The following is a 72,089-nucleotide window of genomic DNA, read 5'->3' on the forward strand; positions in this document are numbered from 1 at the left end:
TGAAATACATAATAACATCAATTAAAGATTAGTAGGTTTTATTAGCATTAATGGAAATAATGCATGATAATCAAATGGAGAGTCTCTAGATTTCCTTAACTTAAACATTATAACAGCGTAAGTATTTAAATTAAGAACAATTATTTCCAAGAAATGTTTAAAATTAAAGCATGGAATATTAGGGTTTTAGGTAATTTCCCCTTAATGTATGTCAGAGCATCGTACATCTTCCTTATTCTGAATCCCTGACCTCTACCATATAAATCATTTTCTCTGCTGGCAATAAAAAGTGCCAAGCGCTTCCTATTTAGTACACCAATGCTATACAACACAAATTGGCTTAATGCCTACTCGTTTTTCAAGGTCTAGTGCAAATGCTATTGCTTTCCTGAAGCTTTTCCAAAAGCCACAATTACCAGACAAATTCACTTATTAGTAAAACCTGAGGTGTTAACATATAATGTGATATTCACATCTGCATTTGAATCAAAATAAAAATAATACCTATAACATTATTTTATGGAGAAATTTCTATATGTATATAATTATTTATCATGAAAGGTCTTGATTTGTAAAAGGCCCCTTGTAAATTGAAATAAAATTCCTATGGCATAAGCAGGTTTTAGACATCTTTGAGTTCAACAGACTGTCCTTCAGTATATAGAATATGAATAAAGACAGCATTATCAGAAAAATACTAGGTATTAGAGATTAGACAATAGAATTAAAGGTACAGAATATTATGAGCAAAAAATTACACAGTTTCAAAACACAATCCCTTATTACGAATTGAGAAAAACATCACTTAGTCATGTGTGTTTGGCTTTGGGAAGGGAAAAGCTGTCAAATTCATGGAAAGTTTTCTCTGCCAAAGGGAAAAAGGATCTTGCCAACTTTTTCTTTTTTTTAAGACAGGCTTTCTGATTTAATTTTAATTTTTTTAAAGATTTTTATTTATTTAGTTGAGAGAGACAGAGCACAAGCATGGGGAGAGGGAGAAGCAGAGTCTCTGCTGAGCAGGGAGCCCGTTGCAGGGCTCCATCACAGGACCCCAGGATCACGACCTGAGCCAAAGGCAGATGCTTAACCAACTGAGCCACCCAGGAGCCCTGACGGCCTTTTTTAAAAACAGAAAATTACAAGTATCCAAATGTATCATTTCAATGACATTCTTATCTAGAGTTGCCTACTTGATACAAGATTCTGAGATTTCTAATCATATTATACTAATTTTCTCAATTTTTAAGTGAGTATTCTTAAATAAGTTATGTAATCTATGCAAGTTCTTTTGTCCCAAAACCTCCCTTTTCTTCAGAAATCATATAATGTTCAAGATTTTTGTAATTTTCAACATATTAATTTAAACTGGCTTCCTTATATTGCCTTTGCTTTTCCAAAATTTCCGGCTGTCCTTCCAAAGCAACGTCTTTTTGGCAGCAGCCCCTCTCAGAAAAGGTTTAACTTATGAATGGGCATCATGCCATGTAAACAGATGTGGAAAGTGTAAACAGAATATATCTGTGAATATAGCCACTGTGCTGGTATAATCTGTGATTCCATTCTAAGTAACCATATTAATAAACAGATTACACTGCACACATCTAGTACGTAAGCTCTTTAATGGTGAACAGGGACTTCTGGAAGCTGCCAGAACTTTTTCAGGCCAGGAGGATAATATTTTATGCATTAAAGCAGCTTAATAAATTAGACAAATACAGAAATCTGCACTCTACCAATCCATTTGGAGTAGTGATGACAGCCTAAAAGGCAGTCTAAATCCCCATGCATTGTTTTATTTCTTCTTCAATCAAATATTACATGTCTTTTAATGTTTTAGACAATGTAACATATTCTTTTAAATATTCTGTTTACTAGGTACAAAACTCAATCTAGAGATATCATTTTTCTCATCCCTATTATTCTTATCATCTTTCAAAGTTAAGGAAAACAGAGATTACTCCCTCTCCTTTCTTTGTCATGACAACTGTTACTTATGAAAGATTTTCTCTTAGCTCTATGTAAAACTGACAATCAGCTGCTAATGAAGAGCTTGGATTTCTTCACCTGAGTCACAATATCTGAGTAAGTGTAGAGACACCATCTGTGGATGCTGATAATGCAGGGTAAGATTCTCTACAACCGACATTTTGGTTTTATCACAAATTGAGCAAGATGGCATGGGTATAAGATCAAGTACCTACTATAGGGATCTTTTTACTCTGAGATTGGGGATCTGCCATAAGTACTCAGTTTGGTCCAGAAGTGAAGGTTTTGACTACTGCTTCTCATTCAGGGTAGAACTTTTGGTCAATCTCCTCTGGACATCCAGATTATGCAAGGTAAAACCAGAGAAAAGACTACCTTTTCCTTTCCCAGTTAGTGAAAGTGAACACAAGTCTGGGAAATGTACTTTAATGATCAAACCCTTCTCCTGACGAAAGTTCTATAGCCAGTTGACTCCATAACGACACCTGAATTCCTTAAATTAAAAAAAAAAAAAAAAAAAGAAAAAAAAAGTATTCAATCAATGCCGGTCTCCTCTTTTCTTAAACCCAACATATAATGGCCACAAAAATAGTTAAGCAATAAAGTCAGTGAAATACAAAAGACAGAGTTTAAAACTATACCCTCCTACATACTGAATAATTAGTGAGGTGGAAAGTAAAAACTCAGAAGCGGATGATATTGGAGCAATGAGGTGACATAGGAAGCACACCTAAATATCAAACATGAATCTATTTCTAGACTAAATGCAGGGAGATCAACATCCAGTATTTAATAAGAGGCATAAACCCAGATACAAAAAAAAATGTATTTACATGAAAAATAAAGCCATTTAGCAATGTGTAGGTGGGACAAAAATCTGGTACATGCATCCTAGATACTGTGTAAAAAGGCAAATAGAAATTTGTTGCCAGGTGGCAGTTTAAGTAACTTACATTTTTCTCCTCTCCTTCTCCCTTCCTTTTAATAGCAAAGCTAATTCTACCTCAGTTTTCACTCTACCCAGTGACTTCAAGTAACTATAAAATCTGGTACCCCAAAGGGTGAAGATTCCCAAATCTTAATTTCTACAAGATGAAAGGTGCTCCTCTGTTACCCACAGTGAATGGGAAACAGTGACTTGAATCTTATTTATCCCTTATTCTTCCAGTAGAAAGCCGAAAGATACTTAATACTCAGTTACACTTAAACTATGTGTAAATGACATTTCAAACAAGATGTATCAGGTGGCAATAATTTGAATTCTCTAGGGAAAAAATAACTTTAACAAAAGTCTTTTCTTGTAACAAAAAGTTTTAACAGAAAATATAAGGACACAATCTGTTTTTGTACTTGATATTAGCATCACTGGCCAGTATTTGCTGAGAGCCAGAACAAAGCTGTGAGAACCCCCACTATAGATGCTATCATTCCAACTGAAGTCATGTTTCAATCTAAATATTTAATTTATACTCTGAATACTAAACTTTTTTTATTGCCTCACAAATCTCAGCAAATATTGCAACTACACTTCTCAGTAATTAAGAAAATAATGCTGTGATTATTCCACTCGTGTTTGGGCAAAATATTTTAAGTAATTTGGCTAATCATAGTTTTGATATGTCAGCAAGTATAACCTCAGTTAATGAACTTAGCTAAAAGGAGTTTATGCATAATAAATGAGCTACTTATTAAGGAATTATTTTATGGAGAAGAGGGAAATGGTTTACCTTATTTGTGGTAATATGAATCGATGCTACATTTTTCAATGACCTAATACCATGCAGTGTCAGCAAGTGTATTGTTATAAATGTTCTAAATCTGCCATAAATCACCTCATGTATGAGAAAACCTAAATGAATACAGTATTCTACTTATGTTTTATTATAATCATTTAAAACACATTTTTTCTGTTTTCTTACAAAGCTGTTCTTAGAGTTAGAGTGACAGTTAAATAGATTCTTTTCTGTGCTCCTCACACTATTTTAGACTACTTCAGAGATGGTCTTTCTTCATGCAGAAGCCATTTAATTCTGATTAAATTATACTTTATTTTGTAATATGCTCATGGATAACACCTTTTACTCTTGAGAAACTCTGGCATTATGCAAATCTGAAATGGATGATATGTTTGGCATCTAAGTAGCAAAGATTGTATGGTCAACCATCTATACCTACATCTACACTTATGTTTATATGTAGGTCTATCTTATTATTGTTTATACACATATATGCATATGATATATAATGTATGTGTTAATTTGCGTCTCTATAGATGTCCTACCAATAATGGATATTGATGCCTGTGTGTGTATATACATATAAATCTATAACTATGACATTCAAATCATTATCATTACATAAACATTCAACCTTAATTGACCCTTGGCTTTTCATATTGATTGACTGGCATAATAAGATACTATAGTTAGCCCACATATGCACAACTTCTTTGGATTAGGTTTCTTAAGTCACACTCCCATGTGACTAAATCAAAATTACTTCCAGCTTGTCTGTTAAATCATTCCCATTAGCACCACTCTTCAGTTTTATTGTGATGTCCCATTTTTGACTCCACTAATTATATTTATTATCTCATTATCCCCTTTCTTCATTTCTTTCCTTCAGTTATTTCTATGCTCTGTTACTGAAAAAGTACACTCTAAAACACATTAAATCTCCTTGTGCCTATCTGTTCTCATAATGCATTTATATTAGTTTGGACAGGCTAGTGTGAGGTAACAAACGTTTAATACCAATGACAGCACATTTTAGGTGTTTTAGCCCAGGGCCCATTTTAGTAAATAAAGTTTTATAGAACACAGAAATGCTTCTTTGTTTATGGATTGTCTAGGTCTGCCTTTGTATTTCAGGCTCACAATTGAATAGTTGTTACAGAGACCTTATTAGCCCACAAAGCAAAAACTGGTTTTCTATCTGGTTTTATGGGAAAATAATAATACTACTGCCTTTACACAATTGAAACATTTTCTGCTCACGGAAAAGTCTTGGCTCGTCATAAGATTCATTGGGTACCTCTCCTTCATGTGGATTTAAGGGAACTTGTTTGGTGGTTGCTCCATCATCTATAGCATGCGGCTTTCAAGATTGCCTTGCTGTTTTTATCCCAGATGTAAGAAAGTCCACAGAAGACTAGATGGGAATATTTGAGGTGTCAGGCCTGAATATGCTGAAGATAAATTTCACTCACATTCCTTTGGCTGGAAATCAACCACTAGTCAGTTCAGAGGCAAGGGAGGATGGAGTAAGTGACCCACTTTTGTAACCAGGAAAAGAATAATGCTGAATAAGTAGTATTTGCCACAAGTTCTAAGAATTTCAATCCTGGAAAACCTCAACAATTTGATTTCTCCAGGTCTGCCACTGAACACCCTAACAATGCTACAGAAATTTAAAAAGGAGGGGTGATTATTGCCACAATAAAAAAGCCACAAGTCTCAAGTGGGCACTCAGCCTGGCCTACAAATCATGTTCTATTTCTCTGCTGAAGGCTCAGACTTCCAAGCAACAATTTCAAATATTCCTTACGTTGTCTAACCATTTACTTCTCTTCCATCTGTTTCATCCCCTCTGTCTTAAAATCGCCTCTGGTTTGTAGAAAAATAGAAACCATGAGACAGTTGTCTCTCAACTTTCACGTCACTTACATCAACTTACTGTGGCTACAGGTGCCCCTTCTCCTCTTTCTTCCTTTTATAATATGAGAGTTGTCCAACATCTAACTAGAGGACAAAATTTATACTAGAGCCATGCCTTTGATTTAAGAACTTTACATAATTTGTTATCCTTCAGGCTTATATTGTTCAAAACATCCTTCTCAAATGATAATGCCCCACTTGGAAAGTCTATCTTACCTTAACTCAGACAATAAATAATCCAGCCATTAGCGTATATATATATATTTTCCCCCAGCTTTACATAGCTTCTAGTTGATGCCATTCTTCAAAACTGAAATGCCACTCTCCTCTCAGGTCAGAGAAGGCGACTCATTAACAAGGACTATCTCTACCTATAGCTGTTCCCATGATCAGCAATCTCCTCTCTAAACTATGTACTCCAGATTCACGTATTCTACTGTATAAAAACACACTAAAGGCCATCCTGTTAATCATATCTTTTTTTTTTTTTTTTCCTATTGTCACAAAGGCCAATACCATGGATTGTCTAGGTCTGCCTTTGTATTTCAGGCTCACAATTGAATAGTTCTTACAGAGACCTTATTAGCCCACAAAGCAAAAACTGTTTTCTATCTGGTTTTATGGGAAAACAAACAAACAAACAAAAAAAAAAACCCTACTGCCTTGACACAATCAAAACATTTGTGTCACTCATTCAAGTTGCACAACCGAGAAAACGAACATATCTAAGCTTAATAAACCTAAATATATCTGTCATCTTCATATCTTCCTTCCTCTGCCCACTGCCTCCATGACATGTCCATTTTAAACACACATTAACGGGCGCCTGGGTGGCTCAGTTGGTTAAGCGACTGCCTTCGGCTCAGGTCATGGTCCTGGAGTCCCGGGATCGAGTCCCGCATCGGGCTCCCTGCTCGGCGGGGAGCCTGCTTCTCCCTCTGACCCTTCCCCCTCTCATGTGCTCTCTGTCTCTCTCATTCTCTCTGTCTCAAATAAATAAATAAAATCTTTAAAAAAAATAAAAAAATAAAAAAAAAATAAACACACATTAACTTCAAAATATACAATGATGTCAAAACATCTCAAACTCTTTAAGTCTTTTCTTTCTAGTCCAAGCTATCATTTACTGCAAATAACAGAACGATCTTACCTAATTATATCCATTAGTAAACCATTTATTTTCAATTTCTAGTCTCCACAATGTAGGCAGAGCAACAGTATTAGTATGCAAATATAATAATTTCTCCTTGCATTAGTTTCTTTCCCAAATACAGTTGTGCCCCTTTAAACAACATGCTCAAGACCAAATTTGGGGAATTTGCGGAAAAATGTTTAAACCCTGAATAGACAAGCTACTTCTTATCTTCAAACTCATCCCTTACAGGCCCTCTATATCCCAGCCTCACATATATTTTCTTCATGGCACACTGACCATTCTGTTTCTTCCTTCCATAGCCACTCATCCTACTCTAGGATGTTTCCTCTTTGAAGGGTTAACATTTGTTCAGACCTCAGGTCTAATAATATTTCAAGGAAAAATTAGGATTATATCATTTCCCGCCCACCCCCAATAGTGCACTTTTTACTCTACTTTTATAGCACTAACTAGAGTTGCCCATTGGTTTTAATGTGACCATTATTCATGTGCTTATTCAATTAATGTTTGCCTAATTCATTAGACTATGCACTCCAGGAAAGCAAGACCTTTAATTTTGCTCTCCAGTTTAATTCCAGCACCCAGCATAGTGCTCGAAATTGGGTAGGAAATGAAAAAGTATTTAATAAAGTATCTCACAAATAATCTGATAAATAAAATCAAAGCAATTCAGGGTGCCTGGATGGCTCAGTTGGTTAAGCGACTGCATTCGGCTCAGGTCATGATCCTGGAGTCCCGGGATCAAGTTCCGCATCGGGCTCCCTGCTCGGCAGGGAGTCTGCTTCGTCCTCTGACCCTATCCCCTCTCATGTGCTGTCTCTCTCTCATTCTCTCTCTCTCAAATAAATAAATAAAATCTTTAAAAAAAAAAAAAAAAAACAGGGGCGCCTGGGTGGCTCAGTTGGTTAAGCGACTGCCTTCGGCTCAGGTCATGATCCTGGAGTCCTGGGATCGAGTCCCACATCGGGCTCCCTGCTCGGCAGGGAGTCTGCTTTGCCCTCTGACCCTATTCCCTCTCATGCTCTCTCTCTCTCATTCTCTCTCTCAAATAAATAAATAAAATCTTAAAAAAAAATTAAAAAAACAAAGCAATTCAAATTGTCACATGAATTCACAGTATTATCTTATCCAAAATTAATAAGTTTTTGACTCTCAACTCTACTCACCCACCAGATATCCAAGCATTTTCCTCTTTGTACTACTGATAAGTACAATTTAAAAAGACGGGTGCCTCCCATGGATGAGCTACTCTAATTTAGTGTAACAAACTTTGCTATACTGCATTAATTCTTCTAAACTGCCACATCATGCCTTTATATGAGCAAAGTAGAGTCTGCTCTGTTGACCTGTATGTAATTATATAGTATCTTCTATATGTATTTCTGTTTCCTATAATAAATAAAATAAATAGCTTTTTATTTTCTATTCAAGATGTCTTAGTCTGTTTGGGTTGCTATAGCAAAACACCATAGACTTGATGGCTTATAAACAAATTTCTCACAGTTCAGGAAGCTGGGAATTCCAAGATCAAGTCACTGCCAGATTCTGCATCTGGTGAGGACATGCTTCCTGGTTCATACACACACCTGCTTACTGTGTCTTCAAGAAGGCAGTCTTCAGAAGGATCCCTCTGATTTCTCTTTTATAATGGTATTTTATCCCATTAATAAGGACTCTGACCTCATGTTCTTATCATCTACCAAAGACCCAATCTCCTAATACTATCACATTGGACATTAGGGTAACATGAATTTTGGGGGCAAACATTCAATCTGGAGCATAAGTCCTGTTTTCCTAATATTTAAGTACGGTTGAACTTTTTAAGGTAAAATGTGAATATCAAATTGAAATTTTAATTAAGAGAATTATCTAGTCACATGTACATGTAACAAAGAACACAGAGATCACATGTACATTTGCTCCTTTCCCCTAATGGCAACATTTTACAAAACCATGATGTCACACTGAGGATATTAACATTGATTAAAAAAAAAACTGATCTTATTTTGATATCCTGTTCTACTTTCATTCATTTGTATACATGTGTATATTTTTATAAAATTTTACCTAGTGTGCAGGTTCATTTATCCTTTACCACAGCCAAGATAAAGAACAGTTCAGCATAACTATCCTTTGTATTCTGATATCCATGCCCATTTCCTTCAACCTCCCGACCTTCACACTAACCCCTAGCAATCACTAATCTGCTCTCCTTTTCGAAAATTTCATCATTTCAAAAATGTTATATAAATGAGGGGCACCTGGGTGGCTCAGTTGGTTAAGTGTCTGACTTTGGCTCAGGTTATGATCTCAGAGTCCTGGGATCAAGCCCTGTGTCAGGCTTCATGCTCAGCGGGGAGTCGGCCTCTCTCCCCCTCTCCTTCTGACCCTCCCTCCACTCATGCTGTCTCTCTTCAATAAATAAAACCTTTTAAAAAATGTTACATAAATGAAATCATATAGTATGTAACCTTTTAAAACTACTTTTTACATGTAAAAATAAATAGTTCTCTTTTTTTTTTTTATTGATAAGTATTCCATGGAGTGGACGGATGGGTGTGGGTGTATTTGTGAATCAAAGTTTAACCATTCATTCCTTGAAGGGATATCTGGGCTAGTCCCAATTTAGGGCTATTCTGAATAACGCTGTTATGAACACTCATATACAGCTGACCCTTGAACAACATAGGTTTGAACTGCATGGATGATTACTTAAAGGTTTTTAAGAGTTGACAGAAAAAACCAGAAGGAATTTATTTACAACTGCTCACCCTTGAATCCATGAGACCAAACTGAAGGCGACTGGGCAGGGCTGCAGGTTGCACCTTGTGCCTAAAGGGTGGTTGATGGAGCACCGGGGTTGGTGGGCAGGGATGCTAGGCTACAATGGAGGAATGTGCCTCCCTCCCCCAACTCCTCAGCACACCAGGCCCTGGGGCTGCACTGGTGTGGTCTTGGGCCCTGGCCCTGTGGCCTCTCAGACACCAGCCCACTTGTGTGGCTGCAGCTGCTGATTATCTTGACCTGGTGGTATACCTCTAGGCACATAAAGAGCTTTGCTGCCTGTGGGTCCAACCTGAAGCTATTACTGCTGAGGTCACCAGGCTGAGGAACATCACCATCCCTGGGCCAGGACTACTGCTGCCACAGCCATGTCCCTGCTGGCCTGGCCTACATCTACATGGAATTTCAGTAAGTTCAGCTTTTTTGTCTTCATGATTTTCTTAACATTCTCTTCTACTGTATTTTATTGGAAGAATACATTATATAATACATATAACACAAAAAATGTGTTAATCGGCTGTTTATGTTATTGATAAGGCTTCCAGACAACAGTAGGCTATTAAGTTTTGGGCGAATTAAATGTTAGACACAGATTTTAATTGTCAACTGTGCACAAGGTCAATGCCCAAACCCCTGCCTTATTCAAGGGTTAACTGTATACATTTTTGTGTGAACATTTCGACAGTGCTCTGGGATAAATGGCAAAAAATGCAGCTTCTGGGTTATATGGTACTTGCAAGGAATTACTTTCTAAAAACTTCTCCCTACACTTTCACAAATTGCCCTAAGTATATTCTGAATAGCAAAACTACTTGAGTACAGGATTGTTAGTGTCTTTGAGTAACATGTTTTCACAAATCAAAAACTGACTTGATACACGGAGATAAAATAAAGGTCAACTCACAGAAAAGATATCTTTTACCCTAAGCAAAGTTTTACTAATAGTTCAAAGGACACAGACAATCACAAATCACAGGTTAACAAACTTGGCAACATCTGAGACGAGCACTGACGCTTTCCATATTCTTTCTTTCCCGCATTAGAGCAAACTCTTGTTCAAATTTAATATACAGGTTCCCAAGAGATGCGTCAGGGCATCACCTACACAAATGGAATCATTTTAGTCATACAATATCTTCATTTATACTGTGATAATTACAAGCTGTCACTGACATTTTCTAGCAGTCTATACATCCACAATTTTGAGGTTTATAAGCCATTCAGACAGACAAGGTATATCCTGTTAAAAGTGTTTGATAAAAACTCTGCATTGTTTCCACTAGTAAGTAACATCTGGAGGTAAGATCAGCTTGTTTACAAGGAGGTCAGACCACATTATTGCTTTTTTGTTTCTTCATGAGAATTTATGAGGGCAAGGAAAATGGGTTGCAGGCCAGTTACTAACCCCTCCTTTCTGGTCCACATTTTTTAATTTGTAGTCCCCTAAAAGTATTTTTATAAAAAATATGAATGTGGCAGAATACACACACACACACACACACACACACACACGAAGAACTTGACTTTTCATCTATACTAGGAAAAATAAAATCGACCTCCGATCCATAACATCTTTGTGTACTGGTCTTTTTTTTTTTTTCCTAGCAGAATTTATTTAGGCTTTTTCATAGAGAAAATACTGATAATTCTCACCATAAATGTATTTTCAACCTTTCTTCCCATCTCTAAAACTCACTTGCAATCTTGACCTATACATAATATAAAGGCCACCCTTCTGTGTATTGATTTTTTTCTTTTATTCTTTCTTTTTTTTTTTTTTTTTTTGGTGGTCTGTGGTCATGTTTTGCAATTCCTATGGGTAGGAATTTTATATAAGCTACTAACGGTTTTCTTAGGAACCTTATTTTATAGGATATTTTCAGTTAGTATTTGATATGAACTTTATAAAATATTTCAGTGATGGAGGCAAAGGCCACAAATATTTTTTTTTAATTTTTTTAAAGATTTTATTTATTTGACAGAGAGAGAGAGAGCGCATGTGAGCAGGGGGAGTGGCAGGCAGAGGGAGAGTCAGAAGCAGGCTCCCACTAGGCAGAGAGCCTGATGCGGGGCTTGATCCCAGGACCCTGGGATCATGACCTGAGCTTAAGGCAGACAGACGCTTAAGGACTGAGCCACCCAGGTGCTCTTAAATGAAGTTATTTAAACAGATGGGAGTCCATGTGAAAAAGCAACCACAATGGCTCTAATACCAAATATAAGAAAAAACAAACCAAACAAAAGTTTTAGATGACCACTACAGAGCAGGAAGTTGAAACAGTTGCTGTCCTTTCCAGAGATCCACATGTCATGCTGAATCCCATATTCGTCTGAATGTATTGCTTTTTGTGAAGCAATATGGCATGTGGGTTGTTGTGATGGGAATACAGGATTTTAGCTTAGAATAAAAAAACAGTTTTGGAAGATGGGCTCACTCAACATTAACTCTCATATAAATATTTTTCTATTTCATTGGTATCTACAATCTAAAACTGTTTAAATAAATTATGAGAAATAAAGCTCCGTCTCATTAAAATCATACATAAAAGCTAACTTTGACAGTGTGAGCAAAGTAAAAAAGAAAAACAGAAAGGAAAATAGCAGTCAGAAAAGTAAAATTCACTATATGAAAAATTAAAAATATAATGTTCTCATAAATAAAGAAGTGCATTTTACCCTTTTGGTATGCTATTTTTATCGTATGTTTACTGTTCGGATAGTAAAGGCTAAATTGAATGTAACATTTCACTTTCGAGTATATTTTGCACTTTATATATGAAAATATTCTGTTTTGTTTTATAAAATAGAAATGAATCCACAGTCCGAACTTTTTATTATGGTTTTCATAAACAAGGTCATTATCTCTAGCTGTACAAGGACAAACCACATTTAAAACCTTGAACTTGGTTTCTTTATGAGCCTAGGAACAAATAAGAGAATTCTCTTACTCTGAATCTTCAAGACCCCCTACAGAGACAATTTCCTCACAATACCTATAGTGAAAGGTTTGGGGGGGGGGGGGCTGTACAAACTAGAAACTCCAAAATATAAAGAGTATATTATCTTTAATATACCTACCATACCTGATTTCATATTTCTATGATTGCCTTTAATAATACTGTAGTAAGTACTGGAATATGCAAATATCTAAATATTCCTAAGGAACTGCACTTCTGAAATTTTGTTATACTACCCCATCCCTCCACCATCTCCTAGCAAGCTGATCAACTTATTATTCTTATAATTCCTTTTCATCCTCCCTCCTCTGAACCTCACTTAGAACTTTAAAACTTAGAAAGTATTGCTTTTAAATGCCTTATCAATGTTTGAGACACAATTCAAACCCATTCCCTCAAATTTGCTTTTCTTAGCTTCAATTTTTCATCTCTTTAAAAATAAGGATTTGCATATTTTGTCCAGTTACCATATTTATTGGACTTCAAAGTCTCCAAACATGCTTTGAGATTGTGGATAGCAGGATGTTTGACCCATGTTGACATCCTCACAGTACCTACCAACCACAGCACTTTCCCCATAGCATATGTTCCTCCCATGCGTAATTAACTGAACTGCAAAATATCCGGTGGAAAGACCCTTCCAAATATGTCTCAAGTGCCAACATTTCATTTGTGCAGTCTCAGGTTTCCTCAATTAACAAAAGTATCCTTTTGAGGGCACCTGGGCGGCTCAGATGGTTAAGCGTCTGCCTTCGGCTCAGGTCATGATCCCAGGGTCCTGGGATCGAGTCCCACATCAGGCTCCCTGCTCCTTGGGAGCCTGCTTCTCCCTCTGCCTCTCTCTCTCCGTCTCTCATGAATAAATAAATAAAATCTTTAAAAAAAAAAGTATCCTTTTTAAAATACTGAAAGTTTCCTGAAGTGTTACTATAAAATCTTAAATGTTAAATATTGTTTTTTGCTGAACCCTACAACCAACTCAAGAAAGAAAGTGAAATTGTTAAAGGCAATTTAGAATTCTAAAGTATTTTTTTTTATTTTGACTAAAATTCTCTTTCCAGAACACCTAACTTTGGTTTCTTGGGTTAAACATTCTATCGTAGATATTCATATTTGTAGTGTGATTTTTTTTTTTTTAATTTGGGCAAGCAGAAGTAATATATCCTTATTTTGGCATGCCCACCTCTAATTCATAGAGTACATTGCCTGTTTGTTAGATATTATTTGGGTGTGAGAAATCAATTTCAAATGTCTGAGGGTTTCTTAAATCTAGCTATAGGCTAAACTCTGCCAAATCAGACATACATCATAATAACACCTTAATGTTACAAGATTAAAATGTCTGAACATGGACTCATTATACTCAAGTACAGCAACCTTGTTGACCTGAACTGTTTGAATGTGCAAATCAGGGAGCTGATGATTCCACAGGCTCTGGGTCATTTGATAATTCCAGCTCTGCTAGCTGTGGAGCTTGCCAATAAATCCTGCCATCATCCAGGGCTTTTCCTAAAATCTGTGCTGTCATGGATTTAGAGGCCCACTGATAAATGATAAGAACACCTGATAAAAATAGCATCAGTTAGCTTAGTCCTGATTTTTTGTCATTATTCTTACAGATTTTCTGACAGAGAAAATAATCTGTATTCTCAGTGAAAGGATACAATTTTACCTTAAAAAAAGTTCCAAGTTTGCTTTATTATAAAGACTACTACATAATGTATTTTGTGTGTGTGTGTGTGTGTGTGTGTGCTCCTGGGGATATATTAGACAGTAAGAAAAACCAAGCTGTAAAATCTTCCCTGCCAATGAAGCAGATGACAGTCTAGCCCTCTGTGCTGAGGAGAGAGCATATAACTCACTAAAACACAAGCCAGACAGTGATTACATGGAAGAGAGACATTAAAGGGATATTCTTAGAAGATACCATCATGTCCAAGTGATCTATGGAAACAGGGTATAATTTTCTATGTTCACAACAAAAAACCTAATATTTACACCATGTATAACAGTTTGCACAACAATTTTGGATGCATTCAACTTTATATTTTAGACAAAGAAAAGAGAATGAAGAATGAAAGGAACTTGAAAATCCCTACATTTCCCTACGAACATTTATGAAGGGTAAGACTTCAGTTATGAGGGCTTGTTTACACATAAGCCATGTTTTACCAGTGTGCCAATATGCCAAGTGTGTGGGGCGCTTCCAACGTGGAACACGCTTGACTCGCTTCTCATATGACAAACAGTGGCTGGTACACAACAGGTAGTCAATAAACACTTTCTTTTTCAGGAAAGTATGAGATCACAAAAGGATTTTTCATATCAAAGGAGTAATTAAAAATACTTTAATACTAGGAAATGGTTTCTATGCTATTACTTTTATTAATAGAAAAAATATAAAAATATTTTGTCAAATTTGGCAATGTGTTTATTTCTTCAGTAAATACTGAGCAAATTCTATGTGTCACAAACTAATGAATGCTGAGGATTTGCCAGTGAGTGGAAAGAAGTGACAGAAATATTCTTCGCATGGTGCTTGCATTCAGATGATTATTTTAATTGTTTTCAAATAGGAAATATTTCTTGAATAAAGAATTTAATTATTTACACTAGTTTCTTTATAAAAATTTCACTCAATTTTCTTTTTAAGACTTATTTATTTACTTTAGAGAGGGAGAGAGTGCTTTCCAGAGGGGGGAGGATCAGAGAGAAGGGGCAAGAATCTTAGGCAGACTCCCCGCTGAGCGTGGACCACCCCCCTACCTCCCCTCTATGCAGGGCTCCATCCCAGAACCCTGAGATCATGACCTGAGCCAAAATCAAGAGTCTGCTGCTCAAGTGACTGAGGCACCCAGGTGTCCCTAAAATTTCACTCAGTTTCTGAGTGTCTGAAAGCCCAAATTCCAGAGTCAATCTTACATGCCATAGCAGTAAGCTTCTAAATGAGAAAGCCCCTAATTGGCACTATTCACTTGGTTAATAATCTCTCCCTGCAACACGATCCAGATGTGTGTATCTGTATTTATGTTGTGTGCAAAGCAAAACATGTAGAATATATTTCATAAAAAGGTCTTTGATTTAATATTAAGACTACATCATCTAACTTTCCATTAATGTCCATTCATATAGCATGATTAAGCTTTCAAAATTATAGAATTTTTTGATAAAATTCCCAATGCTTTACTTATCAACTAGTTTGTCATTTTATATACAAATTTTATATACCATTTTCAGAACCTAAAAAGTCAAACTGATCCATTTTCTAAATAAAATACTAGCAAGATCCTTGGAGATGAATATGGTTTATATTCTTGAGATATCAGCAATCAAGGTCCTTTTTATTAACGCTGAAAAAGGATGTGTGAACTGATAAATCACTCAGATAAAGTTTGCCCATTAATCATAATGTAGGCTAAAATAAAGATAATAATCAAATATTAAATTGTTACTAGCACTTTATGAGAAAATCTTGAGTTGGTAGATAATGTAAAATTTTATTTTAAAGGTTGGATTATAAATAATCACTGGGAATAATTTTTTTTTTTACAACAAAATTTTATCACCCTCCTGGATTCCAACTCTCTCAGCTTTTCGATGTTTAAGGCCTAGTATATCGATACAGTCGTTTTTTACTGACAGAAAAACTCTGTATATGTCTCAATGATAAAACATTTGACTGACTTGTTGGGGCACTGGGGTCACAAGGAGATGCTGCAATAAAAAATAGTGCCAGAATTCATCCAAGTACATTAATCAGGGACGCCTGGGTGGCTTAGTCTGTTAAGCATCTGCCTTCAGCTCAGGTCATGATCCCAGGGTCCTGGGTTCGAGCCCCAAGTGGGGCTCCCTGCTCAGCTGGGAACCTACTTGTCCTCTGCTTCTCCCCCGCCCCCCCCCCACCCTGCTCATGCTCAGGAGCACTCTCTTCCTCAATCTCTCTCTCAAATAAATAAATAAAATTTTTAAAAAATACACTAATCAAAATTCAAATGATATATTCTCCATTCTGTCCTCTGCATATACGGTTCTATATTTAGGTATACTAGACATTTATGAGCTTAATTTTATAAATTAAGGTTAAATAATACTAAATCATTTAATCTAAAAGTGTGCCTTTATAAACATATCAAAACATCAACTCAGATGGACTACAGACACATGAAAAGATGCTTAACATCACTAATCATCAGGGAAATGCACAATATCACCTCACACCAGTCAGACTGGTTAGTATCAAAAAGACAAGAAATAACTGTTGGTGAGCATGTGAAGAAAAGGGAATCCTTGTGCACTGTTGGTGGGAATGTAAATTGGTAGAAGTACTGCAGACAACAGTATAGATATTCCTCAAATTAAAAACAGAAATACTATATGATCCGGTAATTCCACTTCTGGATATTTACCCAAAGAAAATAAAACACTAATTCAAAAATATATATGCATCTCTTTGTTTATTGCACCATTATTTACAATAACCAAGATATGGAAGCAACTCAAGTGTCCATAAACAGATGAATGAATAAAGATGACATGTTGTGTGTATACACACACACACACACACACACACACACAATAGAATATTAGTCATAAAAAGGATGAATCTTACCATTTGCAACAACATGGACAGACCTAGAGGGTATTATGCTAAGTGAAATAAGCCAAAAAGACAAACACTACAAGATTTCACTTAGATGAATATTTGTAAGTGACTTAGGGTCTGTTCAGTACTAGAAAATATATCTTATGTTGTATATAATTATGCTTTTCTAGTTCTAAAATGAGTCGTGTATCAAAATCAGAAAAAAAATACATTTCCTAAAACTACTTTTGGACTTTCATGGAAATTAAATTGTATAGATTAACTTGAAAATTACTATTTTTGAAATGTTCAGTAATATATGCAGCCAAATGAAAAAAAAAAGTTGGGTAGCATAAAACCACTCAGAATAGACATTTTCAAAAGGTGAAGAAATACTTGGGACACCTGGATGGCTCAGTCAGTTAAACAGCTGCCTTTGGCTCAGGGCATGATCCCAGGGTCCTGGGATGGAGCCCGGGATTCAGGCTCCCCACTCAGTGTGGAGTCTGAGTCTCCCTCTGCCCCTCCCCACCCACTCCTCCTTGCTCTCTCTCTCTAATAAATTAAAAAAAAAAAAGTAAAGAAATTCTTGACAAATTCCCCTCACAATCTGAAATTTTGGTATGTGTGAAAATTTGGTATCTTCCCTCAAAATAAAACTTTTGTATAGAGTAATCAGACCCAGAGGTTTAATATTCAACTCTTAATAGAAAAATAGGAAAGAAATACACCAAATTTACTTTTATTTTTTAAAGATTTTATTTATTTGTCAAAGAGAGAGCACAAGCAGGGGGAGCAGCAAGCAGAGGGAGAAGCAGGCTCCACACTGAGCAGGAAGCCTGATGAGGGACTTGATCACAGGACCCCAGGATCATGACCTGAGCAGAAGGCAGACACTTAACCGACTGAACCACCCAGGTGTTCCCCAAATTTACTTTTAATGGCAAAACTTTAACATATCATAGACACTACGCGAGGAACAAAGTAGAAAAAGAACCAGTTCCTAATACCACAAGATTTCCAGACCAGGACCTGTGTCAAACTTATTAAATGACTATGCTAATACATAATAGAGTAGCAGAATACTACAGCTGCAAAGGTGAGGAAATGTTCATTTTTCCCTAGAAAATGTCCAAGTAGCAAATTTACCTATAAAGATACCCAGACAAATCACATAACAGCTAATACATGTATAATTATGAATTTTGGTACAATAATCTTAGTTATTACTTAACAGCAAATAATGATGAATAAAATATCTAGGTTCAAAAGCATACTATATTTACTACTTATCTCTTATCCACAGAATTCATTTGTCTTTCCCATAGCAAAGGCCTTTTCTACCTCAGCTTAATTACATCTGAGAAGCCTGAACATTCAAGTATTTAACTGACACTCAACCTAGTACCTCCAATCCACTCTGGAATTTTCCTATTCTTTTTTTTTTTTTTTTTAAAGATTTATTTATTCATTTTGAGAGAGCGAGAATGAGAGAGAGTACATGAGAGGGGGCAGGGTCAGAGGGGGAAGCAGGCTCCTCGCCGAGCAGGGAGCCCAATGCGGGACTCGATCCCGGGACTCCAGGATCATGACCTGAGCCGAAGGCAGTTGCTTAACCAACTGAGCCACCCAGGCGCCCTCTTTTTTTTTTTTTTAAAGATTTTATTTATTTATTTGACAGAGAGAGACCCAGCGAGAGAGGGAACACAAGCAGGGGGAGTGGGAGAGGGAGAAGCAGGCTTCCCGCCGAGCAGGGAGCCCGATGCGGGGCTCGATCCCAGGACCCTGGGATCATGACCCGAGCCGAAGGCAGACGCCCAATGACTGAGCCACCCAGGTGCCCCGGAATTTTCCTATTCTGATGAATGCTGTGTCTCATGTCATGTATCCCCAATTCAACATTTTTATTTGTGTGTGGCATAACCTTTAATACTAAATTATTTTTCTACTGAAACAAATATTTTCCCTCCCTTTTGTAAATTTATGAATGCCCTCCTTTTTCTTAAAATGATATTACGTTCCTCTACCTACCTCAGCTGCTTTTCCCCCAACCTCTTACACTGTCATTGGTTATAAAATCAACCTAAACCATTTTTAGATTGGCACATACATTATTTATTACTTCATTAATTATAGTAAATAAAATACAGAAATTACTTGTCCAAAACTTACAGGATGGCATACAATAATAAGGCCATATCCTACACTTACGTGTCATCACTATGACTTAACTTCTGGAAGTATACAGTTAAGTCAGAAAAATTTTTAATGAATTTAAAATCATCTAGACAAATCTGGGAAAGCAGTTTGTCTTTCTAACCTCTACTTTGATCCTCTTTTAAGAGACTGAAAGAAAACAAACCAGGCATTTTCCATAATTCTTGCATTAATTTCCTGAAATTACACATTTATTGATTTGTAAAACACTGCTGTTATTGCCTACTACTTTTTCCATAAAGGTTTTGTTTTGTTTTTTACATTCTAGTTCTAGATCTCAGAGAAGGAGATCAAACAAACTGGTTAATGCTGCAACTGTTTTAAAATCTAGATTATAAACATGGCTAAACACCCAAGATTTATTTTATTATTTTTGTTTACATTCATAGGTTATTCTTGGGAATATATAATGTTTGAGAATCTTTCTGCTTCTCCTGACTTTGTACTGAAGGTAGGGCAAATTAAACTGTTTTTACTTAGGAATAATTATTTTTTGTGTAATAAAACTCCGTCTTATGGACTTTTTCCTATTAAAATGAAAATGAAACATTTTTGAGATACATGGATAAACGAATCATTAAATTCATGAATGTCTGTGTGTGTTTGCATATAATTAATCCTTTGTATTATTTGCCTTGCAGGTATGTTTTCTCTTGGTATGCACAGGCTTTATTCTAAGAAGCCCCAAATGAAGCAAATCCAGAAGCATGTATGACCATATACTACCATTATAGCATTTTTAAAAAAGCTCTATATTTTCAAGATCCATTATGGTTGGTATTTCTAACTATGGGATAATATGAATAAAGCTATGCAAAAGTAGGTGCAGACACATCATTAGTATTAAACCATTTCTAGTCTATATCCTAACCTCAAACACATAGGCTTGAAAAGACCTGGTCAGGAATATATTACTGGTAGCACCAATGCTCCAAAGTGGTAATGATGGACTCAGGCCTATGCAACATCAGCAGAGTCTCAGCTTTTAATAATGTATTTTCAGGCAAATCCTAAGTAACCGTTACATTTAGAAGAGAATCAAAACAAATGTATAAGGTGGTTTGCATCCTTCATTTTTCCAGAGGGTGAAGATTTTTACAAATTGGTTATGTAATAAAATAAACACAGGCGGTCAGTACCTTCCAAAGGATCAGATTAGGTCTCCCAAGCTACTAAGGACACCTAACCAGCTGCTGGGCATCTTCAGAAACAGCTTGCATGTAGATTACCCTTCCTATCCATGCAGACAAAAAACTCATAATTTTCATGTAAAAATGTCAGCATATTAAATATTACCTTTACAGTTTCTCCCCAGTCTCTTGCAATATTCCTCTTTCTTCCTTTCTCTGAGGACATGATATTTATTGTTGCCCTCCAAGTAACAGAAGTTCGCCTCTATGCCATCAGTCAAAATGCTCTTTGGTACCACCTAATCTTCAAGATAAGAACATTATTTGAAATTTAAAATACAGAAAGCTAAATTGATTAACATGAAAATGTAAATGATTCATCTTATTCTTGAGGTAATAACTTCTGAGAGTTATTTACATTGTTAATCCAAAGGAACAAGTATTGCCTGGGTCACACAGAGTGGAGATATCAAGTTGTATATAAGGAAGAACCTTCTATGTAGGTTTGTATCTCTGCTTATGGGAAAATTGTTCTCTGCCTGTAGAGTTAAGAGAGAACACACTATAAAGCTACAACTTTGTTCTATTTCCTTTTGGTCTAATATATTTTACATCCAGAAGGCTTTTAATATTTTCTCCTATCTATATTACCATGGATTGAGGAGCATGATTGCCCTTGAGGAAACAGAAGAAAGGAAATGCCCAAGAGCAAATAATCATTGCTATACAAATGATTTCACTGCATTAGTAAAGTTTCATTTGTTACATTGGGGTGATAGATACATCACTTGTAAATGCATTGTTAAAGATTTTAATTATAGAATATATTTATAAAAATTGAGAAGTCCAGCCCTATCCCAGACATCATGAATTCTACTATCCAGGCATTTATGCATCTTTAATAGGATCCTCAATGCTTCTCATGTAACCAAAATTTTAGATCTACCAATTTAAATACAGCTTTTCTTGGTCTTTGTTTAATTTCATTAGGGAAAAGCAATCATTTTTTTAAATTAAAATTTGCTCATATAGCAGTCCCCCCATATCTGCAGTTATGCTTTGCAATTTTCAGTTCCTGTCAACCATGGTTCTTAAGCAGATCATCCTCTGACAAGTATCAGATCGATAGTAGCCTAACACTATGCCACAATGCCTATGACACTCATCTCACTTCATCTCATCACGAAGGCACTTTATCCTCTCACATGATTATAAGAAGGCAGTACAGTAAGATTTGAGACCATATTCACATAACTTTTTATTACAGTATATTGTTATAATTGTCTATTTTATTATTGCTAAGTTCTTACTGTGCCTAATTTATGTTAAACTATGTCATAGGTATGTATGCAAAGGAAAAAGGGTAATACGTATGGGTATTCGGTACTACCCGGGGTTTCAAGCATCCACTAAGGGTCTTGGAATGCATTCCCTAAAGATAAGAGACTACTGTGCAATAAAATTTTTTACCACAGTATGGTATTTTTGCTGTTTTACTAATTTTAGAAAGTATATCTCCCTAGTGCACTACATTATGTATAAATTACAATAGTTGTCACTGAGTGGATGTTTCTACTCACTTCTTGATATGTTTGAGTTTTTCTAAAAATATTTTGAGTCAGGTATTAATGGAGGAAAATATGATGACCTGCTATAGTCATATGCATGCATATGTATGTAATCATATACATAAGTTATACACTCTTAACACAGAGCTTTTAAATTACAATTACTATAAATATTCAAAGAAGTATAACATTTTAAGTGATGAAGACAGGGACATTATTTTCCTGGGGAGAGGGCTACCTAAATGACAGCATTTTTTAGAGCATTATGTAAATTGTCTGAGATTTGAGAAACCAGTCATTTGCACATGTATCACATGGGTTACATCTCAGGGAAGATTAATTCTATGACAGATAGCTTAAAAATATTAATTAAGGAAATAATTGAATGTTTTTGAAGCCACTTCATATTTACATATCTGTCAACCACCAACACAGCACCACTTGACAGAATAATGCAACTAATTAAAATGAAATGGAAAAGAAAAAATAATTCTGTATAAAACCAATGTCAGTCATATAAATTTGAGGTGAACTCTTCAGTATACCTCTAAATCATTTTCTGTATCTTCCTATCTTCTTGTGGTGATTGTTTTCATTTAAGAATGATAAATTTAGCCTATTATATTTGTACTATCCAGGCCAATACACTTTTAATGAATAGCAAGTAAACAACTGTAACTGGAAAATATATTCATTATTCATGATGTATGTTCTTTTTTTTTTTTTAAAGATTTTATTTATTTATCTGACAGATAGAGAGACAGCGAGAGAGGAAACACAAGCAGGAGGAGTGGGAGAGGGAGAAGCAGGCTTCCCGCTGAGCAAGGAGCCCGACGCAGGGCTCGATCCCATGACCCTGGGATCATGACCTGAGCCAAAGGCAGACGCTTAATGACTGAGCCACCCAGGCACCCCCATGATGTATGTTCGAAAATATAAAAATATTTCCAATACTGATTATGAATATGACTGTAATACTGTATGCCATAAAATTTTTATGATTCATTCATTAGTGTATAAGCTAACTGACTCACAGTATCAATCATATTATATTAGGCTATGAAAAAGCAATTCTATTGCTGCTTTTTATCAATGTATAAGTCATTATACCTATACATATGAATTTTCCTTTTTTCATCTTTTCATTTTTGATGTCTACTGTTAGTAATACCTATAACATCTACAGTATTATGTATCCCATAATACAACAATTTTGAAGAAGGTGCTGATAGAAAATTCATCTTCTAAATGGACGATATGAACTTGCTGTATCAATAAACATAGTACAGGCCTGTAACTGCATTTTCTTTGCTCTAGTTTATTTTATTATAAGAATATAGTACATAGTACATATAATATACCAAAATATGTGCTAAACAACAGCTTATGTTAAGCTTCAAGGGAATCAAAAGTGCATGGATTTTTGACTACATGGGGGAAGGGGCTCAGCACCCCTAACCATCAAATTGCTCAAAGGTCAACTGTTTTAGAAAAAACAGCATGTTTTTCTAATAAAAGGTATACTTTCAAAATATTTTTAACTGGAAAACATTCAAGAATATAGGCTACTGATAGCTGAGAAGGAAATGGGAAGTTTGAATTTAGAAATTCAAATGTATAGCAGTTATTATGCAGTTTGTATTTATCATATCTATATGAGATATGAAAGCAAAACCACGTGACAGTTAATGAGGCCAAATGAACACAAGCAAATATATTTCTCTTTTCTTGACCCCATATCTTTTGCACAGAGGTGATGTATTTCCTGGTTATTCCCATACAGATATGCGTTTTTGTTTTTCTGATTATCTCTAAGCCTTGAAATATTTGACTTACTAATATTTATTTTAATATTTTATTTTTTTATTTGACTCAGAAAGTGCATGCAAGCACAAACAGGGGGAGAGCAGGCAGAGGGAGAAGCAGGCTTCCCTCTGAGCAAGGAACCCGATGCGGGACTCAATCCCAGGACTCTGGGATCATGATCTGAGCAGAAGGCAGATGCTTAACTGACTGAGCCACCCAGGTACCCCAGAATATCCATTTCTAATCCATTGCCTAAAAATATTCTAGCCAAATCCCAGTATTGTTACCTTAATGGTTTTTTTTTGTTTATATTTTATTGGGCTTGCAAATGAATAAAATCATCCATGCTGTATCAATAAGAGGAAATATAAAAAACTTATGTGATTTAGAATATACTGAGTTATGGCTAAGTATCAATGGGGAAATTGGGGATGCACAGGTCTCAGCATACATTCTCATACTTACAACTCATGTAAACTCTTGAGTTGGCTGTAATATAAATGAAACACTTGACAATTCAGGATTATGAAACAGGTGCCTAGATTCTGCTTCTGAAATACTGGTATAAGCTCTCAATAAAGTGACCATCTCACAGCCATAAACTCTGTAAAATACAAAATAAAAACCAATTTTTCAAAGGCTATGGAATATGCAAAGAAGTCATCGTTTCTGAGGGAAGACCTTGCAAAGAGAGTTGGGACCATGAAGGGAGTGCCATATTGGTAGCTTTGACCTGAGGAAAGGCTGCAGTTGTGTGGCTAAAACTCCAGTTGGTAGTCTGCTGCTTTTTTTCAAATGAAAAACCAGGAGATGGAGTATCCATGACTGCTAGCGATCTGGTCAGAGAGAACAGAATTAGGGTAACAGATTTAATTGAAAATCAAACTAATGCTGATATTTTCCAGTTTGAATTTAAACAAGCTTCAAAAAAAAATCAACATTCTTCAGAATCTTCTGAAAAATGCAACAGAATCCTGATTCCTCAAAACCCAATATTTACAATGTTTAGGGTACATTCCAAAATGCATGAAATATAAAGACTCAGATATACATGGGCCATTTCCAAGGAATAATATAAACTGGAAGGTGATTCTGATATGACCCTGATTTTGGAGTAGAGGGTTTTAAAAACAATTATCCTACTTACAACTTAGTGAGGTGAAGGAAAATCATATCATAAATGAAAATTTAGGAAATCTTAACAGAGAAGAAAACATACGGAAGAAAAATTGGAGCTGTTAAAATATCTTTTTCTTTAAAAGATTTTATTTATTTATTTATTTATTTGAGAGAGAGCACAAGCAGGGGGAGCTGCACAGAGAGAGGGAGAAGCAGACTCCCCACTGAGCAGAGAGCCTGATGCTGGCTGGGCTCCATCTCAGGACCCCTAGATCATGACCTGAGCTGAAGGCAGACACTTAACTGACTGAGCCTCCCAGGCACCTCTAAAATAAACTATCTGAAACAAGAATTTGGGGGTTTACTAGCAATATAAAGATGAGAACACAGTTAACAAGACCATGAAATCATGCATATGAAGACAAAGAAAAAGCAGTTTGGGATAACAATAGAATTTTAGGCACCGAAATATACAAAGAAACCTAATAATACAAAGAAGTCTAACCAACAGCGATTATAGTTCCAGAATGAGAGAAGAGAATGTGAGAGGGAAAAAAAAAAAAAAAAAAAAGGTCAAAAGCTTACCAAATTTGATGAAAGGCATAAATTTAGTATTTCAAGATGCTCAATGAATCCTGTCCTGGATACATACAAAGGAGGCCACACACAAATATATAATTATTTAAGTACTGAAATCCAGAGGGAAAGAGAAAATCTTGAAAGTTACAAGAGTAAAATGACTTTAAATAACAGAGCCAAAAGCAAACTGATTGACAACTTTCTCATCAGAAACTATGGCATCGGGCGCCTGGGTGGCTCAGTTGGTAAAGCGGCTGCTTTTGGCTCAGGTCATGATCCTGGAGTCCCTGGATCGAGTCCTGCATCGGGCTCCCTGCTAGGCAGGGAGCCTGCTTCTCCCTCTGACCCTCCCCCCTCTCATGTGCTCTCTCTCTCTCATTCTCTCTGTCTCAAATAAATAAATAAAATCTTTAAAAAAAAAAAAAAAAGAAAAGAAACTATGGCATCAAAAGTGAATGAAATAATGTTTTTAGGGGTGCCTGGGTGGCTCAGATGGTTAAGCCTCTGCCTTCGGCTCAAGTTACAATCCCAGAGTCCTGGGATCGAGTCCTGCTTCAGGCTCCCTGCTCAGCGGGGAGCCTGCTTCTCCCTCTGCCGCTGCTTCTCTCTCTCTCTCTCTGACTCCCATGAATAAATAAAACATAAAAAAAAAAAGAAATAATGTTTTTAAATTTCTGAAAGAATCAAAACAGCTTTCAATGCAGGATTTTAGATTTATTGGAGATATTCTTCAAGAAGTAAGGCAAAATAAAGACTTTTCATATAAAGGAAAACTGGTAAGATTCACTGTCTTAAATCCTTCATGACAATAAGTGCTCATTAAAGTTTCTTCAGGTTGAAGGGAAATATCAGAATGAAATTTGGACATAAAGAAATATAGGACATTATAAATATATGTATAAATATTTTTTGTCCTTTGCTTCATATTACAGTTCATAGTATAAATCAAAACATTGTCATGTGGAGTTTATATCATCCTTACAACTAAAACCAATACAGTATAAAGAATAGGAGGAAGATAAGAAGAATCTTATGTTTTTAAGTTTTCTACATTTTATAAAGTGTACAACATTAATTCTAGCCAGATTATAAAAAGTTACAGCCTTACAATACGAACACTGGGAAATATTTAAGTTTGTTAGTAAGTTACACATATACCTATCATATATCCCAGACATTCAACTCCTAAGTATTTGCAAAAATAATTAAAATGTATGAAGTCTTTCAAACCAAATGCTCAAGGCAGATTTATCCAGAAAAAAAAAAAGGTTTAAATTAAGAATATCTATCCATAGATAAATGAATAAAATGTGGTGTATCAATATTGATACACTCAACATGGATCAACCTCAAAATATTTATGCTGAATAAATACATGCCAGACCAAGAACAATACATGTATGATACCATTCATACATATATATGTGTATGTACATATATATATAAATATTTATATGAAAAGTAATCTATCTTGATAGAAAATAGATCAATGGTAATAGGAGTTGTTTATGGAGAGAAGGAAGCATACAAAAAGGACACTGGAAAACATTTGTGGGTGATAAAAATGTTTTGAATCTTCATTATGTTGGAGATTCAATGACTGTGTGTACATGTCAAAACTCATCAAATTATATATTTTATATGTGTACAGATTTTATATTTATTCATCAATAGAGTTGTTAAAATATAGGTGCTACCTAATGATTAGTAAAAAATGTCCACTTGTCACACATATACATATGTATGCATATATTAATTTTACATTACTGCTTAGAAAATTACAACATGTTGTATTGCCTTAAAGCAATACAAATTTTTTATCTCAAAGTTGGTAGGTCAGAAGTATAACAAAGCATAACTTGCTTCTGTGATGTGGGTATCATAAGGCTAAAAGCAAGGACTTTGACAAACTGATTTCTCATCTAAAGATTCTAGAAAAAAATCAAGCTCATTCTTACTGTTGGCAGGACTCAGTTACTTGGGATTTTAAGATGAAGATCCCTGTTTCTTACTGGTTGACATCAAGGACCACTCTCTGCTCTTAGAGGCCCCTAACATTCCCTTGCCATATGCCATTTTCAAACTAAAAACAGTGTAAAACTTTTTGTACACTTGAATTTCTCTGATTTCATCTTTTCCGACTAGAGAAAACTTCTTCTGAAAGGTATCATTTGGTTAGGCCACCCAGATATTTTTGCTAAAGTCAACTGTGCCATATAACCACCACTAGAATAGCTCATTAATTTCATAGCCTCCAAAATTATGAAGAGTGCACATAAGAGGGGCAGAAACTCTTGGGGATATCTTAGACTCTAATACATCTGTCTCTTCACAGAGACATACATACATACACACTTTCTGAGGGTGTAGAAGGCAGGGTGGATAAAAGCATTAGGTGAGTAAACTGGCTGTATAATACTGCAGAAAAAGCAACTCCAATATCTTGCTGAATTAACAATTTGGCCCTCATTTATGAAACATGATCATCATAAGTTAGCTATGTACTTATTTTGTTTCTAGGTCATGTCTTCTAAGATCCAGAGCTAGGTAAGTGTAATGTAATGTACTGAGAATATACACACTACAGAGGAAGAGAAACCTGTGTATTGAAGAATAACAGCAGTAAATAATTTAATTTTGTGCATTTTCCCTTTTGTTGTTCTTCAAACAAGGCATATTTCAATGTTACTTCTTGTTCCTGATAGTTTCTCTATATCAAGTTTTTTAAATTTTATTTTTCTATTTTTTTAATAGTTGAATTAATGTTGAGGAAAGAGCAATTTAATGAAGGGTGTATATTTGTATGGCAATGCTTTTCAAAGTAAAAGAGTTTAGGTAGGAAGTAAAATCTGGTGAATTGTTAGAGCCAATTGCAACATCTCACCTAGGAACTTTCCTTTTAGTCTTAATTCCTGAAGAAATTGTCCTGTGTTTCAATATATTTACTTATCTTCCTTCAAACTACAAAATTTTCAGGTTCCTATACTGACTGTTTCACATAATAAAACTAATCTGAGGTAAATGAATGTGGAATGGAGAGAAGAAGAGTATGAAGGAAAAAAAAATTAAAAAAATAAATAATTAATGTGTCCTTTGTTCTTCTAGGAATGACTGTGTAGCTTCCTGGCATTGATAAAGGTCTAATGCTATAGTCTAGAACTTTCATTGATACATATTTCCCAAAATATGAAAATTTATGTCATAATTTTCTTATTAATTTTGACCTCTTTTCAATAATGTGTACACTTTGATTAAGTGTTACTATGGAAACAGAATGTTACTGAAAATCCTTTTAAGGCATATGTGCAAATCATAAAAACTATCACATATTAGAGGGGATTTAGGATGATAGTTTAGGAAAACACTGAACTCACCTCCTCTCAAAAACAGTAAATTTAAAGTTAGTATAGAATAATTTTCTTCTGAAAAGGACCTGATAACTGGAAGAACAGTGCCTCCAAAACAAAAGACAAAAGGGGGACCTGACTGGTTGAGTTGGAGGAGCATGTAACTCTTGATCTTGGGGGTGTAAGTTTGAGCAACACATTGGGTGTAGAGATTACTTAAAAATTAAAAAAAAAAAAAAGACAAAAGAGATGCATTGAGAAAGGTAGAGGAGGCAAAGACATGGTCTCACCAAGGATTCCATTCCAGAAGCAGTGACCCACAATGGGGAGGGATCATAAAAACAGAACATTCCCATGTTGTAACCCTATGGGTCAGCACCAGGGAGACAAGCCCCCAGATTATATGGTTTTGACCCTCAAAAATTATTAAAACTAGGAGAATCCTAGAACTATGGGTAATAATAGTTTGTGCTTTTCAAGGACTGGCACAAAAATCCACAAGCCCTAGGACCCAGCACAAAAGAAACAGATTGAAAAATGTCTGAACCATTAGTGAGGAAGACCCACTTAAAGTGGCTGCTTAAGAGGCAGGAATCTGCAGGGACTTTATCTGGGACAGAACCACTAGAAGAGGTCATTTTTGCATTTTCATCCAGACTTGCTGGTGATGAAGCACATAGGCACCATTTTTTCTACCCTTCATCTAGCATGCTAGCCCCAGAGGGCATACTCTGTTTACCTCATGCCAGAAGCAACCTGAGTGACTGCCCTGTGTCCCATCAGAGCCAAGATGGGCAAGTGCCCTGAGCCCCATCCTCTATGCACAGCCAGGCAAGTGCTCCAAGCCCTGATCACCATGCAAAGAGATTGAGCCTCAACCACTCTGGACAAGTACCTCAAGCCCTGCCTTCCCCGTGCAGCAGCCTCAGCTCCACATAGCCCACACAAGGAATGCCCATCAGAGTACAGAACTCTTATGGCCAGGGGAAACTGCATTTCTGGGCCACACAGAACAGCTCCTACTCAAGACAATTCCTTCAAAACTGAGGAAAGCAGCTATTTTGCCTAATAAATACAAACATACAGAGACAGGCAAATGAGAAGACAGGATATGCTCCAAATCAAAGAACAAGGTAAATCTAAAAAAAACAAAAAACAAAAAACAAACAAACAAAAAAAACCACCTAAATAAAACAGAGATAAGCAGCCTACCAGATAAAGAGTTCAAAGTAACAGCCATAAATATGCTCACTGATCTCAGGAGAAGAATGGATAACATAGCAAAAACTTCAACAAAGAGATACCAAAATATAAAAGTACCAAGCAGAAGTTGTAATTGAACTGAAAAATACATCAGAGGGATTAAAACAGAAGAATGAATGAAAAAGAAGCACCAATCAATGAGTTGGAAGACAAAGCAACAGAAAACACCCAGACAGGGCAGCAAAATAAGAAAGAAAGAAAAGAAAGAAAAGAAAGAAAAGAAAGAAAAGAAAGAAAAGAAAGAAAAGAAAGAAAAGAAAGAAAGAAAGAAAGAAAGAAAGAAAGAAAGAAAGAAAGAAAGAAAGAAAGAAAGAAAGAAATGAAATGAAATGAGGATACTTCAAGGGAGTTCTGAGATAAGATCAAGTGAAATAACATTCAGGATAGGAGAATGGGACAGAAATTTTATTTGAAGGCGTAAGTTCTGAAGACTTCCCTTATCTTGGGAAGGATGTAGACAGCCAGGTCCAGGAAACCCAGAGAATTCCAAATAAGATGAACCTAAAGAGAAACACACTGAGACACATTATATTTAAAATGGTAAAAGTTAAGGATAAAGAGAGAACCTTATAAGCAGGAGAAAAACAACATATTATGTACAAGGAAAACCCCATAAATCAGCAGATTTATCATCATAAAATTTATAGGCCACAATGGAGTGGCATAACATATTTAAAGTGCTGAAAGGAAAAAAAAAAAAAAAACGCCAATAAAGAATTCTTTACCAAGCAAGCTTATCATTCAGAATTGAAGGAGAGATGAGTTCTCCAGATAAGCAAAAGCTGAAAGGGTTCATCACCAGTAAATTGGCCTTACAAGAAATGTTAATGGAACTTCCTTAAGCTAAATAAAATAGGCACTAATTAATAAGAAAACGTGAAAGGAAAAACCTCACCAGAAAATTTAAACAGATAGTAAAGGTAGTGGATCAACCACTAACAAGTATGAAGGGTAAAGGGCAAAAGAAGTGAAATTAAAAATATAGTAATTAGCTAAGAAATCATAAAATAAATAGATGTAAAATGTATCATTAAAAATATACAATGTGGGGGAAAGGAAAGTAGAAATATAAGGTTTTGGAATATGTTCAAAATTAAGTTACTCTCAAATTAAAAAAAGAGGATTATACACATAAGATGTTATAATATGAACTTCACAATAACCAGAAAGAAAAAACCTATAGCAAATTCACAAAACAAAAGCAAAGGAATCTGAACATAACACCAAAGAAAACCACAAGAAAGAAAGAGACCAGACAACCTCCAAAACAGCCAGAAAATAATTAACAAAATGGTAATAAGTACTTACCTATCAATTACTTTAAATGTAAATAGACTAAATTCTTCAATCAGAAGACAAAGTGTGACTGAATGGATTAAAAAAAAAACCCAGGACCCTTACATGCTGCCTACAACAGATTCACTTCAAAACTGAAGACGCTCACAGACTGAAAGTGAAAGGATGGAAAGATATGCCATGTCTACAGAACCAAGCAGAAAGCTGGAATAGCAATACTTGTATCAGACAAAATACAATTTCAAAAAAAAGACTGTAATAAAATTACATAATGAAAGGGCTTAATTCAATAAGAGCATGTAATATTTTGTAAACATCTATGCACCCAACATAGAATTACCTAAACATATAAAGCAAATATTAACAGAAATATGGGGAAATAGACAGCAATGCAGTAATAGTAGAGGACTTTAATACCCTACTTATATCAATAGATTGATAACCCTGACAAAAAATCAATAAGAAAATATTAGCTGATAACAACACATTAGACTAGATGAACTTAATAGCATTCCATCCAAAAACAGCAGAATACTCATTCTTTTCAAGTGTGCTTGGAACATTCTTCAGGATAGATCGTTAGTCCACAAGACAAGTCTCAGTAAATTGAAGAAGACTATATCATACCAAACATCTTTTCCAACCACAAGAGTATGAAACTAAAAATCAATTTCAAGAAGTAAAAGAAAACTGTTAAAAATACAAACATGTGGAATACAAACACCATGCAATTAAACACCCAATGGATGATCTAAAACATCAAAGGGAAAATCAAAAAATACCTTGAGACAAATGAGAATGGAAATAATGTCTAAAACCTGTGAGACATAGCAAAAGCAGTTCAAAGAGGGAAGTTCATAGTGATACAGGACCTACCTCAAGAAACAAAAATCTCAAACTATCTAAATTTACATTAGAAGAAACTAGAAAGAGAACAAAGCCCAAAGTTAGTAGAAAGAAATAATAAAGACCTGGATGGAAATAAATAAAGACTAAATAAATAAACAAGCTCAATGAAACTAAGAGCTGGTTTTGAAAGGAAATTTGACAAATACTTAGTCACTCATCAAAAAAAAAAAAAAGCTAAAAAAATAAAATTAAAAATGGAGAACAGAAATTACAACTGATACCACAGAAATAAAAAGAATCAAGAGAATCTATGAACAGTTACACAACAAATTAGACAACCTAAAAGAAATGGATCAATTCCTAAAAAACATACAATCTTCCATGACTAAATCATGAAGAAATAGAAAATCTAAATAGACCAATTGCTAGTAATGTAATTAAGTCGGTAACCAAAAAAAATCTCTGAACAGAAATTCAGGTCCAGGTCCAGGTAGTTACACAGGTGAATTCTACCAACCATTCAAATAAGAGTTAATACCTGTCTTCAAACTATTCCAAAAATTTGAAGAGGAAGGAACACTTCCAACTCTCCTCTATGAGGCCAGCATTACCCTGATACCAAAACCAGAGAGACACCACAAAAAAAAATTACAAGCCAATATCTCCAATGAACATAGATGCAAAAATCTTCAACAAAATATTAGCAATCTGAATCCAACAATACATTAAAAGGATCATACACCATGACCAAGTGGGATTTACTCCAGGGATGTTAAATGTTAAACCAGGATGGTTTAACATTTGCTAATTAATTAACTTGATACACCACATTAACAAAATGAAGGCTAAAAATCACATGATCACCTCAATAGCTGCAGAAAAAATATTTGACAAAATTCAACATCCACTTAAGATAAAACCTCAACAAAGCAGGTGTAGAGGAAATGTACCTCCACATAATAAAGGCCATATATGACAATCCTAGAGCCAACATCATACTCAATGGTGAAAAGCTAACATCTGGGGTACCTGGGTGGCTCAGTTGGTTAAGCGTCTGCCTTTAGCTCAGGTCATGATCCTGGAGTCCCAGGATCAAGCCCCACATAAAGCTCCCTGCTCAGCGGAGAGTCTGCTTCTCCCTCTCTCTGGTTCTCACCCTGCTCGAGTCTGCTTCTCCCCCAGCTCCTTATCCCACTTATGCTCTCTCTCAAATAAATAAATAAAATCTTAAAAAGAAAAGCTAACATCTTCTCTATAAGATCAGAAACAAGACAAGAATGCCTACAATCCCCACTTTTATTCAACACAGTATTGGAAGTCTATTAGGCAATTAGGCAAGAAAAAGAAAATTAGGCATCCAAATTGAAAAGAAGTAAAACTGTCATTATTTGGAGATGACACAATACTATATATACTACTATATATAAAAAACACTAAAGACACCAGCAAATAAATGAGAATTCAGTAAAGCTGCAGGATACAGTATAATATAAAGAAATCTATTGAATTTCTATATACTAATAACTATCAGAAAGAGAAATCAGGAAAACAATTCCATTTATGGTTGCATCAGAAAGAATAAAATACCTAGGAATAAATTATACAAGGAAGTGAAAGAACTGTACTCTGAAAAGTATAAAACACTCATGAAAGAAACTGAAGATGACACAAATCAGTAGAAAGATATATCATGCTCACGGACTGGAAAAATACTGTTAAGATGTCCATACTACCAAAGCAATCTATAGATTCAATGCAATCCCTATCAAAATACCAACGGCATTGGGCGTCTGTGTGGCTCAGTTGGTTAAGCGACTGCCTTCCGCTCAGGTCATGATCCTGGAGTCTTGAGATCCAGTCCTGCATGGGGCTCCCTGCTCAGCAAGGAGTCTGCTTCTCCCTCTCCCGCTCCCCCCTCTTGTGCTCTCTCTCTCTCTCTCACTCTCTCTCAAATAAATAAAATCTTTAAAAAAAAATACCAATGGCATTTTTTCACACAAGTAGAGCTAATGATGCTAAAATTTGTATGGAACCACAAAGACCCCAAAATAGCCACAGAAATCTTAAGGGAGAAAAAAAAAAAAAAGCACTAAGTTGGAGGCAGTGCTCTCCCTGATTTCAAACTACAGGACAAAACTATAGTAATCAGAGGCACCTGGGTGGCTCAGTCAGTTAAGCGTCTGCCTTTGGCTCAGGTCGTGATCTCAGGGTCCTGGGATGGAGCCCCACATTAGGCTTCCTGCTCAGCAGGGAGTCTGCTTCTCTCTCTCTCACTCTCTCTCTGCCCCTCTCCACTGCTTCTTCTCTAATAAAATCTTTAAAAATATATAGTCATCAAAACCATATGGTTCTGGCAAAAAGTAGACACATCTGTCAACGGAAAAGACAGCCCAAAAATAAATCCAAGCTTACATGAGCAATTCATCTAAACAAAGGAGGCAAAAACATAAAATGGGGAAAAGATCAACTCTTGAATAAATGATGATTAAAAAAAAAAAAACTGGACAGCTACAGACAAAAGACCATTTTTTTACACCATATCCAAAAATAAACTCTAAATGGATTAAAGACTTAAATATAAGACCTGAAACCTAAAGTTCCTAGAAGAAAACATAGATAGTAAGCACTATGACATTGTTCTCAGCAAAATATATATATATTTGGCTATGTCTCCTCAGGCAAGGGCAAAAGCAAAAATAAACAAGTGGGACTACATTAAACTAAAAGGCTTTTGCACAGAAAAGGAAATCAATAAAATGTAAAGAAAACCTACTAAATGGGAGAAGATACATGCAAATGATAAGTTGGTATACAAAACATATAAAGAGGGCGCCTGGGTGGCTCAGTTGGTTAAGCGACTGCCTTCGGCTCAGGTCATGATCCTGGAGTCCCGGGATCGAGTCCCATATCGGGCTCCTTGCTCAGCAGGGGGTCTGCTTCTCCCTCTGACCGTCCCCCCTCTCATGTGCTCTCTCTCTCTCACTCTCTCTCTCTCAAATAAATAAATAAAATCTTTAAAAAAAACATATAAAGAATTCAAAAAACAACAAAAATAATCCCATTTAAAATATATATATATACACAATGGAATATCACTCAGCTATAAAAAAGAATGAAATCTTGCTACTATTTGCAATGACTTGAATGGAGCTAGAAAGTATTATGCTAAGCGAAATCAATCAGAGAAAGACAAATACCCTATGATTTCACTCATATGTGGAATTTAAAGAACAAATGAGCAAAGGGAAAAAAGAGAAAGACAAACCAGGAAACAGACACTTAACTCTAGAGAACAAAGTGAGGTTACCAGAGGAGAGGTGGGCGGATGGGTTAAATAGGTGATGGGGATTAAAATGGGCACTTACTGTGATGGGCATCGGGTGTTGTATGTAATTGTTAAATCATTGAATTGTATAGCTGAAACTAATATTACATTGTGTTAAGTAAATGGAATTTAAATAAAAACTTTAAAAAATGGGCAGAAGACCTGAATAAGCATTTTTCCAAACAAGACATAGAGAAGGCCAACAGGCACATGAAAAGATGCTTAATATCACTAATCATCAGGGAAACACAAATCAAAACCTCTATGAGATCCCTCCTCACATTAGGTAGAATGGCTATTATCAAAAGACAAGAAATAGGTGTTGGCAAGAATGTGGAAAAACGGAAACCTTCATGCACTGTTGGTGGGAATGTAGATTGATGCAGCCACTATGTAAACCAGTGTGGAGGATCCTCAAAAAAATTAAAAACAGAACTATACCACCCAGCAATTCCTTTTCTGAGCATTTATCTGGAAAAAAATAATAAAACCACTAATTTGAAAAGATAATGTACCTCAACTTTCATTGCAGAATTCTTTCTTTTTTTTTTTTTTAAGGATTTTATTTATTTATTTGAGACAGAGAGAATGAGAGAGACAGAGAACACATGAGAGCGGGGAGGGTCAGAGGGAGAAGCAGACTCCCCGCCGAGCAGGGAGCCCGATGCGGGACTCGATCCCGGGACTCCAGGATCACGACCTGAGCCGAAGGCAGTCGCTCAACCAACTGAGCCACCCAGGCGCCCTATTTCTAATAACCAAAATATGGAAACAACCTAAGTATTCCTTGACAGATGAATGGATTAAAAAAGGTGTGGTATAAACACACACACACAATGGGATATTACACAGCCACAAAGCAGGATGAGCTCTTGACATCCGTGACAGCGTGGGTAGACCTAGAGGGTATTATGCTAAGTGAAATAAATCAAAGAAAGCCAAATACTATATGATTTCATAGCAAAAGCAAAGCAAAACAAGTCAGAAATAGACTCAGATACAGAGAACTGGTGGCTGCTAGAGGGGAGGAAGGTGGTGGGATGGGAAAAATAGGTGGAGGGATTAATAGGCACAAACTTTAGTTATAAGACAACAGGGTTATAATTTACAGCAAATAGCCAATATTATAACTTTGTATAACAACAGATAGTAACTAGACCTATCCAGGTGAGCACTAAGTAATGCATAAAAATATCTAATCACTATGTTGTACACCTGAAACTAATATAATGCTGTAGGTCAATTATAATTCAATGGAAAAACTGCTACCCATTTTTTTCTTAAATGAATTTGAATACCTTTCTTATTGTGGATTCCCACCCCACCGCCTTTTTACTGTTGCTAATGTTTGAAGCCTTTCTTCAAAGGTAGGATTCTAAACCACCTGAGATTTTGACTTAACTATTTCATGTCTGTTCCATCAGTTTTGTTATTCTCACTTGTAAATGATCTTGTTATTTTTACAGCAATCTATCCTGAAAGAAGAAAAAGGGCTTTCTTTGCCTTCTCAATCACACATGTAGAATCTGCTAATGGCAGGAATTCATTTGGCCCACCAAGATACTAAAAAAACTGACTGTAAGAATGTCTGTACATTGGGGCGCCTGGGTGGCTCAGTCGTTAAGCGTCTGCCTTCAGCTCAGGTCATGATCCCAGGGTCCTGGGATCGAGCCCTGCATCAGGCTCCCTGTTCCGTGGGAAGCCAGCTTCTCCCTCTCCCACTCCCCCTGCTTGTGTTCCCTCTCTCGCTGTGTCTCTCTCTGTCAAATAAATAAATAAAATCTTAAAAAAAAAAAAAAGAATGTCTGTACATCGATTGTTTTAAGTTGGCCAGAAACAATACAATTATTATCTTCTGAAACATGTAGGTCAGCATATTCCCTTTTGTCACTGGAATACGCAATTTCTTTTTGCCTAACCCAAGCGAGTAGCTTGGGAAAGAGAAATTTCTTTTTTTTTTTTTACCCCATCAAGGTTTTCAGTCCCCTTGTATTTTCTCCAGGCTAGCTGCTCACACATGGCCTTTGGCGATCCACTGCACTATCAGTCTCACCCTTCAAATCATATCAATTCCAAGGGCTTTCATTCCACACCACTCTCAGATCATCAGAGTCTTCGTGAACATGCACTTTGCTCCTAAAACTTGCAAGGAAAGATAGAGAATTCACTCATACCATGATATAGCCAGGGCTCTGCAAACACTGGGGAGTACTCTATAGGCCAAAAATAGTATTCCTAGAGAAAATTTCCTAATGTTCCTCATAAGAGAACTTTTGAAATTGGACTTGGAAAAGGGGGTTCATCTGGTTATTTGTTAGAAACTACACGGAAGCACCTCCTGTGTTGGTGGTTCTGGGCTCTCTGGGTCTATACTCATAAGTGGGACTTTGCATTACTCAGTGACTTTGAAAATCTTATTGAAGCAATAAATAATTTTACCAGCTCTTTATATTCTAACCGTGCAGATAGGAAAAACAGAACAACTATGTTTTAAAATCTGCAAAAGCTAAAATATGTTCCCTGAGATTGCACATCTCATTTTAAAGGTATGTTTCTCTGATGTCTTTAGTCTTTGCTGTGGAATTCAGTAAATATAGATGGTGATCAATATCCATCTGACTATGTTTAGCTTTGTTTATTTTAACATGCTAATGTATTTCATTAAAGCTGCACCCAGGGGCGCCTGGGTGGCTCAGTCGTTAAGCATCTGCCTTCGGCTCAGGTCATGATCCCAGGGTCCTGGGATCGAGTCCCGCATCGGGCTCTCTGCTCAGCGGGAATCCTGCTTCTCCCTCTCCCACTCCCCCTGCTTGTGTTCCCTCTCTCTGTCTCTCTCTCTGTGAAATAAATAAATGAATAAATAAATAAATAAATAAATAAGCTGCACCTGTTACCATCATCGAATTTAAAGGTCTCATGTTTCTAGTACACTCTATTTTTAGAACCAAATCTGGTACATCAGCTCTGTCAAACATTTTCATTCCTGTAATGATTCAAACTAGATTTCAATAAATAGCCAAGAATATTCTTTGATGCTACTCTGGTATCATTACTACTGTTGATCTCCTTGCTTTTTGAAAGCTTCCAATAAAGTATTGGGATGGTTATTAGGTTTCTTTATGAGATAATATATGACGTAGAAGCTAAAATATTTATAAAGCAACATCATGCTACTTATAAGATTTTTAACAGGAATATTATCTCCCCATACTTATTTTTCTTACTCTATTAAAAGCTATTCTCCACCATGTCTAGCAAATTATTCTGCAGAGGATAAACTGAGAGTTAATAACCGTTGAATAAAAGGGAAGCAAATGGAAATCAAATAATTTTAAATTTACTTCATTATGCACAGACTTCTACTCTGCTGAGTTCCCACGACTGTATCTTATGACACTTTTCTGTTTTTCACACTTGAAGTCTCCAGATACTCAGTCTTTCTTTTGATAACTCTGCACATTTTTTCCTTCAATTTTCTGTTTCTTGTTGACTATATACTACCTTTTGAAACTCTGTTTTTAAAATGCCTGAAAAAATTACAAATATAGTTTATCACGGAATGCTTATAACTTAATACTAAAGTGAAATGATAAAATTCAATATTACAGATTGTTGAAATCACAAAGTCCCTTGCTTGATAACGTGTGAATGCGGGGACTCCATTCATGAAATTAAAGAATAGCTCAATAGGGTATATACATTCATTCATTCACTCAATAGATACTCACTGAGCAGTTGTTCTGAGTCAGGCCTGGTACTAACTTACTAGTGCTTCAACCAAAAAAAAAAAAAAAAAAAGAGAGAGCGAGAAAGAGACCCATCATCAGGAAATAATTCTGATAATTCTAGGAAGAAGTTGGTTACCAATGCTCTTCCTTCTACCTGGAACTTCCTTGCAAGAACTATGTATTTGAGCTACTCAGAGCAGGATACACATAATCTGAAAGCAAGTTCTACACAAAAATGAACACAAGATATCTCATCACATCTTTTAAATATTTATGCCTTTATTCATTTAGTTCTTCTGTATCTTTCACCATTTCTGTAGAAATATTCTAGGGCTGGAAAAGAGCACTGAACAAAAGCACTCTATGTCCTCATCCTCAAGGAAAACATGAAAACATGTTAAAAATAATCCTATCACAGGTACTTAAAACTTACAATATTTCAATTTTAATACAATACCCATACAATTTTTCAACTCCTAGAGATTATAAAGATCGCAATTTCTCTCTTTAATAAAAATACAGTATGGCCAAAACATTTGATGACAACAATGGAAATAAAATATAATACTTAAGAAAATACATGCATTTAGTGTATGTTTCCCCAGGAGTTGGAGGAAGAATTTAGATTTACACTAGGGCCTATTCTACATTTATTACATTGGCTCAAATGCAATCTGCTTCAGACCAATTCTGGAGTATATTTGTCTTGTAGCACCCTTGCTTCCTTCTTTCTATATAAGAATCTTTACTGCAAACCCATAAATTATGCTTCAAATTGTACTTCTGACACTGAAATATCATTAAACACTCAAACAAAAATGGAGTTAGGAAGCTACATAGACTCTTAACAACTTGATTCTTTTTATTTTAGGAGTAAATTCTAAATTCTAATCATATGCTGTTGGGTGTAATCAGACTTAAGTCATATAATATCCCATTATGTATTATTTCCCAGAGATTAATTTGAATATAGTAATAAAGAAATATGGATACTCTCTGGGTTGAAAAGAGTCCCAGGTTGCTGTTAATACTAATCACGGGAACAGAATATAAACAATACCATTCAAGCAACACTATTTTAAAGCAGGATTTAGGGAATATCTGGGCATGAATTAGAATATTTTAAACAATTCTAGCATACAATTGATAAAACAATTTTAAGACTATGTCAAAAATATATACAACTGAGTTGTAAATATTTAACTATATAAGAAAATTGCTTTATCATGATCTTGAACAAAATCAATGCCTCCGTTTACTGCATAACTATTGACCATTTAATATATGGCAGACACTAGGCATAATATAGAAGAATGACTATAACCTTGCTTTGCCATCTTGGAATTATGGTCTATTAGAGAGAAAAAACAGAAATGGGTCATTCTTATAAATATACTATGTTATTTGATCAGTATATCTCCCCCATACTGTGGGAAAGTTTTGAGGAGTCCTGTTAAACAGATTGCTTTTTCCTCTTGGTTATAAAAGTGTTTCAGTTTCCAGCAATTACCATGAGTAAAAGTTTTCAAAACTGATAGTCATTAGCTGGAAAATGAAGAGCTCATAATCCAGATAATGTATTTGTGACAAGGGCTAAGACGGATACATTTGGGGAGGTTAAAACCTGCATGTGTTTCTTAGAAAGTGAATAAGTACTTTAATAATCACAGGAGAAACTCAGAAATGTGGTATTAAAAAGACAAAATAGAAAACATACATAACCTAAATACTCATTAAACATTGTTTTGAGTTAGTAAAAGCAATCTCAGAAAAAATAGGATATAAATTTGAAAATTCATAGAATATTAAATATTTCCCAAGGTCAGTACATCTAAACCCTTTCAAATCTAACCTCATTGTGATATATAAAAAGAAATTCATGTCATTATTTAGCACTTAGAATTTTATATGTGAACTAAATATAACTAAAAATCAGAGATGCTAGTTCTTTTCCTGAAGAATTCAATGTTTCCCAAATTCCCTTTCCATTTCCCCACCTCCGCCTTGAATGAAAAGAAAAATAAATAAATAAATAAGTGAAACCTTCATGGCAGGAGAAAGTCACTGGGAAAGAATAAGGAACTCTATCCCATGGTCTTCATTTACTTAAGTTCACAACAGTGGGACTGTAGATAAGATGAACAACGTTTCTACTTACCTGGAAGTACAGAGAGAACTAGCAAGATAAACAAGAATATTCAATGGCTTTAGGTTATCTTTGAAATGCCTGGGCTAAAGGACAACTTAAAAAAAAATTAAGTGCACTATGGTGTCTGAAGTATCTGAGTAGAAGACTTAGTGATCTGCAATAAAATGCAAGCTGGTAAGATTGTAATAGCTTGTGGCATGGCTTCAGGGGAGCATAAAGAGGAACAACTATAGGAGTCTCTCTTTTGAAGAAAAAAAAAAAAAAGAAGGCATTCTAGTTGGCAATTGGAATCCCTTGTAACCTGTGAATAAGGGAATGAACAAGAGCCCAATAATCTGAACACACCAAAAGCACACTGATTCATTCTAACAGTCGCTGACCACAGAAACATTGAGTTCTTTCTAGAAATTTAAAGCAAAGGCTGAAGAATAACTTCCCAAAACCATTGTAAGTATAATTTCACTTCTGCCCTAGAAGAGTAGTTGGATGAGAATTGCAGGTCAATGGTGTCATGCTTCAAGGAAAAATCTTTCCCCCCATTTAGGAATACCCTTTGTTTTTCCTATAAGTTTTTAGCAGCCCCCTTCTACCTGACACATACCCATATTAGGCAATAATTGCACTCTATAAAAATGCTTAGGTTCACCTTCTCCCCTATTTCTTTTTTTTAAGTGTCGAGGCTTCACTGTACTTTGTCTTTGGATGCACAGTTAATACTGGCTTTTTTTTTTAGCAAACATGGCTTTCAGACTGGGATCTCACACTCTCATCACGTAAAGAGAACAAGAAGAGTCTTGGAATTGTTGTCATCTCTTCTTTCTTCCCGCTACATGTACACATACACCTTTTACCTCAACACTAATGGATGATTGACTCTGAAAGTCCCTGCTCCTTCGTCCCAGCCCAGCAACTCCAGATCACAACAGAAACTACAGAGATCCTCTGCAGATGAGTTCGAAAGCATCCACTATGTGATTTTACCCAAGATCAAAATCTCCTTTTCTGTCCTTTCTGTCTCCCTCATACTCCTGGGAACGTTTTAATAAATCACTTGTACAAAAAAATTTCAAATGTTTGCTTCAAGGATACGTAGTATGAAACATGTTTACTTGTAACTCAACCTATTCACGATTCCTTGTCACTCTGATTTTCTCCTTGGTGTATTCACCAACCACTCTTTCTCTGAACTTTAATACAGACTGATAGTGCTCTCAAATATTTTAGAAGTGGTATCGAAACAGATATATCTTTCTTTCCTGTGTGTTTGTGTATTTTGTCACCTCAATAGTAAAAAATTTTTAAAAAGATTTTATTTATTTATTTGACAGAGAGAGAGAGACAGCAAGAGAGGGAACACAAGCAGGGAGAGTGGGAGGGAGAAACAGGCTTCCCGCGGAGCAGGGAGCCCAATGTGGGACTCAATCCCAGGACCCTGCGATCATAACCGGAGCCGAAGGCAGACGCTTAATGACTGAGCCACCCAGGTGCCCTCAATTATAGAAATTTTTCAAGATAGGAAATCTATCTTCCACATTTCTTTTTCCTTTTGTATATGTGTATGTGGGTGATGGTACATTGTCAAGCACTAAGAGAGAGGTTAATGAATACTTGATAAGTTAAAGAATTTAGTCCCTTGGAAGAAGGAACGAAAAGGTGCTTATTTTGTCCAGGACAGTGAGAAAGGTTGATATTTGAATTAAAATGCATATAACTTATATGATCATATAAACCATGAGTGCAATTTGGTACAGGTATTAAGGGAGTGAACATGTGGGATTCAAACACATGTCTCTGTAACTCAAAGGCCAATGAACTTAGTCAACTATTTTACTAGAAAATTTAATACAGTTACTCCAGTAGATCTTCTCAGACTGAAATGCTCATTACGTCCAATAAAGATTATTCTAAAAAGACAATAAATTAGCTTATATATTCAATCATTTAATGAACACTTGTAGAATAACGACTTGACGCTGAACAAGTCATTTGGGTTAAAAATTACATATATATGTATATTTTATACATATAATTCTGTAATACACACACACACACACACACCATATATATATATATATATATATATATGGACTCTGCCCTCAAGGAGATCACAGCCCAGTGAAGAACACTGATGATAAAATATTAATTATAAGAAAATGTGATGAGTATACGAATTGGAAATATGTGTCATATGTCCTAGAACATACAAAACTAACATTTCTAATTCCACCTGAGGATGAAGGTATACTTTAGGAGGCTTTATTACAGCTATAATCATAATCACTAAGGTTAAAATTATTTTTAGTCTTATTTCAAATTAGGTGGACAGACTGGACATTCTTTATCTGGTTGTATTTGAACGGACTTATCATAGCAGCAATATCCACAATAGCCAAACTATGGAAAGAGCCTAGATGTCCATCAACAGATGAATGGATAAAGAAAATGTATATATATATATAATGGAATATTGTGCATCCATCAAAAAAACTGAAATCTTGCCTTCTGCAACAACGTGGATCGAACGAGAGGGTATTATGCTAAGTGAAATAAGTCAATCAGAGAAAGACAAGTATCATATGATCTCACTGATATGAGGAATTCTTAATCTCAGGAAAAAACTGAGGATTGCGGGAGTGGTGGCGGTTGGGAGGGATGGGATGGCTGGGTGATAGACATTGGGGAGAGTATGTGTTATAGTGAGTGCTATGAATTGTGTAAGACTGTTGAATCACATACCTGTACCTCTGAAACAAATAATACATTATATGTTAAAAAAAAAAAAAGAAGAAGAAGAAGATAGCAGGAAGGGAAAAATGAAGGGGGGGAAATCGGAGTGGGAGAAGAACCATGAGAGACTATGGACTCTGAGAAACAAACTGAGGGTTCTAGATGGGAGGTGGTCGGGGGATGTGTTAGCCTGGTGATGGGTATTAAGGAGGGCACGTATTGGATGGAACCCTGGGTGTTATATGCAATGTATCATGGAACACTACATCAAAAACTAATGATGTAATGAATGGTGACTAAAATAACATAATAAAATAAAATTTAAAAAATATAAAAAGAAAAAGAAATCAGGTTCTCTAGGCCCATCTGAATATAATAAAGTACTCTTCACTTGCCAAAAAAAAAAAAAAGAACTGACTTATCAGCTTTAGATTGCTTAGTATATTGATAATTCCCTGGTTATTTAGAATTCAGAACAATTCTGAAATAATGAATGATTTAACAAAATATGAATTAACAGATTATTTTTGCCTATTTGAAAGTATTTTCAACATTTATAAGCACCATTTTTGAAAAATGACAAGAAATTTAGAAATGTAAAAAGAGAAAATCTATTATTTTCTTAAAGGTGTTCACTACCAGATTCATATGTGCAGGTGTGTTACTAATTTCAGTGAGTTATACTTCAGTGATGTTTAAAATATAGAATTTAAAAACAAAGAAGTAACAGACAATGCAGCCCACAATTTTTATCATCCTCAAAGATATGTGAGAAAACGCATTTAAATACACTAGAGTAAGAAGCAGTAAATCAAAGACAGAGAAAAACAAAAAAAAATTAAAAAAAAACAGGAAAAAAAAGATACTGCACTGCTGATAAAAATTTTTCCATGTTACAGTAGGTTCACTACCTTGTTCATCAAACAGAATTTGTAGCTGAAGCTATGATGGAAAACAGACTTGATCCATCAGTGTAGCATTTTTGTCGAGTATATCATTGAAATATTTCAGTAAATCAACAAAAAAATGAAATCCACCAGAAGTGTATATATGAACAACCCCAGCTATTTTAACATTACCACAGCTTTCTTTGAACATGTAAGTCCAAAATACTGAATAAAATATATAGGAGAACAGTATAATAGTATATAATCTTCCACTGGCATCTCACATTTTCCTCCACACAAAATATATATGAGCCTCATGCAATCGCAAACCAACATTTGCTAGTAACAAAGAAGTTTCCATTTTCCCATATTCATTCTCCCCCTCTCCCTGCACGAATATTATTTGTTTCCAACTTGATAGGACAACTATTTCCAACTAGTCAAATATATGTACTCACTGTGTAGCAGGTCTTGTGCTAAGTGGTTCACGTGGTTGATCTCATTTTTCCTTTCAATTTTGAAATGATTATATACTTCCAGGAAGCTCCAACAATAGTACAGAGTTCCATGAGCTTTTCACACACCATCTCCCAACATGACATCTTATGTAACTAATAGCGCAGTATCAAAACCTGTGAACTGACATCAGGGCAACACTGTTAACTTGATTACATGCACTCACTTGTGTGTTGCCTGCATGTGTATTTATGTGCAGTTTTAGGCAATTTTATATACACACACACGTTTGTATAACTTATCTCATTTAAGATGAAACAGAATTCTTCCACTACTGCAAAGAAACTCCCTCATGCTATCCTTTATATTTACAACCCATCCGGTCCTTAACTGTTAACAACTATTAATCAGTTCTCCCTCCTCATAGTTTTATTATTTTGAGAATGTTGTAAGTGGAAGCACAGTATATACTATTTTGGGATGCAGTTTTTTATCTAAGCCTAATACCCTGAAGACCACCCATGTTGTAGCATATACGCATAGTTTATTCACCTTTATTGCTTACTACTATGTCAATATATGAATCTTTTCTATTGTTGGTAACAAGCACAAACTTACTAACTTAAAACAAGCAGATTTATTTCACATTTTCGGAGGTCAGAAGTCAGAAATGGGTATCACAGGGCAAAATTTAAGTTATTGACTTCAATAGGAAAAAAGACTGCTTGCTTTCCTTTTGTTTTGTTTTTTTAAATTTTATGTTATGTTAGTCACCATACATTACATCATTAGTTTTTGATGTAGTGTTCCATGACTCATTGTTTGCGTATAACACCCAGTGCTCCATGCAGAACGTGCCCTCTTTAATACCCATCACCAGGCTAACCCATCTCCCCATCTCCCTCCCCTCTAGAATCCTCAGTTTGTTTCTCAGAGTCCATAGTCTCTCATGGTTCATCTCCCCCTCTGATTTCCACCCCCTCATTTCCTTTTAGACTCCCTAGGGAGTGTCCATTTCTTTGCCTTTTCTAGCTTTTTTTTTTTTTTAAAGATTTTATTTATTTATTTGAGAGAGAGAATGAGAGAGAGCGAGTACATGAGAGGGGGGAGGGTCAGAGGGAGAAGCAGACACCCTGACGAGCAGGGAGCCCGATGCGGGACTCGATCCAGGGACTCGATCCAGGGACTCCAGGATCATGACCTGATCCGAAGGCAGTCGTTTAACCAACTGAGCCACCCAGGCGCCCTGCCTTTTCTAGCTTCTAAAGGCCACCTCCATTCCAGCTGGTTACCAGCAACATCAGGCAGTCTTTTTTTTTTTTTTTTTTTTAAAGATTTTTTTCATCTACTTGACAGAGAGAGACACAGCGAGAGAGGGAACATGAGCAGGGGGAGTGGGAGAGGGAGAAGCAGGCCTCCCGCCGAGCAGGGAGCCTGATGTGGGGCTGGATCCCAGGACCCTGGGATCATGACCTGAGCCGAAGGCAGACGCTCAACCACTGAGCCACCCAGGCACCCCAAGCAGTCTTTCTCACATCACCATGTCTCTGCTCCCACTCTCACATCTTCTCCTCTGATTTCAACTCCTTCACCTTTTTGTTTCAACTTGTAAAGCCCCTTGTGATTATATTTGGCCCACCTGAGCAATCTAGGATCATTTGTTTAAGATCAGTTTACTGACAACCTTAGTTCCACTGACAACTTTAATTATTTGTTACAGATCATATTCACAGATTTTAGGTATTTAGGACATGGATGTTATGGGAGGCCATTATCCTGCCTACCACATTCTTTATCATGCACAAAATCTTTAACCTCCGTTAGATTCACAAAATTGGTGTAAGGTCCTCAAATATAAATTGCCCGAATTGTTAGAGGTCTAGGAATATTTAATGATATTCCACAAAAATTCAATGGAACTGAATAAACAGAAAAGAGATACTCTGTTCATTCTTCAGTGAGGAAATAACCAAGCCAATCAAAATTTTTTTAATGTTTTTCCACTAATTAAGCATGGAGCTCATTTATCTGAGAAGGAACAGAACATACAGACATAGGGCTAGGATCACTTTAGTTGGAACAGCTATCATTTGTTCACCACACAGCACATCAGTATTTTGTGGTGCTCACTGCAATAAAGCAAACATTTCATAAATACTCCTGAGTACTCAACCACCTTCTCAGTTGTTAAGATCCTATTCACTAGTTGTTACCGGGAGTCCTGAAACATGAAATCCAATGATGTGGGAAATATCAGAAAGTATCACTATGTGGTTGTCAAATTTGGTTCTGAAGTGTAATCCAGGCCTGGATTAAAATATTCTAATTACTATAATAGTTACAATAACATAATTATTCATTTTCACAGGGCTTTTGAGAGCTTAAAATAAGATCAACAACGGAAACCAGCACACAAACTTCTGGCAGCTTTATTAGTAAAAACCTAAAGCTGAAAACAACCCAAATATCTTCATTAGGTGGATAGAAAAGAAAAATCATGTTGTTTATACTTGAATTAAAAGCCTAGAGTTTTCTTCAATAAGAAAGCTCTAAATAATATTCTTTTAGTCCTTCATACAGATAGTTGGCCTTCTCTTCCCTTCATAAAACTATATTTGAGGTAATAACAGAAAAGTAATTTATACTGGCATGTAACTATAAAAACATTCCATTGGGGGGAAACTATAGTTTGTTCCTGTCAAGTTATATCTTTGAAATATGTTAAAATTTGGATCAAATACAAAATAAAATAAGTTTGGAAGCACATTCTTCCCCAGAGCCTAAAGGAACTCAGCCTTACTGATACCTTGATTTTGATCCTGTGGACTTGGAGAAAAGAAAGCAGCTGACTTTCTGACCCAGACTTCTGACCTACAAAAATGAGAATAAAGGTTTTTTGTTGTTCTTTTTAAACTGCTAGGGTTATGGTAGATACACTGAATATTCTCACTCATCTTGGACAGCCATCTTGTTTTATCCACTACCTAGGTATTTAAGCACCAGTTTTAAGATAGATCTTTAGGTTACAAATATTAAAGAGGAAAGCGCCTGTAGTGAATCAAATGAACATAAATCTGTATTTCAGAGATATGTGCTACCTATTATGAAATATCTTATTTCATTGTGTGAATGAATGGTGCTACTTTCAAGAATGACCCTAACTCTATCTAGTTTACTCTCCATAAACATTAGTCAGAAAATATTGAAATCTCTTAATCTCAGGAAACAAACTGAGGTTTTCTGGAGTGGAGGGGGGTGGGAGGGATAGGGTGGTTGGGTGATGGACATTGGGGAAGGTATGTGCTATGGTGAGGGCTGGGAATTGTGTAAGATTGATGAATCACAGACTTGTACCCCTGAAACAAATAATACATTATATGATATTTAAAAAAAAAGAAATTGAAATCTCAAAATATACTATTTAAAGTGCAAAGTGCCATATATAGGAAATACTAAAAAAGTTATGAATTACATAATTGACTAAATGTGACTTATAGCCAAGAGGTGAGCTTTGTTATTATGAAATATTTATTATATTGCAATCAACCATATTTAAGTTCACAAAGATCAATTTTAGAATTGTATACTGTCTAAGGAGAATGTAAATACTTTAAATTTATATGTAATATTTTCTAACAATTAGAACTATTGCTTTGACACCTAAAATAAAATTATAAACTATTATTTATATTAAAAAATATGTAATTTTGTATAGTTTCATCTCAGGCTGTCAGTGTAATGGCATAATATTGGAAGTTGGCTTCCCTTTTCACAATCGAACATATGTTTTTCTCAACAAATTATTTATAAACAATCATAGTTTATTGGTCAAAATAAAATGTTGTTTTGGCAAACATTTTCCAACAGAAATACCAGTTATTTCAGTTAAGTAAACATCTGCTTTAGGACAATTAGATTAGCAACATGTTTTTGGTCATGTCCTCTTTGTGAGCTTTTGCTAAAAATTATCCTAGGAGGATTGCCAATTAAAAATCCACAGTGATTTAAAAGAAGGTTGGTAGAATTTTAATATCCTCAGAAAATAAAAACAAGTTTTCTTAAAAACACATGACTAAACAGGAATCAGAAAAGATATATAGATGGCAAATAAGCATATGAAAGAATGCTCAACATCTTTGGTCATTAGGGAAAAACAAATTAAAACACGTATTTAAATGGCTATAATTCCAATAATACCAATACAAAATGCTGATGAAGATGCAGAGCAAGAATACTCGTTACTGGTAGGAATGCAAAGTGCAGCATTTGTTTTTGTTTTGTTTTGTTTTTTTAAAGATTTTATTTATTTATTTGACAGAGAGAGACACAGTGAGAGAGGGAACACAAGCAGGGGGAGTGGGAGAGGGAGAAGCCGGCTTCCCGCGGGGCAGGGAGCCCCATGCGGGGCTCGATCCCAGGACCCTGGGATCATAACCTGAGCCGAAGGCAGACGCTTAACGACTGAGCCACCCAGGTGCCCCAAAATGCAGCATTTGTAAGAAGCCCTTTTTAAATAAACATATGACCCTTGAACAATATGAGTTTGAACTGCATGGGTCCACTTACAAGCAGAATTTTTTTTCAATATATGTACTTCAGTAGTGTAAATGTGTTTTCTCTTCCCTATGATTTAATATTTTCTTTTCTCTAGCTTACTTTCATTGTAAGAATACAGCATATAGTAGAATACACAAAATGTTTTAGTCAATTGTTTGCTAATTGCTAAGGCTTCTGTTCAACAGTAGGTTATTTAGTTTTGTGGGGGGAGGTCGAAGTTATAACATGGATTTTCAACTCTGCATGGGGAGGGTGACCCCCATGACCCCCAAGGATCACATTGTTCAAGAGTCAACTGTACTTAACATAGGACCGAGCAATCATGCTCCTACATATTTCACCCCACTGACTTGAAAACTTAGGTCCACACAAACCATGAATGTTTGTAGTAACTATATTCACAATTGCTAAAAAATGGAAGGAACCAAGATGTCCTTCAGAAGGTAAACGGCTAAAGAAACCGTGGTACACCTACGCACTGGAATACTAGTCAGTAATAAAAGATGAAAGAGCCACAGATGAATCCTAACGACACCATGCTAAGTGAAAGAAGCTAGATCAGAACAATTACATAATATGCAGATCCACTGACATGGGATCTGGCAAACATGAAATTAGAAATACAGACAACAGATGAGTGTTGGGAGTCAGGAGTATTCAACTGGGGGAAACTGGGGACTTTTTAGAGTGGTGGAAACGATCTGGATGGTACTGTGATGGTAGATACATGATACAATGCATTTTTCATAAACAATAGAAATATACAGAATTAGAGCATACTTTATGCAAATTAAAAATCAACCAGGAAGTCTGAGGATGCTAAGATGGAAAGCGAACTGTGCTAGAATAGAACTTTATTACAATACATAAATTACGATATGACCTAATTTATTTGAAGTTACTTAACTAGGTACATTTTCCATTACAGAAACTCAGTAATAAAAAAATTGTGTTTTTCTATCAAAAATCCTGCATCTGTTTAAATTACCCAAATAATTATGCAAAGGAATACTTTTTCTTTTGCCTGCTTTGTTCATTGGTAACTTTCAGCCAAAACTATAATTACCACATAATATTATAGCTCTCACAGAGAAACTCTTTTCTATGCTTTATAGAGCTCTAACACTGATGGCTTCGTGCATTTGAAGATTTCAAACAAAAGTTCAAAGTGTCCTTTAATGAGTTTCACTAGTTTTACTTGCAGCATATTTGAAGTTGCTGTCTCAGATGACTCTCACGTCAGCTTTAATGACTGTACAATTCAAACTCTAGCTTGAACCCTTTTCTATGCTTTATTGATATGTATAGCTCCCTCCCTAAAGGGAATAAGAAAAAAAAAAAATGACCTTATGCATCCAAGACAAAATAAACCAGAATTTCAAGTAGTTTCAGATTATAACATTTTATCATGGAGCGACAATTTTAGCCTGGGAATAAACAGTCATGGCTATGACTTCAACAGAAGGACTGCCAAAGGATGCAGGTAAAGCCAGTCTGCCACCCATTCCCTAAACCTGCTCCAAACTCAAAGAGCAAGCTCAGATCTTGGACTGAGGACAAATCAGGCAATTAATATCATTCACCTTCCATCAGTGATCCAAAAGTAAAGCAGATCTACATATTATTTAGGCAAAGTAGAGTTTAAAAGGTACACATATAGCAAAACCTTTGCAAAGAGTTGATCAGGTGTCCTGAAATTTCCATTTAATCACGTAACAATGAATGTTGTGGGAGAGAGAGGCAAGACATCCTCAAGCCTATGAAACACAGAATTGTGCAGTAATTTCTGGAATTTTCTTACATATTTGAATAGTAAAAGAATCACTTATATAGTCTTCAGCTTTATTTTTTTCAATAAAAAGTGCTTTGGGAACAGAATAGAGGAACTTGCCCTAAGATGCTCCTTCACATTTATTCATTTTAAAGGCATATTATTTCAGAAACTATTTAAAATTTATCACTGGGAGAAAAATACATATTTTAGAAAAAAAATGTGCCTTAAATTTCCTTAATCATTTCATTCTATGAACTTGAGTTTTTAAACTACTGAGTAAATCCTGAAATTAAGAAAATTTAAAAAAATCATTTATCAGAAGCACTATTTTATATTTATTGATGATATTACTACCATATATAATACACAAACATTATCACTTGAGTGCCTTGCAATATAAAATACACCAATGTTATGAACACTTTAGTCAACGATTTGGGTGAATAGACTCCTGACTCAGAGTAAATCAATTTGATTGATTGTATTGGATGTGTGGTGTCATTTCAACATAGCTCAAGTGATTGATGTTTAGAAAATGCATTAGACAACAAGCAAATCATATTTACTTTCATTCAAGTGAAACATATTTATTGTGTAAACGTATCAAAGAGTAGTCTTAATGTTGCTTTTTCTCCAACCAGTGCTTTAACTTCAACTCACACATTTAGGTACACTGTATTTTCATTTTCACTGAGCTTCAAATATGTTCTTTCCTTTTCAATACGATTTAGAAGTGTATAATTTAGTGTCTAAATATTTTCAGGTTTTTGATATACATTTTGTTACTGATTCTTAGTTTATTTCCATTATGGTCAAAGGATATAGTTTGTATAATTTCAATTCTTTTAAGTTTGGTAAAGTTTGTTTTTGAACCCAAGACATGGTCTATTTTGTGATGTTCCATATGCACTTCAAAAGAATATATATTTAACTCTTCTGGGGTTATGTATTCTATAAATATCAATTGGTAATGTTGGTTGATACAGTTATACATAGTTTTTCATTCACTGCTATTTTTCTCCACTTGTTCTATCACTTAACAAGAATAAAACACTGAAATATCCAAGTGTGGATATATGTATATATTCAATTCTGCTAGTTTTTGTTTTATGTTATTTGAAGCTCTTTTTTGCATACACATATAGGACTGCTAGGTCTTCTTGGTGAATTAACTGTTTTCACTGTTTAACATACCTCTTTCTATCTCAGGTATTTTCCTTCTTTTGAAGATCAATTTACCTGATAATAAACACATTGAAGATTTCTTTAGCTTGTACATCTCATTTTCCATGACTTTACTCTTTAATAATCTTTAATTATATTCAAGATTGAGTCTTGGGAACATGTATATTCCTAACAACAGTGTCCGTGTGTTGTTCTTTGGTAATTTACATTTAATTATTGGTGTGGCTGGATTTTAGTCTTAATTTTGTTTTCTAAATCTCCACTGTATTCATACTTCTGTTTCATTTTTCCTGCCTCTTTTCAATTACTCTTTTAAATCTCACTTAATATAGCTATTGTTTTTTTTACTATATTTCTTTTTTTTTAAAGATTTTATTTATTTATTTGAGAGAGAGAATGAGATAGAGAGAGCATGAGAGGGGGGAGGGGCAGAGGGAGAAGCAGACTCCCCGCTGAGCAGGGAGCCCGATGCGGGACTCGATCCCAGGACTCCAGGATCATGACCTGAGCCGAAGGCAGTCGCTTAACCAACTGAGCCACCCAGGTGCTTTGAATTGTGTTTTTATAGTAGTGATATAGGGATTAAAATACATATGTCCAACTACTCAGTCTACTTAGACCTAGTATTTTACAATGTCAGGTGAAGCATAGAAACTTTATGTGCTATAATCCTTTAAGTACCCTACCTTAAATTGTAGTTCTCATATATACATACTTATACATTCAACATCTTTCAGATAAGGTAATGATTTTGCTTTCAACATTTTTGAAAAGAAAATATAGGCTATTATATTTATGAGACATGATCATTGTTGCTTTTCTTTAATACTGAAGATCCAAATTTTCCTACAATATTACTTCCCCTCTGCCTGAAGAACTTCATTCAGCATCTTCTAGAACAGTTTTGCTACTGATTAATTCACCTGTTTTTCTGTTGTCGTTGTTTGCTTTGTGTTTAAATTTTAGAATGTCTTTTCCATCATCTTTCTTCCAGAAGGATATTTTTGCTGGATAGGATGCTGAGGTTTACCATCATTTATTTTCAATATTTTAAAAGTATTGTTACACTATATCATGATTTTTTTGGATGAGAAATATGCAATTATCTGTATCAATGTTTCTTTATAATGTGTTGAAATTTTGGTTTTCTATTAAGTATTATCTTTACACCTTAAATTTTCACCTGTTTTGTTATAATGCATCTAGCTATGACATTCTTTGAATTTATTTGAAATTGTCCAAGATTCTTCACTGTGTAAATTATTTCTTTAAACTCGGAAAGTTTTAAGCCATAATTACTTCAAATATTTTTTTTTCTTCACTAACATTTACCCTTTACTTCAGAGACTCCAAGACACGAATGCAAGACCCCTTTGATATTTTCTTACAATGTCTTTGAAGATTTTTTTGCTCCCTTTTTCAGATAGGTATATATATATACATATTGCTCAACCTCAAGTTTACTGATTTTATCATTTTCATTCCATCCTGAGAGCATACAGTTTGATTATTTCAATTATTGAATTTTTCAGTTCTCTACTAAGCCTTCTGCCATTCTATTAAAGTATATTTGCCTATATTTAATAGAGCGTGGCTATAATAATTTCTTTAAAGTCTGATAATTTCAAAAACTTTTTAAAGTTTGTTAATTAACCTTTCCCTTGAGAGTTGTTTTCCTGATGTTTTACCAAGGAATTTTGAATTATATCCTGGGCATTTTCTCTATTTTGTAATGCAACTTTGAGTACTGTTATACCTTTTGAAGAATGTTGATTTTTGAAAAAGATTATTAAGGCGAAAGATCAACCTGGTATTCATACCACAAACCTTTCTGTGGGCTTTATTTCTCATAATCAGTTTTAAAGATTTCCAATGCTACTTCAGTGTGCCCCCCATGTGCACTACACAGGGCCCAGTGTGGAAGAGACTGAGCAGTGTTCTGGACCATATTTTAGTTCTTAAAGCCAATGCTTTATTACTGTTGGGTCAGTTTCAGAGCTACACCACTCAGGCTTGAACTCAGGACTCTGTACACAGATTTAGGGGCTTTCTTTCTCCAGCTCTCTACTCTTCATACTTTTCCCTTTTCATCGATCTCTTGCTGCCAAGGAGCCCTTTTCCTAATATGCTGAAGTTTTTTGTTTCGTTGTTTTGTTTTTTTTTCCCCTAATATGCTGAAATTTTAATTTACACATGCCATCACATACTTTCTGCTAGTATCACAATAGGATTGAGAGTCCTCCTACTTTAGACAAATATCAATTCTTGTGACAGTCTTCTAAAAACCTCCCCACTCCCATTATTAGATGAAAGAGACATGTGCAATTGTTCACTGTTCTCTCCTCTCCCACAATCTTTCCAGGCCTATGTCATCCATAGCCTTTCTTCTTACCACTCCAGTAAACATGTCCTCAAGGAACACTAACTCCTTATTTCTAAAACAAACAACAACAACAAAAAACCTTCCTTGACTACTTGGCAATATTCAGCAACTCCAAACTTCTCTAAACTTCCTCTTCAATTACTTTGCATAATGACCTGTTTTTTTTTTCTTTTTCGGGGGGTGGCAGGGGGTATAATACCTATTTCCACCCCAAGCTTTTCAATCATTGTCTCCAATTGCACATTTTGAATTTTCTCTAAGTCTGCAGTTGACCCTGCCTTAATCTTCACACTCTAATGAATTCAATTAACTTTCATATTTTTCAAACTTAAAACCTCAGCCCAAATCTCTCAAATTAAGGCAGCAACTGATTGCTGATTTCTACTTGCAAATTTAGAGAACTTTTACCTCTGTGTGTCCAGAATTGGAATTTATCTTCTCTCTCAAATCTATTTCAATAGATTTAATAGGTCTCTAGCTTAAAATGTGCAATGTGCATCCATTTGCCAATGCTAGCACCTATAGCACCATCTTTTAAGTTTTTCTTGTCTGATCCTATTTTTAATCAAAATCCTGAAAGTAATATTCATATCAATCTCGTTCTCTCCATCTCCACTGTCCTATTCTGGTTGCAGATAACTATCATCTCTCTGGCTCAGCACTTCTACAACATCATAACCACTTTCCCAGCCTTTAATCATTCTCTTCCCTCCCTGTAGGAAGAGTGATTTTTTTTCCTTAAATTCATATTTGAAAATGTCACCCACCTAATTAAAACCCTTTGGTAGTTAGTCATTTCATTTCAGATAATGTCCAAACAACAAAAATTCTACAAGTCATTACATATCTTGATTTCAGCTCTTCTCTCTAGACGAATTTCTATCCCCCTCTGCACCTGTCTATAATCGAAGCATACCAAACTTCCTTCACACTTATTAATATTCCTTGTTTCCTCTAAACTCTATGTCTTTATACATGTTTTATTTTTCTTGGTATATTTTTATCCACAACCCTGAATACTGGTTATTAACCTGTTCCTCCTCCATATCCCAGGTCCAAAGTTAAAAGACTTTGAATTTCAGGACATTCTATACACGTAGTGCTTTACATTCTCTATGATATACAATAAGTATTTTGAATAATAAAGGACAGAAAGAGCAAGAACCCTTAAGCCAGACATATCTGTCAATTTTAAATATTTTAAGATTTTCATTGATGTTAATTATACACTTCCAATTTATTTCACTCTTGTCCCTTTTTACAAAGTTAAAGTCTGATTCTAGGAAAAATCTTTACAAAAAACTATTCAAATTCCATCTTAAAAGTTTTATAGTTCTCATATTGAAACCTACTTTAACCGAAACCTACTCCTGCCCATGTAAAATAACTGTCTTATTTTTAAAATCCTTCTATTAGACAAGTATACAAATTCTTTTTTTTTTAATTTAATACTGTATCTGAGTACTTAATTTCTTCTTCCAATAGTTTGAGCACAAAACAGTTGTTTGCATTTTTTTCTTTCCTCTCCATTTTCCTGTTTGACTTTCATGGTTTGTATTAACCATTTTGGACCCACTCTTTGACTTCAAATTAATAATAACACTATAAAGGTAAAAAGACTCAAGTATGAAGTCAATAAATTTCATAGAATGAAATTTATTTTTGCACACACACCAATCAAAAGAAGAAGATCTGCTAAATTTCCACTACTGTTTCCATACCTCCCCAAAACCGAGGAACTGAATTCCAAAAGTGAATTCCAAAGTAACACATTTCCCCCACTCATTTAACAAATACCTCTTTAATATGTTTACTACCACAGTAAAACCCATAGTTACATAAATGCAAAAAGCATCACTGTTATTTATGTAACTTAGCAAAGGAGACTATAAATGAAGCAGATTAAAGTATAACAAAAGTAAATGGTAGACTGCAAGACAGACATAGAAGGCTCTTAACATCTTAGAGAACATTATAAGTGTTACTGAAGCTTGAAGAAAGGACAGTTTTTTTCAAACTAAAGTTTTTAGTTCATCCTAAACAAAAACATCACAAAGAATAAATACGGTGTTTTAGGGAGACTGTCTCCTGACCTCACTGCAACAGAGATTACCAAAGGAAAAGTTATGAAAAGAGGATGGACGGAAAGGCAATATACAAATGATCAAAGACCCTTTGCCAAGCTAAGAAGTTTGCTTTAGACTACAAAAAGCTCAAATATGATCAGGCTGGTGCATAGATGAGTGCCACACACTAGATTTTGGGCGTAATTTGGTCTGTTTGAAGAAAGTGCCTCCCATAATTTCAAAGAAAGAAAAACTTATATAGGTACAAAAATAAGGGTGAATACAATGAAGGCATGGAATATGACTGTAAAGATCAAAATTATAAAAGATTTTATAAATGGAATTGATAAGAAGTTGTTTGAAAAAAGAAAGAAGAGGAATCAAAAAAAAAAAAGGAGAGAATGTGATCAGGCAGAAGACTAGAACAAAGCCATACACTAGAGATTTAGGATATATTTTGGTCTCTTAGAAGAAACTGTATCCTAAATTTTTAAAGAGAGATTTGTTTAGTGTATATTTTTCTGGGGTTGTTGTTACCCTGTCAGCATTTTGTTCTCTCATTCATCTATTCTCCTCTGGACAAAATAACAAGACGGAAATAATCACCTCAAATAAAAGAATAAGAGACAGCACCGACTGCCAGGGACCTAATCAATAGGGACATTAGTAAGATGTCGGAACTAGAATTCAGAATGATGATTTTAAAGATACTAGCTGGGCGTGACAAAAGCATGGAAGATATTAGAGAAACCCTTTCTGCAGAAATAAAAGAACTAAAATCTAACCAAGTCGAAATCAAAAAGGCTACTAATGAGTTGCAATCAAAAATGGATTCTCTAACTGCTAGGATAAATGAGGCAGAAGAGAGAATTAGTGATCTAGAAGACCAAATGATGGAAAATAAAGAAGCTGAGAAAAAGAGAAATAAACAACTACTGGATCATGAGGGCAGAATTCAAGAGATAAGTGATACCATAAGACGAAACAATATTAGAATAATCGGGATCCCAGAAGAAGAAGAAAGAGATGGGCAGAAGGTATACTAGAGCAAATTATAGCAGAGAACTTCCCTAATTTGGGGAAGAAAACAGGCATCAAAATCCAGGAGGCACAGAGAACCCCCCTCAAAATCAATAAAAATAGGTTAACACCCTGACATCCAAAACTAAAACTTACGAGTCTCAGAGACAAAGAGAAAATCCTGAAAGTAGCTCGGGACAAGAGATCTGTAACCTACAATGGTAGAAACATTAGATTGGCAACAGACCTATCCACAGAAACTGGCAGGCCAGAAAGGAGTGGCATGATATCTTCAGAGCACTAAATGAGAAAAATATGCAGCCAAGAATACCATATCCAGCTAGGCTGTCATTGAAAATAGAAGGAGAGATAAAAAGCTTCCAGGACAAACAAAAACTAAAGGAATTTGCAAACACAAAACCAGCCCTACAAGAAATATTGAAAGGGGTCCTCTAAGCAAAGAGAGAGCCTAAAAGTAACATAGACCAGAAAGGACCACAGACAATGTACAGTAACAGTCACCTTACAGGTATTACAATGGCAATAAATTCATATCTTTCAATAGTTACCCTGAATGTAAATGGGCTAAATGCCCTAATCAAAAGACAAAGGTTATCAGATTGGATAAAGAAACAAGACCCATCAATATGCTGTCTGCAAGAGACTCATTTTAGACCCAAAGAAACTTCCTTGAAAGTGAGGGGATGGAAAATGATTTACCATGCCAATGGACATCAAAATAAAGCTGGGGTGGCAATCCTTATATCAGACAAATTAGATTTTAAACCAAAGACTATAATAAGAGATGAGGAAGGACACTATATCATACTTAAAGGGTCTATCCAACAAGAAGATCTAACAATTGTAAATATCTATGCCACTAACATGGGAGCAGACAATTATATAAGCCAATTAATAACAAAAGCAAAGAAACACATCAACAACAATAAAATAATAGTAGGGGACTTTAACTCCCCCCTCACTGAAATGGGCAGATCATCTAAGCAAAAGATCAACAAGGAAAGAAAGACATAAATGACACACTGGACCAAATGGACTTCACAGATCTATTTAGAACATTCCATCCCAAACCAACAGAATACACATTCTTCTCTAGTGCCCATGGAACATTCTCCAGAATCGATCACATCCTAGGTCAAAATCAGGTCTCAACCGGTACCAAAAGTTTGGGATCATTCCCTGCATATTTTCAGACCACAATGCTTTGAAACTAGAACTCAATCACAAGAGGAAAGTAGAAAGAACTCAAATACATGGAGGCTAAAGAGCATCCTACTAAAGAATGAATCGGTCAACCAGAAAAATAATGAATTTAAAAAATTCATGGAAACAAATGAAAATGAAAACACAACTGTTCAAAATCTTTGGGATGCAACAAAGGCAGTCCTAAGAGGAAAGTATATAGCAATGCAAGCCTTTCTCAAGAAACAAGGTCTCAAATACACAACCTAACCCTACACCTAAAGGAGCTAGAGAAAGAACAGAAAATAAAGCCTAAACCCAGCAGGAGAAGAGAAATAATAAAGATCAGAGCAGAAATCAATGAAATAGAAACCAAAAGAACAGTAGAACAGATCAACGAAACTAGGAGCTGGTTCTTTGAAAGAATTAACAAGATTGATAAAACCTCTGGCCAGACTTATCAAAAAGAAAAGAGAAATGACACAAATAAATAAAATCATGAATGAAAGAGGAGAGATCACAATCAACACCAACGAAATACAAACAAGTATAAGAACATATTATGAGCAACTATATGCCAGCAAATTAGATAATCTGGAAGAAATGGATGCATTCCTATAGATGTATCAACTACCAAAACTGAACCAGGAAGAAATAGAAAACCTAAACAGACCTATAACCACTAAGGAAATTGAAGCAGTCATCAAAAATTTCCCAAAAAACAAAAGCCCAGGGCCAGATGGCTTCCCAGGGGAATTCTACCAAACATTTAAAGAAGAATTAATACCTATTCTTCTGAAACTGTTCCAAAAAAATAGAAATGGAAGGAAAACTTCCAAACTCATTTTATGAGGCCACTATTACCTTGATCCCAAAACCAGACAAAGACGCCATCAAAAAGGAGAATTACAGACCAATATCCCTGATGAACATGGATGCAAAAATTCTCACCAAAATACTAGCCAATAGGATCCAACAGTACATTAAAAGGATTATTCACCGCTACCAAGTGGGATTTATCCCTGGGCTGCAAGGTTGGTTCAACATCCACAAACCAATCAATGTGATACATTAATAAAGGAAAGAACAAGAACCATATGATCCTCTCAATAGATGCAGCAAAAGCATTTGACAGGGTACAGCATCCTTTCTTGATCTAAACTCTTCAGAGTATAGGCATAGAGGGTACATACCTCAATATCATAAAAGCCATCTATGAAAAACCCACAGTGAATATCATTCTCAATGGGGAAAAACTAAGAACTTTCTCCCTAAGGTCAGGAAAATGGCAGGGATGTCCACTATCACCACTACTATTCAACACAGTACTAGAAGTCTTAGCCACAGCAATCAGACAACAAAAACAAATAAAAGGCATCTGAATCGGCAAAGAAGAAGTCAAACTCTTTCACTTTGCAGATGATACGATACTTTATGTGAAAAACCCAAAAGATTCACCCCAAAACTGCTAGAACTCATACAGGAATTCAGTAAAGTCGCAGGATATAAAATCTTTGAACAGAAATCAGTTGCATTCCCATACACCAACAACAAGACAGAAGAAAGAGATATTAAGGAGTTGATCCCATTGACAATTGCCCCCAAAACCATAAGATACCTAGGAATAAATCTAACCAATGAGGCAAGGAATCTGTACTCAGAAAACTATAAAACACTCATGAAAGAAATTGAGGAAGACACAAAGAAATGGAAAAAACGTTCCATGCTCAGATTGGAAGAACAAATATTGTGAAGATGTCAATGCTACCTAGAGCAATCTACACTTTCAATGCAATCTCTATCAAAATACCATCCGCTTTTTTCAAAGAAATGGAGCAAGTAATCCTAAAATTTGTATGGGACCAGAAAAGAGCCCAAATAGCCAGATGAATGTTGAAAAAGAAAACCAAAGCTGGTGGCATCAAAATTCCGGTCTTCAAGCTCTATTACAAAGCTGTCATCATCAAGACAGTATGGTACTGGCACATGAACAGACATATAGATCAACGTAACAGAATAGAGAGCCCAGAAATGGACCCTCAACTCTATGGTCAATTCATCTTTGACAAAGCAGGAAAGATTGTCCAATGAAAAAAAGACAGTCTGTTCAACAAATGGTGTTGGGAAAATTGGACAGCTACATGCAGAAGAATGAAACTGGACCATTCCCTTACACCACACACAGAAATAGACTCAAAATGGTTGAAAGACATCAACGTGAGACAGGAGTCCATCAAAATCCTAGAGGAGAACACAGGCAGCAACCTCTTCGACTTCAGCTGCAGCAGCTTCTTCCTAGAAACATCACCAAAGGCAAGGGAAGCAAGGGCAAAAATGAACTATTGGGACTTCATCAAGATAAAAAGCTTTTGCACAGCAAGAGAAACAGTCAACAAAACCAAAAGACAACTGATAGAATGGGAGAAGATATTTGCAAATGACATATCAGATAAAGGGCTAGTATTCAAAATCTATAAAGAACTTATCAAACTCAACATTCAAAGAACAAATGATCCAATCAAGAAATGGGCAGAAGACATGAACAGACATTTCTGCAAAGAAGACATCCAAATGGGCAACAGACACGAAAAATGCTGAACATCGCTCAGCATCAGGGAAATCCAAATCAAAACCTCAATGAGATTCCACATCACACTAGTCATAATGGCTAGAATTAACAAGTCAGGAATCGACAGATGTTGGTGGGGATGTGGAGAAAGGGGAACCCTCCTATACTGTTGGTGGGAATGCAAGCTGGTGCAGCCATTCTGGAAAACAGTATAGAGGTTCCTGAAAAAGTTGACAATAGAGCTTCCATGTGACCCAGCAATTGCACTACTGGGTATTTACCCCAAAGATACAAATGTAGGGATCCAAAGTGGTACATGTACCCCGATGTTTATAGCAGCAATGTCCACAATAGCCAAACTGTGGAAAGAGCCAAGATGTCCATCGACAGATGAATGGCTAAAGAAGATGTGGTATATATACAATGGAATATTATGCAGCCATCAAAAAACACAATCTTGCCATTTGCAATGACGTGGACGGAAATGGAGGGTATTATGCTGAGCGAAATACGGTAATCAGAGAAAGACATGTATCGTATGATCTCACTGATATGAGGAATTCTTAGTCTCAGGAAACAAACTGAGGGTTGTTGGAGTGGTGGAGGTTGGGAGGGATGGGGTGGCTGGGTGATAGAGATTGGGGAGGTTATGTGCTATGGTGAGCGCTGTGAATTGTGTAAGAATGTTGAATCACAGATCTGTAACTCTGAAACAAATAATACATTACAAGTTAAAAAAAAAAAGAAGAAGATAGTGGAAGGGAAAAATGAAGGGAGGGAATTCGGAGGGGGAGATGAACCATGAGAGACTACGGACTCTGAAAACCAGACTGAGGGTTCTAGAGGGGAGGGGGGTGGGTGGATGTGTTAGCCTGGTGATGGGTATTAAAGAGGGCATGTACTGAATGGAGCACTGGGTGTTATACGCAAATAATGAATCATGGAATACTACATCAAAAACTAATGATGTATGGTGATTAACATAATAAAAAAAGAAAGAAAGAAAAAAAATAGACTAGAAAAAGCTCTTAATTGTAGATTTTCAGAAATCTCCCGGAAGTTCATACGCTTGAATACAGGGAATACATAAGAAAAAACTAAAGTTTTTCAGAAATGTTTTACCTGCTGTAACTCAATTAGTTTCTTTAAAAATTATACCAATTAGGTGTTACTATTATTCCATTTTAAAGATGAAATTATAAGCCACAAATATGTAATAATTTGCTCAAGTGCATACAGTTGGTAATAAATTAATACAGGTTACAAATTTAGGCTCCAGAAGATAGTACATGTAGCTACTATATTATATCAAAAAGAAAATTTAACAGAAAAGAAAATCCATCAACTAAGGAAAACAAAAAGAAAGGCACAACTCAAGATTAAGAAACTGTACCTGTGTTTCTTAAATGCTAATTTGCCTTTGGGTCTAATCTGCAAAGAAGAGTCGCTAGGTCTTTTAAAAAATGAAGATTACATGAAGTAAGACATTTTAGCTGATTTGCATTTGATGATACTGGATTTTGTCTTTTGTGAGCATTCCACTGTTAGAAGATTTTTTGTGTAATTATAAGATGAAAAACAGATTGCTGATATTACCCTCTGTGATGGGACTCCTTGCTGTTGCAAATGGAAAGGGATTTTTTTGAGTTAATTGAAAACACAGCTTGATGTCCCAACCAGCTTAAATACAGAAATTCAATGCATAGGAAAATAATAAATAAACGATGTTAATGTTTGAGAAAAATTGGTAGAAGAGAATTTTGAATTATAGTTGTTTTATCATCTTCAAATACCTCTAAACATACTATCTGTACAATACATTACTGATAATATGAAGATTTATTCTCAAGTGAATGTTCATCATTTGGGCAAACATTCAAATCAGCACTGGCACACAATGTCTAAAGTGATTAGGAATGAAGATTCTGTTAGAATCTGTACGTAAATCATAAGTAGTAGTCATGCTTTCTTTTATGGTACGTCACTTGAAACAAATAAATCATCTTTCTGGGAAGATACCTTTATTACTCCCATTTTGCGGGTGATAAAACTGAAATGTGGTGACATTAAGAATGCCAAAAGCACTAATGACTATTTGGTGACAAAAGCCAGTAACCATACTTGTGACAATGCAACTTAATGATCTTCCTACCTCAAAGTTCATCCAACCATATTTCTGAAACAGTCACTCTCCTATGTGCTAGGAACAAAGTCACAGACTGTAGCTGTATAACTCATATTGGTAGATGGATACAGGAAATAAGCAATTAAAGAAACTATATGATTTATATGCATAAACTAAGGTATATGCAGGTTAAGAAAGAAGTTGTTGAGGGAGGTTGTTATTTCCCATAGAATAGTCAAGAAAAAGCTATTCAATGAAGTCAAAGTGAAATGAAATGAGTGAACCACAAATACATTGTTAGTTTTTATATCCTACACATTCCCTCACTTACATTTTCAACAGCATATTATTTAATGTATATTTTATATATACCCATATACATATGCATATAAACACATGAATACCTAAGTATGTGTATGTACAAAAATACAAATACATACATATGTAGTTTTTGTAATTTTAAATACAGTGTCTAAAGTAAATTTAAAATCCCTCAGGCAATGAAACAAATTATTCCACGACCAAAATAAATTTATAATTATTCCAACCTTCATTTTGACATAACAAAGATAAGAGTAGACATAGTGGAAAGAGTTGTTTTATTGACTAAAAAATATAGTTTTAGATAAGTATCAGTAGGAATATTAATTAGAACATACTATGAATGTGTGTGATACATAGTATCCCTACATATGCCCACATGTTTGTGATGTATTTATGCATATGCACATAAATCCTATATGCACATAGATGTGTGTAGTACATGAACATAGTATTGACATATAGTAATTCTATTCCTATTCCAGAATGTCAATCCAAAACCCCAAGCATCTTTTTCAGAGAAATTACCAACTTGTTATTGCCCCATTCCTGACTATCCAGCCAAACCATTAATTTCTGATCATAAGTGGAAATGTATACATTTGACTTCTTCACATTCAGACAATAAACAAACACATGTATTGATGAATATGCTAGTATCTTATAGGGATGCTTTTGATGCTCTGCAGCCTGTTGCCACTTGAAATAAAAATAATGGGGGTGCCTGGGTGGCTCAGTAAGTTGAGCGTCAGGCTCTTGATTTCAACTCAGGTCATGATCTCAGGATTCTGGAATCAAGACCAGCATTGGTCTCTGTGCCTCTGTGTTCAGCGGGGAGTCTACTTGGGATTCTCACTCTCTCCCCTCCCTCTGCTCCTCCACACGCAACCCCCCGCCACTCTCTAAATAAAATCTTCAAAAAAATACTGGGTAGAATTTAGACATTAAAAAAACTTGACAGATATTAAAAATAATAAAAAAAAAAAAAACTCCTGTGAAAAAATAGATGTGGATTGAGGGAAAATGACAGCAGCTAGGAGTGGATACTATAGAAGTGTTTCAAACATACTTACAAAATTTGTGCCTGAAGAACTGCTTTGGCTCATTCAAGAGCATATATACCATTTTCAACTGAACAATGTATTGTTCTACTATGCATGTATGTATCTATGTATCTACTACACTAAAGCTTAAAATGTGATAGATTACTCACAATTTATAATGTCATGTCAGGCTATATGAGCACCTTATGTCCCAAGGACAGGTATAAGGTGCTAAAGCCCAACAGCCAGCTATGGTGAGCATCTCAGACATATGAAGAACCCAATGCCTAGAGATCTCCTTTGTGACTCTTCTGCTGGGGCTTTTCAGAGGTTTAATATGGCATACCTATTTATTAAAGTACAACAGTATCTGCTGGGTTAGAAAAATCAGTCAAGTAGAGAATTTTGCAATCTACCCTGGAATTGTTGCAGAACTTTTTCTTGCTCAGGGTCCCACTCAACTCTGCAGCCTCATGATTTACTTGAATGCAATGTATGCTGCCCCTAATATTTAAGGCCCAACCAAGATTTTTAGGTCTTTAGTGATAGGCTGGTTATGTAACAACAACCTATATCCCAATTTGAAGAGCATACCATGACTAAGTTTTTAGACCATTAGAACCTTGTAAATTTCACTGAAGTGGGAAGACCCTGAATTTTCAGAAGATTCCTTACCCTTCCAGCAGGTATGTGTCCTGAGTTGCTCCCTCCTCCTCAAGACTCATTAGCATGCTGTCATCAATATATAATCTGTGTTGAACATGCATTATGTAAAGGAACTCAAGATCTCTGCACTACTCTCTGCAGAGAGGATGAAAATTAATATAGACTTGAGGAAAGACCATGAAAATGTATTGTTTTCCTCTCCAGGTAAAAGAAACTACTTCTAATAGTCCTTCTTAATTAGTATAATGTGAAGAGCCATTGTCAGATCAGGGGCTTAAGTCATGCAGACCCTGTTCCAGTAAGGATATCACACTTGAAACAGCAACTGAAATAAGGACCAAGTAAAATTTCACTACAATCTATAGCCATTCTTGGAGATTAATGAACACTCTGGATAGACTTAATGTCTCAGGTAAGAATGTGACAAACCACTAATCTTCATCAAAGTTGTTTTCTTTAATGGTATTTATGGAATCTACCCAGAGATACAATATTTTTTATCAGACTGATTAAAAAAAAAAAAAAGACTACCAAAGGGCTTCCACATAGTATTACCTGCTCTAACAGCCATCAATCCATTCGTTGGAAAGCCAATATGGGATAATCATAAATTTATTCCATCTATACATTCAAAAACTAAAGAATCACAGACTAGTTGCATGGATCAAATGGCCTATCCATGTGCAAGATTTCCACTCAAGCTTAATTACTTGAGGCCTATAAAACTCCACTTTGATTGGGAGTCCACAGTCACATGCTGAGTGCCCAGGGACTCATAACTCAAAACTTATGTCTATTAAAATATGAATAGTTTTATTCTTTTATTTTTGGATAATTTCATTTTATGCTGGGAAAGTTCTTAGAAGTAGCCATAGTTTCTAATAAACATAGCCTACAGGATTTACAATATATCAATTTCAAATGTTCTTGAATCATTCTGCTGTGTAAATTTAACTCAGAATTTTGCCTTGAGATTTAGAAATTATGCATTTAATCAAACACTTTGGTACACTGTTTATATATTTCATGTCTTGGTAAACTTGGGATCATTTTATCACCACCAAAATCTCTATCGTTCTTCACCCTCTTGTCCCTGCTTCCAAATATAATAATTTTATTCCCTTTATTGCGAGAGATTAAGGATAGAAGAAAGCCTCGCTCACTCCAAAGTTACCATTGAAATTAGGGCTGTCATCTTCATAGCAGCATCTCCTAGCATGAGCCCCTCCTAAAGGGTTCAGAAATCACAGTTTTATATGGAAGCTGGTCCTCCCTCACTAACACATTTCTCAATGCTTAATAAGGGATATTCTTCTGAGTCTTGAGTATGTGCCAGTATGTATATGTACAGGTCTTTCATTAAAAAATGGACTTCTTAGGGGCGCCTGGGTGGCTCAGTTGGTTAAGCGACTGCCTTTGGCTCAGGTCATGATCCTGGAGTCCCGGGATCGAGTCCCGCATCGGGCTCCCTGCTCAGCAGGGAGTCTGCTTCTCCCTCTGACCCTCCTTCCTCTCATGCTGTCTCTCATTCTCTCTCAAATAAATAAATAAAATCTTTAAAAAAAAATGGACTTCTTTTCCACTGCATTTCCATTTTATTCATCCTTTTATATTACAACAATTTGACACCTAACCTCAGTGAGGAACAGCCACTATGAGTTCAGCTTTCAATCAGTCCACCAAAAATTCTTTGAGCCAATTCCAACTACACAAAAAACCCAGATCTGATAAGTTACCTATAAAGATAAATTTCTTCCATCATTATATTTTATCCTCCTTACTCTAGCATCTTTAAAATCCAATTTTACACATTTCCTCCTTAAGTCTCCATAAATATGAATTAGCAAAAATACTATCTTTCCCCTGTGTCACATGTCACAATTGAATTTCTGCAGCATATTATGATTCTAGTTATAGATGAGATAGGAATTTGTAGTAGTGGATCTTCAGAAGAATAAACATTCTTTTATAATCTTTTTTTTCCCCAAGATCCATTTGAAAGAGAACACATACACTTGAGCGGGATTAGGGCAGAAGGAAAGGGAGAGAAAGAATCTCAAGCCGACTCACCACTGAATGCAGGGTCCCAAGTGGGGCTCGATCTCAAAACCCTGAGATCGTGACCTGAGCCAAAACCAAGAGTCAGACACTTAATTGACTGAACCACCCAGGGGCCCCTCTTTTACAATCTTTTTAAGATAAAAAAAAAAAAAATGGGTTGCTTCCATTGACAATGAAGCCTTGGATGACTTATAGAATCATTTGAATCCATTTAAGTCATGAATCCACTTATTTACAAAAGAGTCTTAGTATTTACATTAAATACTTGATACATCTCCAGCATCAGCGTACATTTTACTTCTTCAAAATATTTAATTACATTTGGATATAATTTTCATTTGCAAGTACTTTACAGCTACAAGAGTTCTGCCAGAGTAGAACTCTGTTTCTATCACTGTGACTTGAAAGTTGGAAATTTTATTTCCCAAGTTTGTCCTTTTCCATTCTGTAAACTCTGCAGTTCAGGTATGTACCATCCCGACCCATTCACAGCTGCCATCACTAACACTCATGTACATGAGCAGCCACATGTCTCACCAAAGCCTGATCTTCCTCAGGCACTTCATCCTAAATAACCAGGGATGATAATTTAATCCAGATGCCAAGCTATACCATATTCCAAGTAGACTTGTTCCATTTCAAAGAAACTCAGGATGCAGCTAAGGACAATCTGAGAATCCCATCTGTGAGAGTCTATTCCTGAAAACTTACTGTAACCATTATTGTTTCATTCATGGTACAGGCAAAACACACAAAACACATTGTGTGCTGAAGTAGGCCCATAATGATGAGTCAACAATGTACTTACCTTCCTAATTCCACATTCAGGGCCATCATATTGGTAGTTTGAAATCTGTCATGATGGGAAGTATTCTCACCTTAGAAATGAGCAAATTATAAAAAATCATGGATCCCTTTGCCCCCCCTTACCAGAGAGCCTGTTGTTAAAAATTTACCATCACAGCACTGCATTTATGTATTTAGAGAAGATGAAGTTTAATATATTGAATTGATTAAACATGTATTGGATAGCTAAGAGCAAAATGGTTTCCTTGTGGTTATCTAGAAAACAGGAATTATAGGAATAATTTCTAACCCCTACTGGTAGAAAACTTAAAAGAGATGTTATTATGAGAACCCAGTGGTAAAAAGAAGCTGTGCAATGAGGTGGGTCCTTGGAGGGACACTGCAATCCTACACCTCTAAGTTGTTCTACCAAAGAGAAAGAGAAAGGTCTTCGAGGGGATTCTGCCATGTGCAAACAGCCTGCTAGGGCCTCAGACAAGCCAGTCTACTTCTCAGCAGATTGCAAGAGAGGTTTGGGTAGAACTTTACCTGATAAGAAGGCATGGCCTATTTGTTCATGGTACCGGTGAGTAAGCCCAGTGATGCTGGGGCTGCAAACAACTCTGGAAATTGATGGATACAGACCCCTGTCACTAAAGGAATACAAACAGCAACTTGGGAATATAAAGAAAATCTCATTCATTCTTCTTATCATCTGATCTCCTCCTAATGCTTATTAGTTGACTCTAACAGAAAGCCAGCCTATCAGAGAAATTCGGAAGTATCATTTACAAATTCAAAGCCCAGGAAACCAAATTTCAGTATAAGAAGTAGGTAAGGATCCATTATGTGTAACTTACGCATCTTATAAAAGGTTTAAAATTTTATACTGAGGGCACTGAAGAGACATGAAATGCTTGATGGTCAGGGAATGATGGTCAGAAAAATCACCTGTCATCCCTGTGCAGGGTGAATAAGAAACAGGATAAAATTAATGGAGAAGGAAACATTTAAGAGACTACTGTAATAATTTAGGTGAGAATTTTTTTTTAAGATTTTATTTATTTATTTGACAGAGAGAGACACAGCGAGAGAGGGAACACAAGCAGGGGGAGTAGAAGAGGGAGAAGCAGGCTTCCTGCTAAGCAGGGAGCCTGATGCGGGGCTCGATCCCAGGACCCTGGGACCACGACCTGAACTGAAGGCAGACGCTTAACAACTGAGCCATCCAGGTGCCCCTTAGGTGAGAAATTTTGAGGGCTTCAATTTCAGAAGTGCCAGGGAGCTGAAGAGACAGGGTAGTTTGAACAATAATTCAGGACACTGAATTTCATTTGTCTTCATTCTATTTAGATAACGCTAAGGAAACACTAACTTAAGCTTTTGAAACTACTGTTTACCTACTATGGAATGTTTAGAAGTACTTAATACACCCAAAGAATTACTGAGTGCAAAGTTTTTTTCATTGCTTCTCATTTTGTTTTCAGACCATAGAAATAATTTTCAATAGCAAACATTATACAGAGATTTTAAAGGTATGTTTTAACTATCAATTAGATTTGGAAATTAAAAACCACAAAGTTAGAAATATCATTATGTCATCTCTCTATAGTTAAGCTGGATATGAAACAGTTGATTATACAGTAATAAAACAGGCCTAATTACTTTCATAGCTTCATAGTAATTTATGTCCTAATAAATACATTCAGATGTAAGGCAAAGTTTTCCATTTAGTTTGGAAAAATGTTTACTGATGAGTTCACATACAAACCATTCATGAGCCTATGTACCACAAGGGCTCAAAATCCAGGACTGGGCAGAGAATAACGGTACTAGAATTGCCAAAATTGCAAAGGTTGTTCCCAATAGAGATAGCACAGTGGTAAAATGAATACTGTCTAAGAAATTAGTACTTTGGATACCATTCAGGTAATCGCTGGCCTCCAGAGTTCCAACTAATAAGTAGAAGATAGAAACAAGGCACCCTAGGCAGCAGTTCAATTCTGAAAATTAAAAGAACATGCCAAGGCAGAAGTCCAATACTGTAAATGGATTCAGTACTGGGAGGAGCAGATCATGAAGTGCTACTAGCGGGCATGACAAGAGTTTTTGTTCATCCATCTGATTAATCAAATTATGGTTCTCATTAAGAGCAAAGGATATGCAGGATACTGGCTTCTGGTTTCCTGATCTAATATGAGTCACTCTAGCCATTCTGGAAGAGTTCTCACTGAAGGAGCAAAGAGTTGGTGGATACAAATACAGTTCCTGGTAGGACTGCCTTAGAAACAGACACAGTTGGACCAACAGATGGCACTTTACAAAAGATACTCTCACCAGGTAAGGGAAAAGCAGATAGGTCAACAAGATAGGGCTGCCTAAAAGTCAGTGACTAAAATTATCAAGAAATCCTGAAGGTGTCATAACTACAGGAGTAGATTTAACCCATCGTTAACTAGTAAGTTATACAGAGAAAAGGAACACTACTAATGCCCTACAATAACTGTGAATTCGGGGCAGAATTGACAATAATGGGAGGAATAAAAGGAAGATTTACAGGTAAAAAAAATTTTTTGATGTTGCTGTATGTATACTTGGCCAAAATAGCGAATAAAGTGTTAAGTTGCAAAAATTAAAAATAAACAGAAAATAAGAAACCTGAAAACATAAAAACTGAAAGCACATTAGTGAGTCAAATAATTATCATGAATTCACCATGGATGAGACACACTTTTAAAACAAAAGGAAAGAGACGCTCTTTAA

This window comes from Neomonachus schauinslandi, chromosome 3, assembly GCF_002201575.2.
Source record: "Neomonachus schauinslandi chromosome 3, ASM220157v2, whole genome shotgun sequence".
Classification (NCBI taxonomy): Eukaryota; Metazoa; Chordata; class Mammalia; order Carnivora; family Phocidae; genus Neomonachus; species Neomonachus schauinslandi.